The following is a 71,151-nucleotide window of genomic DNA, read 5'->3' on the forward strand; positions in this document are numbered from 1 at the left end:
CTCTGTAAGGAGAGTGGGAATCTGGCTTTATTAAAACAAAATCCTCCATGCTGTTCTGTGATTTACTGAACTTGAGTCATGCTCAAAGTGTGTTCCCCAGACCAACAGCACTGACCTCCCGTGGACACTCATCAGAAATGGAGACTCAGATCATACCCCAGACCAACTGCTCAGTAATTTGTATTTTAACAATATCCTCAGAGAATTGTAGGCACACAAAAGTGTGAAAAACATAAAACACTTCTTTATGATTCCCAGGGCCCTATTAAACTCTATAATTTCAGGATTCAGAGGTCAAGGTTTCTAAGGGCATAGGGTTCTGGAATGTTAAAAGTCTAGATTTTTCAAGGTTCTAGGATTCTAACATTCTGAGGTTTTAGGATCTTAGTGTCCTCTAGTTCTCAGATTTGGGCCTTGTAGGTTTCCGTTGTTCCAGAATCCTGAGGGTCAGAAGTCCTGAGGCCTCAATATTGAGCATCTCTGTGGTGGCAGGCAGGGTGCTCACAGCAGGTAATCACCAGTCCTCTTCCTTCTCCATCTCTCCTCTCCCTCCTTTCCTTCTGACCTCTTTCCTTCCTTCTGTCTCTCCATTTCTCTCTGTGTGTGTCTCTCTTTCCTTCCTTGTGACCCTTAGATGTGCCCAGTAGTCCGCAGCCTCCTTGAAAGCCTGGATACGGAGTAAGTTAAGAACCATATTGGTAAGTCACAGCCTGGGGAAGCAGTGGGGGGCTCCCTCTGCAGCCTCACAGTGGGGCACATGCCGCTCTATGCCTGCAACATTGGCAGATCTGGTCAGGGGACCCTGGAGAAGCTGAAGACCCTTCATCTTGAGGAAGACATGAGAGGATGGCCAGAGGGATCCCTGCAGACTGAGGGCCTCTGTGGGCCTCAGAGAACGTCTACTGCCCTCCTTTGTCATGCCAGCAGAAACTGATGCCCAGAGTGATGTGAGGAAGAGGACGTGCCTGGTCTGGGCTCAAACCCTGGATGTGCTGCTTAACGAGAGTGAGGTGGGGACAATTGCCTCTACATCTCTGAGCCTCAGTTTCCTCAAAAGTGAAAGAAGAGTGTAAATGCTGCCAAGCTGATGAGTGGATTTAAAGCAAAAGCAAAAAGATTGCATTGTGGCAACAGTATGCATTGTTTATAAGCATGACCCCTTCCCCTTCGCTTCTAATGAGGAGATGTGGCTTCACCTCTAGTCCCTCGGGTCTTTCCTTGACCTGGGTCTCTGGCAAGACTGTGGTTGCTGGGGCTGTGGGGCAACAGAAATGGAGTGGGTAACAGTGTTAGGGTCCTGGAGGCAGGCCTTCTAAAAAGAGCCACAGGTTCAGTTCCTTGGGCAACCTCTCTGTGCTTCCTACATACTATGTCATGAGATCCGTGAAGGCTCTGTGGGTATTGGCAGTATCATCATACCCATTTCACAGATGAACTAACTGAGGCTCAGAGAGATGGAGTGACATGCAAGAAGTCCCATGAATGTCAAGTCAGACCCACTGGAGGGTGGCAGCCGCTTGTGTTTGATTTCTATTCAGCTTTCTAGTGCTGGAGCCTGAGAACTGCTACTGATTTGTTCTTTCAAAGGAAGTTTATGAACTCCAACAGGAAAACTCATAAAACAGATGAGGAAAACAGCTGTGAAGTCTGCCGGCTGGTGAGGTCTTGGCTCTGGGCCCTGGGCTGAGGGAGGACGAACACCGCCCCCTACACACACATACCCACACCCACAGGGGCCTGTGGAGAAGCAGAAGCAAAGCTTGGCTTCTCTTCTTTCTCTAGTGGCAGACTGAGCCCTGATCTCAGTCACAGACCGAGTCCTGACCCTTAATCACACACTCAGACTAAACTTGATTCTGCTCCCTGACTAAGCCCAGAACATAGTCAGACATAGCTGTCACTCGAGTTGTTGACAGCCCTGATGCTGGTCATGGATAGAGACCTCTCCTGTATCTGTCTGATCCCTGATCCTGATCATATACTGAGCCCCGAACCCTGAAACATCATGGCCCCAGATCAGTCTTTTCACATCAGCCATTGTTGTTAGTGAGAGGGTGGGAGGGTGAGGGCGCGAGGAGGGGTCAGTGCCAGGTACCAGAGAAAGACCCCAAACCACCAGTGCCAGTCCCTCCCCGAGCCTCAGAGCTCCCACCGTTTGGGGGAAGCACTCCGGCAGCTGTACTGTGAATGCAGGAGCAGGTAAGGGCCCAGGATGTCCATACCTCACACTGGGGTCTCCTTCCAGATTGGTTCCCAGAGACTTGAATGAATCTCTGACCCGTCTCCCTCTGGGACGGTCGGTCCTGCCGCCATCCCCCAGGAGTGACAACCGAATCCAGTCAAGGGATGCCTCTCAGATACTCATGCTCACAGTCAGGACATCCTATGCTCATCGCCCTCCATCCCCAGCAATAAAAAGCCATTTCTGCACCTCCTGTGTGGTCTGTTGCATTCCTTCCATTGGGATTTCAGGGAAGGCAAGGTATGGGCAATCAGGGCAGCGGAGACCTGGATCCAAAGCTGGAAGGGAATTTTGGTATTATCCAGCCCCATTTCCTTGTCTTACGAACGGGACCACTGAGGCCCAGGATGGGCAAGAAGGTGACCTGAGGTCATGTAGAGACGGCCTCACTCTGCTTCTGCTGCGCCACCGCCATGACGGAGCGCTGCCTTCGCCAGCACACCTGACCTCATGACCTCCTCACAACAACCTTCTGTTCTTGTCTCCATTTTACAGGTTAGGAAACTGAGGTTCATAAAGGACAAGTGACTCATCTAGGTTACAGGGTGGCGACTGGCAGGACTAGGATTTAAACCCATGGTTATGGGATCCCTTGCTCAGAGAGGTGATGTCCTATCTCCCAGTACTCAGATACCTCTCCCCAGCGCCCAGCAGGTCTCGATGTCCTGGCCTTGATCTCTCCCAACCAGAACTGATGAGGTCCCTCTTGGGGCCCTTCTGTCTCCTCAATGTGCAAGCCCTCAGTTTCACCTTTGCCTTGAATGTGGTGCACAGCACCCTTTATTCACAGCTGCATCACTGCTGAGAGGACGGACCCAAGCTATCACCTCAGGGTCCCTGAGCCTCTCCTTTCCAGGAGGCCATCTGACTTTCCTGCCAAGAGGCCCAGGGAACATTTTTCCATGTTGCCAAGGAGTCATCTCAGTGCTATGTGCAATTCTGTGAGCGAAGAATGACTGTCGTCTTCATGGGAGACTTGGGTTAAAAGAGGCCAGGGTCACACAGAGGCCTTCACCAGCTGCTGCTTCACTCAAGAACCTTCTATCTAAAGGATGCCTCACAAGGTCAGGTCATCTCAGGAGGCCCTTGAGCCCCTGGGGCAGCTGGGGGTCCTTGGACCAGCTCTCCCAAGAGACTTCAGTTCAGGCTGTGCCGGGGCTTCTAACACAGCGTGAGGGGAGAGGTTGGACAGAGCTGAGCATGACTTGGCCTCTGCTGTTGCCAGCTGTGTGATCTCAGCCAACTTACTTAACCTCTCAGAACCAGTCCTCTCACCTGCTCAATGGAGTTAACAGCAAAACCTCCCTCGTTGTGTTGACGTGAGAATGAAATGAGTCAATGAGTGGAAAGTGCTTTACCAGAGTCTGACCCTGGTGAGCACAAATAGATGTCAGCCTCGACACACAGGAATTACTGTCAAACAGTGTTGAGAAAGCACATATGAAGTCTTTATACACTGCATCTCATTAAATTCTGATTTCTACTGAGTGATTCAGTGAATGGTTCTTGGAGGAGGTGTGGCAACTGAGTCTCAGAGAGGGAAAGTAACTTCTCCAGGGCCACACAGCCAGTCAGAGGCAAAGCTAGGTTTCAGGTGAAGTCAGTCTCTTCCAGAGCTGGTTCTTCCCATGCTGGGTATAGCAAAGGGATGACCACTTTCCTCTCTGCCTATATTTTGTGACAATCCCAACTCCCACAACAGCACACAGGGAGGTCTCACAATTCAGGGCTTCTCTTGAGCAGTGGCCCACTCGGGTCAGTGCTGAACCTCTGTCCAGGCTGTCCCACCCCCTGGTCATCATTCCTTCCCTCCCTCCAGCTTCTCAATCCTCCTCTGCCCACCACTCTGCTCGGGACCTGTCTCCTGGTAAGTAGGGGCCAGTCCTCAATATTGCCCCAACAATGAGACTATGTTTTCCAACCGGTAGCTCTGCCCAAGCTACCTTGTCATCCTTGTCCCCTACAGACAGAGGGTTCAGGAAGTGTCAGCTCTCATAAAAACAGTTTACACTTTTTTTAGTAATCTTTTCCCCATTTTTTGGTGAGAAAATTGACATTCAACACTGTATAATTTGAAGACAACAGTTTGATTTCTGTGCAATAGGTTAAGCTAATATTCAAGTTCTCATATGGATACAATAAGAAAGAAAAACAGTTTTTTCTTGTGATGAGAACTCTTAGAATTTGCTCTCTTAACAAACTTTCTATATATCGTATATCACTGCTAGCTATAGGTACCATGCTGTACATAATATCCCTAGTGCTAAAATGTGAAGAATAGAAATAAATACCTACATAAAGAAGCAAGAAAAATCCAAATAAACAACCTACCAATGTGCCTTAAGGGATTAGAAAAAGAAGAATAACTAAGACCTAAATAACCACTCAAGGAGTACAATAAAGATTACAATAGGAATAAATTAAATAAGAAGAGAAAAATAATTGAAAATATTAACCAAACTAATATTGGTGCTTTGAAAATGTAAAAGAAATTGAAAAATCCTGGGCTAGATCTCATGACTCACAAGGGGGCTTTAGGTCTTCACATGTTGCCTGGGTCTGCTTTGTCCTCAAGATAGTATTTATATACAAATATTTTGGCAAAGTTCACTAGAAAAAGAAGCTGTACAAAGGGGATGAGACAAAATATTGTTATAGTGCCTTGGTCTAAGTGTGCCTGAAGTCCTCCTTGACACAAAAATTTCAGTTCAAATACATGTCTCACTTCCTTTTTTTTTTTTTTTTTTATTCTTGAAGCCAGGGAGAGTCAGCTCCTGCCATTCAAATCGACAGGAAGTCCTGGAGGCACATTTGTAGACTCGTCTTCCTCCTCCAATCTGATGCCTACTCGAGGGTCACACAACCACACTGGAAACATAACAGATATCAAAGTCACAGGAGAGCTTAGAGGTCATCATTTTAACCTCTTTGCTGGAAAGTCTAGGGAGACTGTGACCCAGGCAGGCGAATGGCTTGGCACTGCGGGTGCACTTTCGCCATTGGTGCTCACGACAACCCACATAGTAGGCATGGAAAACCTCATTTTCCAGTTGAGGACACTGAGGTCCAGGGAAGGGAGGTGGCTGGTCTAGGTCTCATAAGCATGGAAACCCAGCATTTGCATCCACAGGGATGGTCAGGTCATATTGAGACCAGCTGGTGGGGCAGGTGAGAACTTGGACTTGAATATCTGCTTATTCCTCGACGTCTGCTGTTTGAGTTGGTTGTTACGCCTGGTGGATTGGGCCCATGTCAACACGGAACACCTGGTCCAGGAAGCCCAGATGGGTGCCCACTTGGCATCGGGCTTATAGCACCAGCAGAGACCTCTGGGTCACCTGTGCCCATCTCCTCCGGTCCCCTACCTGCATCTCAGTAGGAACCGGATGAACTCAGCTAGGACAAAGTACAAGCAGGGCTGGAGGCTTGAGGAGCTAGCCTTCCTCACCGTAACTGTGGTCCCAGCATCAGAGCACAGAGCAGGGGAGGGTGGCAGCCCAGGTGCCCAAGCCTGGTGCTGGGACATGGAGGACCCCATCCAGCTGAGCCTTGGGTCTGTCAGCAGACCACCCTCCACACTGTCTGAGCCTAGTTTATACACATCTGGGGTCCCTCTTCCCCTGGTTGTGGGCACAGAGCTGAGGGATCTGAAGAAAATCTTGTGGAGAGAATTGTTCTCACCTCAAAACTGCAACCCAGTGGGTGGAGAGTGATATAATGAACTCAGACCTGGAGTTGGCCCCAGGCTTCTGCTGCCCTCTTGTAAAATGGGTAAACAACCTGGTACCTGGATCCCCGTGGCAAAATGGAAATTAAAAGGGTACCAAGGGGACGGTGGTCAGACCTCAGTTCTGGATTCGGGCAGACTGCTTTCTAATCCACTCTTTCCCTGTTGCTGGCTTGAGGCCTGGACAAGGGGCTTCATCTCCCTGAACCTCAGATCCCTAGTGTGCAAAATGAGACCAAGTGTGGGAGTCTCCGCCCAGGTGTGCTGTGAGGACGTAGAGGGGTAGTGTGTGCAGGCTCCTAATACACGGTTACAACACTGATGATGATGTTATAATTATACCTCAGGTGTCCCATCTGTACCTGACCCCACTGCACAGGGTTATGGAGAGGATGAAGGGAGGAGATCAAGCATCCAATATGCATTATGCTTAGTCAATGGAAACCAGATTTCTTATTTTGTGCACTATAAAGACCACATGACCTAGATGGGCTCAGACTTCCTGTATACCTGTGTCTATAAATTCTGGCTCCCTGGTGACTGGTGTATAAGCTTTGGCAGGTGAATTTCCTCACTAAGCCTCAGCTTCCTGTCAGGACCATGTTAGAGATTCCAAGAACTCTGGTATCATGTACACCTCAATAATTTCAGGGGCTGGATGGAGCTTTCTACAGAGAAGCCCTGCTAGGCACTCCTGGGCTTGGAGGGCTGGACTGATTAGTGATATCTGCCCCAAGTTCAGGAGGGGAGAGTAGAACGACTGCATGTTCGCCAGATCAGGACCAGGTCATCTCTAATGGGCCCTCCAGCCCGTGATGGGCGCATGGACACCACATGTTCACGGAGGTTGGGACTCTGGGACCTGCCTAGTGCTGTGGGGTAGAGGAGGGACCCTGATCTGGGTTCTTGGCTTGGCTCAGTTTATAACCTGTTTTGTGACTCTGAGTAAGATGTTCATTTTCTCCAGGGTCTCCATTTCCTCTAACTACAAAATGAATAGAGGCTTCCTGCTACACATTTGACTCCTCGGTGTTCCAAAAGGTGGTCAGGAATGTCTGGGGGCTACTTGCTACATTCCCTCCAGCTGGAGCAACGTGCATAGCGGAGAAACCTCGGGCCAGCCCAGCCCACACCCTTAGCCGCTACACATACCTGTGGTCACCTGCGGGGCCAGAGAGAAGGGAAGGGTGGGTTCTAATGCAGCAGAAGTGCCCCGTGTCTGGGGAGAGGCTGACATGAACAGAAAGTACTTGAAAACAGAGCAACGTGCTCTCCCTCAGGGAAGTCAGCCATGGGCAGGGTCCCTGACCTGTGTGTTATAATAACACGGACAAGAACACGTCAGGGAGCATGTGTTCATCAGCTTTGCTCACAAGGCATTGTTATGGCACAGGGGACACGTCAGGGAACAAAATAGATGAGATCCCTGCCTAGTGGGGCTCCCACTCCAATGGACGAGGAAGAAAGCAAATCTTTAGGGACCGCATGTCCAGATTTATACATGTTGACTGTGTACCCTTCAGACCAGTTCAGCGATGTAGGTACACCCATTTGCCCTATTTACAGGTGAGTAAACTGAGTCTCTAAGAGGGAAAGATCATAAGGCTAGTAAGTGAACAGCACTCTGATTTGCTTACAGCCTCATCTACTTTCAAGAACTACACACACAGCCCCTTGTCTCCCTCCCTATTTTCCAGGGCTCCTGAATGCTGCCTTAGGTCACAACTCACAGCTATGTATTGCAGTGATAGCAATTATGACGATCTCTATTATTCATGGAGCACCTTCCTCAGCCAGGGCTGGGTTGGGCTCTCTACTGACATTTCCTCATTTAGTGCCCCTAGCTGCTCTTCTAAGGTAGAGGATAATCTAGTGCTCCTTTTCACGGTTGAAAGCAAAAAATAACAGAGCTCCAAGAGGTTATGACATTTACCTGCTGTCACATCACCAACAAGGAAAAGTTCTGGGATGTACATCCCAGGATGACCTAGAGCAAGCTTTTTGTACTGTTGCAAGTAAAACGCATAGATTCCTTGATGGGTAACATTTTAATTAATCAGCATTAAAAATGCTTATGCAAGCTGTAATGAATATTTATTGAAAATGTGCTCTGTGTCAGGGCCTGGCCATGAAGCCTGTGGTTTTGGCCATTATGGAGTCAGAGAGGAGGTGGTTATCACTGTGCCCAAGGAGCTGGTGGGATTCATGCTCAAAGCAAGAGTGTGGGGCGGCCCAGCAGGTGGGAGGGTAGCAAGTATCCCTTAGATGTTCCTGACCACCTCTCAGACCCCGAGGGGTCAGCCATGTAGCAGGGAACCTCTGTTCATTTTGTAGTTAGAGGCAACAGAGACCTTGGGAGAAAATGAACATGTGACTCAGAGTCACAAAGCAGGTTCTTTACTGGCCAAGACTGGAACCCAGATAAGGGTCTTCATCTCCTTCTCCCAGCACCAGGCAGGTCCCAGAATTCCACCCTCCATGAACGTGTGGTGTTGGTGTGCCCATCGCTGGATAAAGGGCCTCTTGGATATGACCTGGTCCCACAGTGGCACACATGCAGTGCCTCCACTCTCCCCTCCCAAACTTGTGGCAGACATCACTAATCAATCCTTCCCTCCAAGTTCAGGAGCTGCCTGCGAGGGCTTCTTAACATAAAGCCCCACCCAATCCCTATATTCAATCAGATCGTATTTGAGACCATGGTACTGTCTTCACTAACTCAGCCCCAGAAGGAAAGCTTTGGTTTATGAGGAAGCACACCTGCCAAGGGCTATACACCATCACCCAAGGGAGCCAGGATTTGTGGACACTGGTATACTGGAGACCTGAGCCCATTTTATCTCATTCAGTCTTTACTGCACACAAAAGTAAGAAATGCAGTCAGTGAAGTTGCTCAGTCGTGTCTGACTCTTTGTGATCCCATGGACTATATACTACCAGGCTCCTCCATCCATGGAATTTTCCAAGCAAGAGTACTGGAGTGGGTTGTCATTTCCTTCTCCAGGGGATCTTCCCGATCTGGGGATCAAACTCAGCTCTGAGTTGCAGGCAGAAGCTTTGCCATCTGAGCTACCAGGGAAGCCCAAGAGATGCAGTAGCCATTGCTTAAGATTAACCATATTGAGTGCTTTATCTCACTTAGTCTTCTCCAAAACCCTCTGGGGTAGGACCACGTATTGATGGGAGACCTGGGTTGGACGGGAGTGAAATGGCCTGACAATAGAAACAACTGTCATCATCATTTCATCATTGGTGTTACTGCATATCAGGTACCTACTTCATGCTCAGCCCTTCATACACATTATCCCACCACATCCTCACCACACACCTGGAGTAGAATCCCATCTTTAGTCCCATTTCACACAAAGGGGACCTGAGGCTCATGGAGATGAAGATCCTTGTCCAGGCTGCATAGCCAGTAACAGGAGGAGAGGATTCAAACTCAGCTGGCCCAGCACTAGAGCCAGGGTATGAGCAGAGGTCCTTCAGTACCATTTTAATTTCCATTTGCCACCAGGATCCAAACACAGGTTGATTACCTATTTCACCAGCTGAAGCCTGGGGCCAACACCAGGTCTGAGCTCACTACATCACATTCAGTCCCCTGGGCTGTGTTCCTGAGTTGGGACAACTCTCTGCACAAGGTTTCTGCACAGCCCTCAGCTCTGTGCCCACAACCAGGAGAAGAGGGGCCTCAGATATTTGCAGAACTGAGCACAGTCTGGGAGGGTGGTCTGCTGAAGGGCCCAAGGCTCTGCTGGACAGGGTTTTCCATGTCCCTGGCTTAAGCTTGGGCACCTGCTCTGTGCTTTGATGATGGGACCAGAGTCAGAGTGAAGAAGGCTAACTCCTGAAACCTCTGGACCTACCCCTACATTCTTCCAACTGCTATCATGTCCAGGACAGGGTTCCAGGTTTCTACTGAGATGCAGGTGGGAAAATGGAGGAGACAACCCTGGGTGACTAGGGGGTGCTCCCAACCTAATCCCAAGTGGGCATGCATTTGCACTTCCAGGACCAGGTGTTCAGGGTTGACCAGGGCACAATGCACCAGGCATTACAACCAATTCAAACAGCAGAGGTCAAGGAATAAACAGGGTATTCAAGTCCAAGGACTCTCTTGCCCCCACCAGCTGGCCTCAATGTGATGTGTGTGAAATGTCCTTTCCTGGGGACCCAAATTCTGGGCCCTGTTCTTGTGAGACCTGGGCCAGTCACCTCCTTTCCCTAAACCTCTGTTTACCTCAACCGGAAAGTGGGTCTTTCTGAACCTCCTCATGCAGTTGTCCTGAGCACCAGTTGGGAAAGAGGAACTGCAGTGCCAAGCCCGGGCCCTGACACTCTCCTGCCCCTACTGGGAGCTGGGCATCACGGCTAATGAGTGCCACTCACTGCTGCCTGCAGAGGACAAAAAAAGCTGGCTTTGTCCTGGGTGTGGTCTGTGATGAGAAACTACCCAGCGCCAGCCAGTGTGACTCCAGGAGGCCATAACCAGGTGGATGTGGGTCTTGGAAGGACAGGCCGGTGAGAAAAGGAAAGAGGCAGGAAGCCTGAGGGAACCATATCCCCATGCGGTAGCCAGACTCAGGGAGAAAAAAAAACCTGGGAGCAAGAGTCATACACATGTGCCACAGTGGTCTTCAAATGAGAGACCAAGGAAATTTCCAATCATGGCTCACAGTCACATCAAGTCACACAGGATGTTAGCAGTCATCTGGTCAAATTACCAAGCATCTCTAAGGATGGGACCCTCACTACCTTATCAGGGAGTGGATGGCCATCAGATGCCACAGAGATGCTTGGAGCATTCTAGAGCCAGGTCAGGGTCTTGGGACCCATGTGAGAGGAAAGCCCTAGAGGACAGGGTGGTAACAACTTGCTGAGGGCAGAGAACAAGTGGAAGAGCCAAATGATAATGATCTGCTGTGACAGAAGCCAGCAAGAAGCTGTGCTCGGGGAAGATGGGGAGGGACCACCTCAGGTGAACCGTCATAGAGGTTGCAAGGTGATGTCGAGAGCCAGGGACAGCTAGGCAGGTGAGTTCTGCAAAAAAGGTATGGTTTGTGTGGAGATCAAAGTCAGAAAAAGGGCTGACATCTTTCTGGAACAGAAGGAAGACAGTAAGAACCATGGAGGGAGAGGTAGATGAGTTTGGGGTGGCAGTGAACCGCACCACAAGGCCACGATAAGGATGCTATTTTGAAGCTGAGTGCTTCAACCTCTGGCCACTGCACTGAGAGTAGAGAGGCTGGGGGCAAGTGTGCATAGGAATCCTGCTTACGTGAGGGCACATATGGAGGCAGGGTTTGTTCACTCACAGGAGGAACTGTACTGACTAAATGGAGTAGGCAGACAGGGGAGGGTGGTCCTGAACTGAAAACATTTGCCCTAAGGCTGGCTCCACTGTGAGGGATTTTATGGAGAGCACTCAGACAGAGGTTTGGGAAGAATGACCTCACTGGTCACTGACCCTGACTCTGTGGGCCACAATTCTAGTCCCATCTTTGTCCTTATTTACTGGGGGACCTCAAGCTGGTTTCCAAATACTGATAGAATTAGTATCAGTAATTTCCCTCTGAGCCTGCGTTTCCAAATCCTGATGGACTTAAGCTGGATGATCACTATGGGTCCTTCTACCAGAACATTCTCCACTTCATCCATTCTCGATCTTTATCCCGACTTGCAATGGCCGCTGTCTTGGCAGCATGAGAACCTGCTCTTAGTCTTGGCACAAAGTCCTCTCCATATCCACTTATTCCAATTCAATCATCCTGGGTGACCTTTGCTTCGGAAGTCTCTCTGTATTCACTCTGGACAGGGGTTATTTTCATTGGAGTCTCCTTGGATGGCTCCGGACACAGGGCTTGTTTCCGGGGGCAGCCTCCCACCACATCACCATCCAGGAGATATAAGGGCCATCACCACCCAGCAGAATTCAGGAGTCTGTGCAGGGGAGCAAGGATTTTGTAAGTATTTTTCTCCAACTCTGTGAATGATGGGTTTTCTACCTATTGTCACTCCAGCTAAGGCCTTCAGAAGGCTTTGGGGGCAGGAGGCAGAGGGATTGGTCTAATCCAATTGTCTTGAGTAGTGTAAACTGAGAAATGGATTCAACTAGAAGTGCCAAACTGACATGAAAAACTTGCTCATGATGTGGTGCCCGTTTATGTGTTCATACTTTTATTCAGCAAACTATTTTGTTGTACTGAGCAAGGAGCAGAGTTTTTACTATGTGTAATGAATTCAATAGTGAGATACGTCACAATCCCTCCTCTAAGGGGTACACAGCCTGATGGGAATGGCAACCAAGTCTTCCCTAACTGGTACCCAGGACTTTGGTCATACATTGAAGGCAGCAAGATGATGGAGTGGGGCCCCCTAACCTAGACTCTGGGGAGAGGTCTAGAGTGATCTTCCTAGAGGACATGCTATCTTACTGAATTTGCAGAGTCAGTAAGAAGTGACTCAGGTAAAAATGAAAAGAAGAGGGAAATGTTCCAGGCAGAGGAAACAGCATGTGGTAAAGAGCACTGACCTGGAGTCAGGCATGATTTTTCAAATAGTAGCTCTTTCATTCACTAGTTGTTTATCTCTGGGCAAGTTGCTCTAGCTTTCTGACCTGGGCTGCCCATCTGTAAGAGAGGAAATAATCCAAGCACTGTTTAGTGTAAGAGTCAAAGGTGCTCATCCAAGATCCCGTTTCCCTGTGGATAATCCTCACTCCTGTTCCTCCCATGACTGTCCAGGTGTCAAGACAAGATGTTTCAGCTTTGGAAACTTGTTCTCTTGTGCGGCCTGCTCACTGGGACCTCAGCATCTCTTCTTAACAATCGTGGCAACAGTTTTCTGAGGACAGTGAATTCTGGTCTTATGAGCAGACGCGGCATCTTTGACAGTACACTTGAAAGTGAGTTAACAACTGGGATGGTCAGTGGCAGCTGGGAACTTCCTGCTAAATACTATGCCTGTATTACCAAAGGCTGTAGCAGGGACTCTCTTTATGGGCTGTTTACTAAGAGAGGTGACTAGTTGGTTCCTGGGTCTTTGTTTATTATTTTTCTAGAAACACGAAAAGATTAACTGAATATCACTTTACATCTTCAGTTCAGTTCAGTCACTCAGTTGCGTCTGACTCTTTGTGACCCCATGAATTGCAGCACTCCAGGCCTCCCTGTCCATCACTAACTCCTGGAGTTTACACAAACTCATGTCCATTGAGTCGGTGATGCCATCTTCTATCACGGTAAACTTTTCTAATATGTTCGTAGGATGAATTCCTAAAAGTGACATTTCAAAAGTTCAAAACTATGCATATTTTAAATTACAGCAGATATTGACAAATAATAATACCCTATGCTAACATTTTCTCCAATAACCTATGAGATTACCTTTTTTTCTACTTCCCTGACAGCACTGGTTTGAACAACTGAATTTTTTGCCAGTCTCACAGATGAAAGGTTATAATTCATGTCACTTAGCTTTTCTCTAATTCTGAAAGAATTCATTCATTTTTTTCATATTTTCACATTTTCACAATTATGGCTAATTACTTATATGGTTTATTTATATTTGTAGCATATTCTTTTGCTGGACCATTTAATTACTTAGTACTTTGTATTAACTAATTGGAAAAGGATTCCTACCTAGCCTAGGTAGCTTTAAAATTACCTACCTTTAAAGTTAATCACATTTTCTTGTAATTATGATTTCTTGAAAGAACTTGGCCTTCTTTTCAATTTCTGGAAACATTCCCAGCACTCTGACAAACTGCTTTATAGGAGAAACTAATCTCTGTATATGACTTCCTTTCAAACCTTGCCAGGGCTTAGGCAAATGTCAAAGTTATAGGAGGGACCCACTTTCCAGTTTCAGTGCTGACAAAACTGGGCTCGGAAGCAGAAGTGTCTGGATTATCTATGGGACCAGACAGAGTCTCTGTCTCTGTTTGCATCAATATAATTAGGTAGATATTGTCCATTGCAGAGCCAAATTGGAGTACTCTGATTACATGTCTTTTCCTGTAGCCTTTTGTGTGTTTTTTTGAGCTAGTTGTTGCCTTCCTGTTTCTCATTTGAATGCTTTTCTACACATATATTCTGAACTCTTTTCAACTGTGCCATTCTACATCTGCCATGTCACTTCCTCTATCAAATCCCTCTTTTCTCTGAAAGACCCTCTGTTAGTACTCTCTGTCCTCCTGCTCCTGAATGAATCACTGCTTTCTAAGCCTGTTATCCAGGGCTGCTACTTGCCACTTTAATAATTTGGAGCCATGTTTTTTCTTTGATTCTACATTTTCCATTTCTTATTTTGTTCTCAGTTTATTCTGTTTGTATGAGCATCTCCTTAATCTTCACTACTAGAAGCTGATGTGCAATCAATAACTACTGCCTGCTCAGTGGATTGATTGCTTTGTTGAAATGATGAGCATATATTTGCACGAAGGCAGTATACTAGGAACAAGTTCTCCTAGCTGCATGACTTTGGTCCATTTCTTAATCTTTTGATCCTTTATTTCCTCATCTGACAGTGCAGATAATAGTAATATCTATTTTATGGAGGTGTTACAATATGAAATAAAATAACCTAGAAAAGTAGTCTCATTAGTACCTGGTGCCTAGGAACTGTTTCTTAAGTTGTGTCCTACACTAAACAGAGATTGTTTTTGCAGTTATACTTCAGAGGTTGAAGACTGAATTGGAATCCAGGTGTTTGGATGAGGTTGTGGAGGAGACCCAGGAAACTGAGAATTTGTTGGAACAACTCATTTCTAGAATTTTTCAAGAAGTGAACAGTGATACAAGGTGAGTTAATACTTCATGTTGGGGATTTTTGTTACCAGAAAAGGGAATATGTATCTTTGGGGAGGTAAGTTTAATATAAAAGAAAGAAAGATGAATAAACCTTGTGTGTTCTTGCAGAGCAGAAGTGGTCTGAGGCCAGCTCTACAGAGCCTGGGAAAATTAGAGGCAGGGCTGCAGGGCCTGTCCAGGATCTCATGGGTCTGGACCTTCTCATTCGGTAATTTCATGTTCAGGAGGAAGGTTCTCTTCTCCCTCACCTCTATCTGTTTGCTGATGCCTAAAGTCCCTATAAGACTTTTCTTCTCTGAATATAGCTGAGTATAAAAGTCTGAATGGCCTCAGGAGAGAGAAAACTAGGATTCACACCATATAGGTGGCTTCACACATAACGTCTGGGAGTCAGGCAGTTCTGGGTTTAAAATCTGTCTCTGCATAAAAAGAATGAAATAATGCCGTCTGCAGCAACCAAAGTATGGACATAGAGGTTATCATACTAAATGAAGTAAGTCAGACGGAGGAAAAACAAATACCATATGATTCCACTTATGTATGGAATCTAAAATATGATACAAAAGATCTTATACAAAATAGACTTGTGGACATAAAAAGCAAACTCATGGTTACCAGAAGGGAAAACAATGTGGAGGATAAATTAGGAGTTTTGCATTAACATATATATGCTAAGTTGCTTCAGTCATGTCCAACTCCTGACAACCTTATGGACCATAGCCCACCAGGCTCCTCTGTCCATGGGGTCGTGCAGGCAAGGATACTGGAATGGGCTGCCATTTCCTACTCCAGGCATTAACATTTACACACTATTATATATACAATAAACAACCAACAAGGACCTACTATATAGCACAGGGAACTATACTCAGTATTTTGTAATAACCTATAATGGAAAAGAATCTGAATTAAAAATACCTCTATAATTATACACATCTATATCTGAAACACTCTGCTGTCTACCTGAAACTAACACAACATTGTAAAGCAACTATACATCAATTAAAAAAAAAGTTCTGGCTCTGACTCATATTCACCTTTGGCGTCTTGAGGGAAATCACAGCCATCTTATCCTCAGTCTGCCATGCCATCCAATGGAGAGAATCCAACCCCTGAGCAGGGCTCTCGTGAAGACCAAAGTAGGTGAAGTCCATGAGGCTCAAAACTCAGCACAACACTGGCAGAGAAGAGCCCAGCAAAGGTGGTCAACAGGAGTGACAAGGGTGAACTGTGGTTTTCACACAGGGTGAGAATCAGGAATGTCCAAGTCCCGGATATCACATTCGAGGCGACTTCTGACAACAGTGCTGACGTGAAGATCCCCATCACTACTAATGTCACCGTGAACCTGTGAGTAGCCTTAGAATCTGAGGTTTGGAAGAGGCAGTGAGGTATGGCCAATAGGTCTCCAACCTGGTATGAGGCACTTTTCCACCCTGCCGCCTTGGTCTCCCAATCAGTAAAATAAGGAGGCCTTTGCAACTCCCAAATCCTAACCTTTAAATTGTTCTAAGAAACATTGCCCAGAACGAAATCTTTTTTAAAAAATCCTCCATGGGGAAAAAAAAATCTTCCATGAAATATATTTCCAAAATCGTAAAACTTAATCTAATGCTATAAGTTGAAAATCGAGAAGACATGAACACTTTTAACCCTTTGGCAAAGTTTCCTCCAGCATCATTTTGTCTGTCAAGATTCTCTTTAAGTGGCAGTGACCAGTATGGGCCATATAGTAGTGTGCAGGTCATAATGAAGGGCATGTGAAACTTATATGGAAATTGTAATTTCTAAGTATTTTAATTACTTTATAAATAGAAAAAGAAAAGAAAACACAGATGTGTAGAAGAGTCTATAAATTAAGTGTACTGTGATTTCATTATTGAACTATCGTGAGATCTTGGAATAGTTCCTTAACCTCTCTATACCAAACATTTCCTCCCACTGAAAGTAGAGATAATGATAGTACTTTTCCCTCATGGTACTGCTGTCAAGATTAAAAGGCTTAATCCAGGTGAAATAGTTTTGTGAAGTACTAACACAGGGTTTGTACTCAAGAAATGTGAACAATTATTTTTAGTTTATTTATCGGTGTGATACTGTATGGAAATTTCATATTAGCTAAACCCATGTGGCCAGGAGAAGTAATACCTAATGTAAGAATGCAGATTCCATAAAAAATTTACACACTATTGACTTTATCCATTGACATCCCATGCAATGGCCATCTAGAGAGAGAGACTCGTGGGCAATGTGAAGAGACTTCTCCACCTTTGTTCACTGTGAATCTTATTTCCTGCAGGCCTCTGTTGGGTGACATTGTCAACCTGGGCCTCAAAGTGGACCTCCAAACTAGTGTCAGCATTGAAACTGATGCCGAGACTGGTGACTCCAAGGTGGTCGTGGGAGAATGCACCAACAACAACCCAGAAAGCATCTCACTCACGGTGTTGCACAGGTCAGGCCCACGCATCTCTGCAGAGCAAGGAATTCCAGAGGAGTTGGGGCCCATAATTTCAGCCCTATTCCTTGCCTGGGAGGGAGTAGAGTATGGTCAAAAAAGAGAGAGAGAGAGAGAGAGAGAGAGAGAGTTCAGACTCTGTAGTCAAGCTAGCTTTGCCACTCACTTGTGTCTTTGTAATCAGTTTAGCCTATAGAAGCTTTAGCTATCATATCTGTATACTAAGGTTGGTAATATTACCTAACTCATAGGCTACTATGTTGACTAAATGAGAAAAATGCTAGTGTTTGGCATACTCGGAGAATATTTGGCCAAGCACATACTAAGCTTTCAGTAATAATAATATCCATCCTGATTTTCTGTCTCTTGGTTCTTCCCATTACTAAGGTGGGAGTGTTGACCTCAAACCATTTCTGTGAATTTGTATATTTCACCTTTCAGCTTTATTTGTTTTTGCTTCGTGGTTTTTGAAGCTCTGTTGCGTGCACATTTAGCATTGTTATATCTACTTGAAGAAGAACTGACCTTTCTCTTATTATATAATGTCCCTCAAAAAATAATAATGATAACAGCAATAATAATATACTGTGTTTACCTTCTCGCCTCTAGTTAGGAGTGGGCAAGAAGAGTAATTTCTGCCATGGGCTCTAATTTCAGACTGCCTTAATCATCTTCCACTCAATGGAAGATTCCCAAAATGAGACATTGAAAAATTAATTCTCTCCATTTAAGTCACTGATCTCCAGTAACCCACAAAATCTAAATCTTAAACTGTATACTTGAAAAAGCTGGTTTAGTCCAGGGGTGAGGGTAGAGAGAAAAACACTGATCCTGGTCCTGGCTGGGAGGGGAGAAATGGTGTGGAAGCTGAAGATGGGGCAGGTTGGCCTTGGCAGGTATCAAGGCTGAGCAATGAGTAGAGGTCAGTCCATCCTGCTCCAAGAAGGGATCTGATCATCACAGATTGCCTAGAACCCCCCCAAAACCAAAGATAAGCTCTGCAGCCTACCATCACTTGGAAAGACTCAAAGTCCAAATGCCTGAGCCCAGCTGGACACTGCCTAGCGTCTAGCGCCAAGGAAATCATCCAGCCTACTGGGTCTCAGTGACCGTATCTGTGAAATGGCATTCCACTCTGCTGCTCCAAACCCTCAGGGGGGCTTTTCTCTCCACTTTGGGTGGAATCTCAGGCTCTCCCAGGGCCATCTAGGCCCTGCCTGATCTCGGTCCACCCTCATATCACTGTGCTCTCCCCCTTGCCCACTCTGCCCTAGACACGCTAGCTTTTGCTCTGAGCCTCAGATAAACTCCTTCCGCTCAAGACCTCTGATGGGCTGCTCTGGCACCTACAACACCTATCCTGCATCCCATCTCAATGTACATTTCATTATTCAGGGTCTAAAACAAGGTTCCTCCTATTTTCTCTTTCCAGATCTACTCTCACCCTTCTGAATACCTGTGACAAGTTGTCATTATATATTCAATCGTATGTTTACTTCATTTATTCTTCCAGCCAAAAATGTGTGGAGCATCTGCTCCATGCGAGACAGCCGCCATTCTGAGCCCTGAGGAATTTGTTGGTGACTGCAGGCCAGGACCTTGCTCTCATGGAGCTTATTCTCTTGAGGGGAAGGCAGACAGGCCTTCAGTCCAGCAGCAAGGAGCTCACATGGGGAATTTCAGATGGCAAAGATCCCTGAGGAGTGCAACACACTTAACAGAATGCAATAGTACAAAATGTTGCGAAGTCCTTCCTTAGACAAGCAGTCAGGAGGGCTGCCCTGAGGTGGTGAAAAGTATGCTGAGAGCTGAAGGTAGGAAGGAGCCAGCCTTAGGGAAGCTTGTTTAATATGGGGTTGGCCAAAAAATTTATTTGGGGTTTTCCATAAGATGTTATAGGAAACTCAGAACAAGCATTTTGGCCTCTAATATTTAGGTACCATAATAGGAGCTGTTTGTGCTTTGTTCATTACTGTGCCCCAGTTAGGCTTGGTTCCCAGCATAGTTGGTGTTCTGTAAATATATGCTGACAAATGAATGGATGACTAGATGGATGGATGCATAAAAGAATGGATGGATAGATGGAAGGATGAGGTCTCAGGGCTGTGATGAGACTCTCATGAGCTACTGGGGTGGGCTGCTGGTCAACCATGGGGTTCTAAGTGATGATCCCCCTGGGTAGTTCAAGTCACCTGACATCAAGGTGCTCCACCATCTTCACCCTCCTCCCACTGCTCCCACTTGACTGCTCTGCCAACTTCACTGACCTTTATCAATTTCCTCTCTTCTCCAGACGCTTTAGGCTGCTCAATGATGCTGTGGACTTTGCAGTCAACCTTGTAAGACAGTTGGTGTCCTCTGTAGTGCACGATGAGGTGAGTCCCCCACTCCTGGGGGTGCAGAGCCCGGATGGTGGGGGCAGGTGTGACATTCCATGGGTGGGCTGCACTCTCTGGGCACCTTCCTTTCTGAGGGGCCAACTTCCCTTTGAGCTGTCAGTTGCTACCTCCCCCCTGCCCCACCTCGCTTTACTCAGCCTGGCCTGGGGAGAAGAGGAGCCCAACATGAGCTGAAATTACTGGGTCCCACATCTGAAACATTTGCCATATCCATGCCACTGCCAATAGGACTTTTATCTAATATTTTTCTTATTTCAATACAACTTTACTTAATTTATTTAAATACCAAAACTATATATACCATAGGTCAGATTCCTATGTATCATACAAAACTGTATGTACAATGTGCCCTAAATTCCAAAGATTCTAAACTATTCACTCTAGAAGGGGGCTAGGAATCTAGGTTTATTTATTTATTTTATTCCTTCAGGAGGCCCTGAGATTTACTTAACTGGAGGGTCACTGCTCAAACTGTGATCGTCAGACCATCAGCACTGACCTTCCCTGGGCATTTTTTAGAATACAGACTCTTAGGTCCCACTCCAGACCTGGTGCTCATTAATTTGACTTTTAACAAGATTCTTGGGGAATTGTATGCACACAACATTGTGAGAAACACTTCTCTACGGTTCCCAGGGCCCCATTTGACCCTTGAGGTTTCAGAGTCCAAAGGACAAGGTTTCTAAGAGCACAGGGATCAGGGATGCTTATAGTCTAGATACTTAAGGTACTGGGATTCTAATGTTCTGAGGTTTTTAGGGTTCCAGGGTCCTCTGGATCTCAGATATGGGCATTCTAGGTTTCCTCTGTTCTAGACTCCTAAGGGTCAGAAGTTCTCAGGCCCCAAGTAGTGAGCATCTCTGCAGATGGTGGGCAGGGTGCTCATAGCAGATAATAACCAGGCCTCTTCCTTCTCCGTCTCTCCTCTCCCTCCTCACCTCCTGACCTCTTTCTTTCCTTCCCTCTTTCCAATTCTCTCTCTGTGTGTCTCTCTCTTTCCCTGGCTCTGTGTGACCCTCAGCTGTGCCCACGAATCCGTGAACTCCTTGAAAGCCTGGATGCAGAATGTGTTAGGAAACTCATCGGTAAGTCACAGCCTGGGGAAGCGGGGAGGGGGCTCCCTCTGCAGCCTCACTGGGGATGGTATGCCACTCTATGCCTACAGCACCAGCAGTTCTGGTCAGGGGATCCTGGAGAAGCTGAGGACCCTTCATCCTGAGCAAGTCAGGAGAGTGTGGTTGGAGGGGTCCCTGCAGACTAGGGTCTCTGTCGGCCTTTGAGAGCTTCTGCTGCCCTCCTTCCCACTGGCAGAAACTGCTGCCCAGAATGATGTGAGAAAGAGGACGGGCCAGATCTGGGTTCAAACCCTGGATCTGCTACTTAGCAACTGTGCAGTCCTGGTCAACTAGCTCCGCCTCTCTGAGCCTTGGGTTCCTCCCAGGTGAAAGGAGATTGTAAACACGGCTTAGCTGATGAATGGATTTAAAGAAAAATCAGCGAGAGCCTAATACCCAGTAGGCATTGATGATAAACACCATCCCTTCCCTTCCCCTTCTTATGAGGAGGTGTGGTTTCACCCTCAGCCCATGGTAACTTTCCTTGACCTGAATCTGTAGCATGGCTGGCGTTGCTGGGGCTGTGGGCAACAGAAATGGGATGAGTGAAGCATGAGGGTCCTGGAGGCAGTTCTTCTAGAAAATAGCCACAGACCTAGTTCTTTGGGCCATTGCTCTATGCTTCTTATTTACTATCTCACTGGATCCTTGCAATGACCCTGTGGGGATGGGTAGTATTATCAGAGAGATGGCTCAGAGAGATGGAGTGATACACAAGAGGTCCCATGGCTGTCAAGTCTGACCTGCTGGAGGGTGGCAGTCACTGGTGTCTGATTTGTATTCAGCTTTCCAGTGCTGGAGCCTGAGAACTGCTACTAATTGTGTTCTTTAGGTGAGCCTCAGAACACCCAACAGGAAACTGAAGCGCGCAGATGAGGAAAACTGCTAGGATGCCTGCCTGCTGGTGAGGGCTGGGTCCAGGCCCCAGGGCTGAGGGAGACACCCCAGAGGGGGCTGTGGAGAAGCAGAAACAAGCTTGGCTTCTCCTCTTTCTCTAGTGGCAGACTGAGCCCTGATCTTGGTCACAGACCAATTCCTGACCCTCAATCACACATGCAGATTTTGCTTGATTCTGTTCGCTGACTGAGCCTGGAACAGTCAGACTGAGCTTTGACTCCAGTCGTTGACTGAGCCCTGACACTGGTCACAGATAGAGACCAGATCGCATCTCAGTCTGATTCCTGATCCTGATCATACACTGAGCCCTGAACCCTGGCTCCTCTGGGCCCTGATCAGTCTTTTCACATCAGTCACTGTTGCTAAGGTGAGGGTGTGGGAGAGTGAGGGGATGAGGAGGGGTCAGTGCCAGGTGCCAGAGAAAGATCCCAAACCACAGGTGCCGGTCCCTCCCCGAGCCTCAGAGCTCACAGGGTTTGGGGGAAGCACTCCTGCAGCCATGTCTGGTGAATGCAGGAACAGGTAAGGGTCCCAGGGTGTCCATGCCTCACACCAGGGTCTCCTTCCAGATCGGTTCCCAGGACTTGACTGAATCTCTGTTCCAGTTTCCTCTGGGATGGTTGGTGCTGCTGGGATGGACCATCCCCCAGGAGTGACAACTGAGTCCAGTCAAAGGACACCTCTCAGATACACGTGCTCACAGTTAGGACATCCTATGCTCGTCACCCTCCACCCCCAGCAATAAAAAGCCTTTTCAGCACTTTCTGTGTGGTCCATTGCATTCCTTCCATTGGGATTTTGGGGGGTGTGGGATATGTGCAACCAGGTAAGCAGAGACCTGGATTCGAAGCTCAAGGGAGCTTGGGGATTATCCAGCCTCACCTCCTTGTCTTACAAACAGGAAAACTGAGGCCCAGGATGAGCAAGAAAGTGACCTGAGATGTCACAGAGACAGCCTCAGTCTGCTTCCGCTACAGCACCACCATGATGGGGGGCTGCCTTCTCCAGTACACCTGATCACATGACCTCCTCACAGCACCCTTCTGCTCTTGTCCCCATTGTACAGATGAGGAAACTGAGGCTCATAGAGGACAAGAGACACATCAAGGTTACAGGGTAGTAAGTGGCAGGACTAGTAATTTAAAGCCGTGGCTATGGGGTCACTTGCTCAGGGAGGTGATGTCCCATCTCCCAGTACTCAGCCACCTCTCCCCAGCCCCTGCAGGCCCTGCTGTCCTGGCTTTGGTCTCTTCCACCCAGGACTGCTGAGGTCCTTTTGTGGCCCTTCTTCCTCCCCAACATGCATGCCTTCAGTTTCCCCTTTGCCCTGGAGTGGTGGCTCAGACTATAAAGTGTCTGCCTGCAGTGCTAGAGACCTGGGTCCAATTCCTGGGTCAGGAAGATCCTCTAGAAAAGGAAATGGCAACCCACTCCAGTACTCTTCCCTGGAAAATCCCATGATCAGAGGGGCCTGGTAGGCTACTGTCCACGGGGTTGCAAAGAGTCAAACACAACTGAGAGACTTTACTTATTTACTTACTGCTGCATCAGCTCTGCAGAGGACTGACCCAGGCTATCACCTCAGGGACCTTGGGCCTCTCCTTTCCAGGAGGCCATCTCACTTTCCTGCCAAGAGGCCCAGGACACATTTTCCCCTAATGCCAAGGAGTCATCTCAGTGCTGTGTGCAATTCTGTGAGGAAGAACTACTGTCATCCTCACGGGAGACTTGGGTTAATGGAGGCCAGGGTCACACAGTGGCTGCTTTACTCAGGGGCCTTCTGTCTGAAGGCTGCCTCATGAGGTCGAGTCACCCCAGGGGACCCTTGAACCCCCAGGGCAGCTGGGGGGCCTTGGACCAGCTCTCCTGAACTGAGCACCTCAGTTCAGCCTGTGCCAGGGCTCCTGACACAGCATAAGGTGAGAGGTAGGACAGATCTGGCCCCTGCTCATTGCTAGCTGTGTGATCTCAGGCAACTTACTAGAACCACACTTCTCCTACCTCCCCAATGCGCTTAACAGTAAAACCTCCATTGCGCTGTTGTGATGATTGAATGAATCAATGTGTAGAAAATGCTTAAACAGAATCTAAGACCTGGTGAGCACAAGATGAATGTCAGCCTCGACACACTGGAATTACTGTCAAATGGTGTTGAGAAATCCCATGTTCAATCTTTATACACTGTATCTCATTCAATTCTGATTTCTACCGAGTGATGCAGTGAATGGTTCTTGGAGTAGATGTGACAACTAAGTCTCAGAGAGGTGAAGGGACTTCTCCAGGGCCACACAAGCTGGTCAGAGGCAAAGCTGGATTCTATTTGAAGTCAGCTTTCTCCAGAGCTGGTTTTTCCCCTGCTGGCCATGGCAAAGATGAGAGTTTTCCTCTCAGTCTATATTTGTGACAACCCTAACTCCCACAAACTAAGATCATGGCATCCAGTCCCATCACTTCATAGAAAATAGATGGGGAAACAGTGGAAACAGTGGCTGACTTTATTTTGGGGGGCTCCAAAATCACTGCAGATGGTGATTGCAGCCATGAAATTAAAAGACTCTTACTCCTTGGAAGGAAAGTTATGACCAACCTAGAAAGCATATCAAAAATCAGAGACATTACTTTGTCACAAAGGTTCATCTAGTCAAGGCTATGGTTTTTCCAGTAGTCATGTATGGGTGTGAGAGTTGGACTATAAAGAAATCTGAGCACTGAAGAATTGATGCTTTTCAACTGTGGTGTTGGAGAAGACTCTTGAGTCCCTTGGACTGCAAGGAGATCCAACCAGTCCATCCTAAAGGAGATCAGTCCTGGGTGTTCATTGGAAGGACTGATGTTGAAGCTGAAACTCCAATACTTTGGCCACCTGATGCGAAGGGCTGACTCGTTTGAAAAGACCCTGATGCAGGGAAAGATTGAGAGCAGGAGGAGAAAGGAACGACAGAGTGTGAGATGGCTGGATGGCATCACCGACTCAATGGACATAGGTTTGGGTAGACTCTGGGAGTTGGTGATGGACAGGGAGGCCTGGCATGCTGTGGTTCATGGGGTGACAAGAAGTCAGACCCGACTGAGCGACTGAAGTGAACTAACTCCCACAACAGTGCACAAGGAGGTCTCACGATTCAGGGCTTCTCTTGAGCAGTAGCCCACTCAGGTCAGTGCTGAGGCTCTGTCCAGGCTGTTCCACCAGCTGGAACATCACTCCTTCTCTCCCTCCTTCTGTTTCAATCCTCAGCCCTCCGACTCTGCTCAGGAGCTGACTCCTGATAAGTGGGGGCCACTCCTCAATGTTTCCCCAACTAAGAGACCATGTTTTCCAGCTGGTAGGTCTACCCAAGCTACCTTGTCATCATTGTCTCATACAGACAGAGGGTGCAGGAGGTGTCAGCTCTCATAATAATGGTTTACACATTTTAATAATCTTTTTTTCCATTTTTAGTGAGAAATAATTGACACTCATCACTGTATAAGTTGAAGGCATTGGTTTGATTTCTGTGTACTATGAAATGATTATGACAATAGGCTCAGCTAACATTCATCTTCTCATATAGATGAAAAATTCAGAAAAAAAGAGAAACATTTTTTCATTGTGATGAGAACTCCTAGGGTTTAACCTCAGCAACAGTCCTGTATATCATGCATCACTGTCAACTCTAGTCATCATGTTGTACATTACATACTCAGTATTCATATGTTCAAAATTGTAAGTTTGTATTTTTGACCATTTTCTTCCAATTTCCTCTCCTCCTACTCTTCACCTCTGGTAATCACATCTGATTTCTTTTTCTATGAGTTTGCTTTTGTTTTTAGTTTCCAATTATAAATGAGATCACACAGTATAGGTCTTTTTCTAACTTACTTCATTTAGGATAATGTCTTTAAGATCCAGCCATGTAGTCACAAACAGTAGGATTTCATCATTTTTAATGACTGAATAATATTCTCTCTCTCTGTGTGTGTAAATATATACATATATATACAATATATATTATATATACCATAATTTCTTTATCCATTCATCCATCAGTGAATATTTAAGTGTTTCCAAGTGCACTGCTATAATCATAGGGGTGCAGAGATCTTTACGAGTCAGTGGTTTCATTTCTTTTGGAAGTATTTCCAGAAGTATTGATAAAATTGCTGAAACATATGGCTCTGAACTCTTAGTTGGGATAGTTTTCATTGCTGATTCAATCTCCTTACTAGTAATCAGTTTACTCACATTTTCTATTTCTCCCTGATTCAGTCATGGAAAATTGTATATTTCTAAGAATTTTTCCATTTCTTTTAGGTTGTCTGGTTTGTTAACATTATAATTGCTCATAGTAGCCTCTCAGAATTCTTTGAATTTCTATGGAATCTCTTGTAACATCTCCTTTTTCACTTATAATTTTGTTCATTTGTGTCATTTCTCTTTTTTCCTTGTTAGTCCAGCTAAGAGTTTATCAATTTCATTTACCTTTTCAAAGAACCGACTACCAGTTTGGTTAATATTTTCTATAATTTTTCTCTTCACTGTTTCATTTACTCCAGTTCTGATCTTTATTAGGTTCTTTTCTTGAGCTTAGTTTATCTTCGCTTTCATGAATAGTTTTATTTTTATTTTTGGTCTGCATATTGGCTTTTTAAAGTGATTTAACTTCCAATTTTGATTTCCTACCTCCTGTATCTTCTGGCTTCTTTTCTACTTTGAGATTTTTCAATATTTCCTTTTGGATAGGTTTAGTATTGCTGTGTTCTTTTAGTTTTTGCTTCCCTGAGAAACTATTTAGTTCTCTCTTATTCTAAATGACAATCTTATTGGGGAGAGTATTCTAGGTTGCAAGGCTTTGAATATGTTTATATACACTCCCATGCTGTTTATATAGGGGAGTGTCCCTGTGTAGCTTGTGTGAGCTTAATTTTCCTTGGCCCGAGGGATGTTTGGAGGTTGGATGCTTGCTGTCTCTTTCCTCAGCATATGCTGGCCATTGTTCCCAGGGTGAGTGCCTGGGGAGGTGGGGGCCACAGCTGGTGCCCAATCGCAGGCCCCTCAATGGATCAGCAGTCCGCACCCACCTCTGGAGACTGAGATGGAAGCAGTGACTTGCACCTGCCTTGGAATTCATGTGGCTGATGCCCTGCTGCCTGAGAGCATACACTCATGGAGAAAGACGCTCCTAAGGCAATCCCCCCGCCCTCTTCATGGGCCACCCAACAACGGTGCCTCGCCTCATTGAGGCCCAGGCTTCTTCCCGTACTCCCTTGGTTGAGGAGAACCACACCCTTGTCCCCTCAGACTGTCTCCAGGCAACTAATCTATGTCCAGCCCCCAGCTGACTTCTGAAGCGCAAATCTCAGCACCTAGCCCTCGCCCTCCCTGACAGAGAAGCATCTCAGGCTGCGGAGTCTGGCAGCAACGACAACCGCCTGTGCGGGTCCCTCTCCAACTGACCCTCCAGAAACCAGCGACTGTGTTCTCCTCCGAGGCTCCAAGGCTCCCGCTCTGTCCTGGCTGATATCCCGGCCGATGATGGGACTTCCCAGTGTGGAAACCTCTCCTCTTTCACAGCTTTCTCCAGGGGGCACACGTTCCATCCCCACTACTTTCTCTCTCTTTCTTTTTCTTTTCTGCTTTGTCCTACCCAGATGTATAGAGATTTTCTTGTCCTTTTTGAACTCAGGTCTTCCTCCAGAGATCAGTAGATTTTCTGCAAGAACAGTTCCACATGTAGATGTATTTTGATGAATTTGTGGGAAAAGGTAAGAATTTGTCCTAATCCTCCACCATCTTATTCCACTCCCTGGGAAATGTATTGTTGGATCTTGTTTTTTTAAATTTATTTAGCAATTCTAAGTATTTCGAATGGAGAATTTTATCCATTTAAATTGAAAGTAATTATTGATTGGAAAGAACTTACTATCCCCATTGTGTAAATTGTTTTCTGCTCCTCTATAAATCCAGTGTTCCTTATTTCTTATCCTGCTACCATTTCTGGGTGTGTTTTAGTATTTTTTTGGTTTCAGTATGCTTTGAACTCTTTCCATGTTCTTTTATGTAGTAACTACAGGGCTTCCTTTTCTAGTTACCATGAGGATAACACAAAATATTTTACACTTGAAACATTTTATTTTAAACTGATCACAATTCAACTTCAGTAAAACTAATAAATTTCATGCTTTTACTTCACCTTTTCCTCACTTTTTAGGTTATTATTTTAATAATTTGCATGTTTTCATATCATAAAACTAGTAACAGATTATTATAGTTATGACTATCTTTCTTCTTTCTTTTCTTAACTTTTAATTAAACTTGTATGAGTTATGCACCAATATTGTCATATTGAAATCTAACTATGACTCTATATTTACCACACCAGTGAAATTTATGCTACTTTTAATGTTCTTATGCTATTAATTAGCCTACTTTTACTTCCACTCAAAGAACTTCTTTTAGCATTTCTTATAATGCAGGTCTGATGGTAATGAACTCTCTCTGATTCTACTTGTTCATGAAAATCTTTATCCCTTCTTTGTTTCTAAAGGACTGCTTGTGCTTCACCAGCTATAGAATTCTTGGTTGATAGCTATTTTCTTTCAATATTTTGAATATCTCATTCCATTCTCTGCTGGTCAGAACAGTTTCTGTTGAGAAATCAACCAACAATCTTACAGGGTTCCCTTGTACACAACTTCTCTTTTTTTCTTTTGCTGCTCTTACAATTCTTTCTTTTTCTTTGACTCTTAAGAAGATAATATAATGTGTCTTGTTGCAGACCTATTCAGATTCAATCTATTTGGGCCTTTTGGACCTCATAGATCTGGATGTGCATTTCTCTCCCCAGGTTCGGGATGATTTTAGCCATCATTGCTTTAATTATACTTTCTGTTGTTTTCTCTTTCTGGAATTCCCATAATGAATATTATTTCTTTTCATCCTGTCCCATAAAATTCCCATAGGCTTTCTTTACTCTTTTTGTTTTTGCTTGTCTGACTGGGTAATTTCTAATGTCTTATTCTCCAGGCAGATAATTCTTTCTTCTGTGTGGTCAAGTCTATTAATACTTTTGAAACTTTCCATTGAGTTCTTCAGTTCAGTCTTTGTAGTTTCAGTGCAGGATTTGTTTGCTTTTTTGTATGAATGCTATTTCTTGGTTGAATTTCTCGTTTTATCCATGCCTTGTTTTCCTAATTTTATTATACTTGTCCGTGTTTCCCTGTAGTTCACTAATCTATGGGTGACCTCAACAAACCTCACTGGTCCTTGTCCAAGGGTACCAAGTTCCCTGCCCTTTGCATGTCCCTCAAACCCAGACCCTGCCACATTGAAGAGTGTTCGGGCAACAGGGGCATTGATACACCCCACATGCACTGAGCGAGGCATTAGAATCCAGAGCAGAGAAACAACTGGCTCAGAGTGGCCCACGCTGAGAAGAAAAGCCCCCAGCCTGCCAAGGCCACACTCGCAGCCCCTACACAGCCACTCTGGGTATTAACGTCAGTCTCAGGCTCCTCTATTCTGCTGTGACATTGGGTAAGATGAACCTGGCCTGGGCCTGGCACAATGCTGAGTGACTCAACTCTTCAAAGCCTGCAGGGCCTGTGTACAAAGGGCACACAGATGGTGCTTGCATTGCCGTTAGTACACTCTGTGGGTATCTGGGTTCCAGGCTGGTTTGTCCATGTAATCCCAGAAAGAGAAGCAATCAAGCTTCCCACCCCCTCATCCCTCCTCCTTGGGCATCCCTCTTCTTCCTTCACCTCCAGGGTACAAGGAATCTCTTTGCTAGCATTTTGCTGTTCACGACCCATTCAGCTATCCTGAGAATACTGTCTCATTGTGTACAATAAAAAAGAAGTGCATTCATTCATCCACTCATTCATTCATTCAACACCAGTTAATGCCTGTATTACATCTGGTCCTTTGTTTGGTAATGGGGGTTCCTAGAAGAGGGAGGTGCCAGCCCTCAAGGACCTCACAAGTTGGTGGGGCAGAGATGGTAAGAAAAGTAAGGGAGTGCTGTGACCAAGATGGAGACTAAGATCCTTCCTGACTTTGCTCCCCTTGTTAAATGATTATCAGAACAAAACACCACAGAGAGGACCCTAGAATATAAGGATGAAACTGAATCATCCCCCACACCCCAGAGAACAGACCACCTAAGAAGGGTAAGAAAGAAGTTTCACATGTACTCCTCTAGGCCAGTAGAGGACCATGTGGGGAGGCTTCCTCTGAGCCTCCAGGGAGAAAAGAGAACACTGGGGGACAATCAGAGCACCTTCGGCATTGTGATCAATTTGTGGGATGACCCAATTATGATCTCACAGGGCCTGCCAGGGAACCTGCAAGGGCTCACCACTGGGACACTGACTTCAATGACAGAAGGAAAGAGGGGCTTGCAACAACCAACACATGGAACTTGGCAGACCAAGTTCATACATGCAGCGATCAAGTAGTAATCACAACCAGTGCCTTTGCCCATTTGCAGAACTGATCTGGGGGTGCACTCTGAGCAGAGAACTTGGTGGGAAGCACGTCTGTCTGATTCACATCCTCAAACAAGGAGTTTACTGGCCCTAGAGATCAGTTTGTCCATGAACAGTCAGGGAGGGGAGTCCCAGCTCCCTCCCCCAAGAAGAATATCTTGTGATTCCACCTAACCAGAAGGGCTGGTGGCAGCTATTGGAAACTATGTTTACCAACCACAAAACAAGAAAAAGGCAGGCAGAGCCCATAGTTCGCAAAGCAAAGCTAGGGACTGCTCACCCAGGAAACTTGGGGTGTGAGTTGGTTTCAATTAAAACAATAAAGAGAAAGCTTTACCAGCATTAGAGCAACTTCCCCCACTATGCCGGGACAGGAAAGCTAATTGCTGAGTGCAACTTGTAGCCTGTTCAATTACAGAACTTAACCAGAGCACGTGAGAAGCTGTGTAGCCCATTCAACAGTCCTAAGTACTGTAGCCCTTGAAGACAGCACAGCCAATGACTTTGCTTGTTTGCAGAGCAAAACTGATGGCTTCATGGAATGGAACTGAGCGCACTCAAGCTTTCAAAGAATAAATTCTAGAGGTTGTGGGTCCGGTCCTGCAGCATATTGTACTGAATATAACATCACGTCCCTGAACGTCTAGTAAGTCTGGCCAGAGAATCCAGGCAACTGCAGAGCTCATTCTACAGCCTCAACTAAGGAGGAACTCAAGCCAGCAGTTGGATCCAAATGCCTTCAGGCAGAGGCACACCCCCATCCTCATTCTCAGAACTCAAACCATTGCCTCAGCTCCAAAGAGACCGAAATAGCAGGTTCCATCTGGCCAAGGACATCACCCTCAGACACACCCAGAAAATGAAGTTGAGCTGACTAGTGAAAAACTGTCTCTGCCAAAGCAAACCTGTAAATCTGGAAGAGGAGCCTGATTACTCAAATGTGCGATTTCAGTGTAAGGAATCAAGGGTCACACAACATAAGTGAACTATGATATGACCAAGGGAACCTAAGGAAGCCCCAATAACTGACCCTCAAGAAATGGAGATCTATGAACTGTCAGACAAACAACGAACTCTCTCAGCTTCTGCTTGTTCAGAACAGTTTTTATCCCTTCTTTCGTTCTGAAGGACAGCTTGTGCTTCACCATTTATTGACATCTTCGACACACCAGGCTTCCCTCTCTTTCACGACCACCTGGCAGGCTGTAGTCCTGGGGGTTGCAAAGAGTCACACACAAGGAGCCATTGAACAACAACAATCACAAGAGAAAGCCCTGCAGTTATCACATAAAAGAATACATAAAGAATTTAAATTATACTGAAACAAAAGGATACTAAAACACAACAAAAAGAGACAGCAGGACAAGAAATAAGAAACAATGGATCCACAAAAAAAGCACAATTAACAAACTGGCAATAGTAAGTCCTTACCAATCAAAAATTACTTTAAATGGGAATGGATTAAATTATCAAATTAAAATATATAGCATGGCTAAATAAATAAAGAGCAATGTCCAAAAATATACTGCCCACAAGAGATTCACTTTAACACTAAGTGTCCACATAGATTGAGTTTAAAGTGATAGAAAAAGACATTTCAAGAAAATGTTAACAAATAAATCAACAGCAGGGCTAGCCATACTTAAAACAGACAACATAGACTTTAAATTAAAAATGATAAAAAGAAACAGACTGATTATAGAGTGATAAAGAGGTCAATACACCAGGAAGATTTAACAAAGCAAATGTTAGTGTGCTTAATATTAGAACACCTAACTATATTGTCAGGCGAGTATATGCTCCTCGGTTCTTTGTCTCGTCACAACAAAAATTTGGAGTGACGGACATTGAAGCCCCCTCGGCAGGTCACAGTTCTTGGAGGACAGACTGTGTTATAGCTCTTAAATAAATCAGTGTTACAGCTCAGTGTTACAGCTCTACTTATTTAGATGATAGCAGGAAAATCCATCTTCAAGGTGTGAGGGCACTTCGATCCAAAGACGGGAAGAGAAGAGCGCCCCATCGTGTGGGAGAGAAAGAGAGAGAGAGAGAGCTTTGGCTCCTCTTTTTATATGTTTCTCTGTCCCTGGGCCTGTCTTATGTAAACTGGGCCAGCCAGGAGTGTTGTTTGTTTTATCTGAGGTTCTCACTCAGGTCCCGGGACCTTCCTTTGTTCTATTTTCACAGGCTTTCCCTTCCAGGTCTTTTAGCCACTGCCATTCTGACTCCTTTTCCCTATTCTAACTACCTAACAATATGAAGCAAAAGTAAATAGAGCTACAAGTAGAAATAAACAGCAATATGGTGGTAGTTAGGGACTTTACCATCCCACTCTCGAAACAGGGTAGATCATTAAAGTTAAATGTACACCTGACTTTAACCCCACTTATTTTCTTCTGTTCACATATGTTAAGCTTTGCTTTTAAAAAAAGAAAAAAGATCAACAAAGTTATCTAGTAAGGCTGCTTAAATGATAGATGCCTGAGCCACTTCCTAGAAACTTAGGGTTACCAGCTCCCAGACAGGCTGCCCCGGGGTGTCTGGCCAGAAATGGAAACAACTGGACTGGATGGACCAAAAGTACTTTCTAACTTAAGTTCTAAGAGCTTGGGCCTCCACTCTTTCCTCTAGAATCCCACCTCTGCCTAGACATGACCCTCACAACCCTACATGCATATCCTGTTTCTTCTTCTCAGCAAGCACGCAGGAGGTGCTACTGCCCCATTTCCCAGCTGAGGAACATGAGGCTCAGAAGGGCAGGATGACTTGCTGAAGGCCACATGATGGGAAGGGGCAGAGCTGAAGCGTGCACCCAGTTCTGCATCCTCTCCCATGGAGGTCGGCTCTTCCAGTCTCTGGGGGCAGCCGTGAGTCCCAGTTGTTGGGCCCAGTGTCCAGCACTCAGGAGGTGCAGGCGAATGCGTGGCTCTAGTCTTGACACTGCACATCCGTTTTTGCCACTAATGCTCACTGCAACCTTATAAGGTTTGGAAGACCCCATTTTACAATTGAGGAAACTGAGATTCAGGGAAGAGAGGTGACTCACCCAGGTCTCACAAGGACAGGAACCCAGAATTTGGGCCCAAGGGGAAGGACCTTTCACCCAGATCACATTGAGGCCAGATGGTGGGGCAGGATCGTCCATGGACTTGAATATCTTGTTTATTCCTTGACTGCTTCTGTTTGAGTTGGTTGTTACACCTGATGCATTGGGCCCCTGTCAACCAGAACATCCAATCCAGGAAGCCCAGAGGGGTGCTCACTTGGCACAGGCTGGGAGCACCGGTGGAGAGTTCCAGGTCATCCAGAGTCCATCACCTCCGGTCCCCCAGCTGCATCTCACAGGGTCTGGATGAACGCCACCAGGACAAAGTAGGAGTTGGGCTGGAAGCTTGAGAGGCTGGCCTGCCTCACCCTGATTGTGGTCCCACCATCAGAGCACAGAACAGGAAGAAGGTGGCAGGCCAGGTGCCCAAGCCTGGGCCTGGGACATGGACGACCCCATCCAGCAGAGCTTTGAACCTGTCAGCAGACCACCTGCTTCGCTGTCTGTACCCAGTTCTGAAAATACCAGAGGTCCCTCTTTCCCTGGTTGTGGGCACAGAGCTGAGGGCTGAGCCAAAATCTTGTGAAGAGACTTTTTCTCACCCCAGAGCCATGGCCCAGGGGTTCCAGAGAGATGCAGTGAACTCAGACACAGTGTTGGCCCCAGGCTTCAGCTGCCCCATTGAAAAATGAGTAAAACTGAGTAAATGAGGAAAACATGGTGCCTGGATCCTGGTGGCAAAATGTAAATAAAATGCGTACCGAGGGCGTGGTTGTCAGACCCAGCTTGGGGTCAGGCACACTGGGTTTGAATCCTCTCTTTGCCTGTGGCTGGCTGTGGTACCTGAACAAGGGACTTCATCTCCCTTAACCTCAGGTCCCCTAGTGTGAAAGGGAGCTAACTATGGGACTGTCCTCCCAGGTGTGCTTGAGGACGTGGAGGGATAATGTGTGTAGGCCCCTGATACACGGTTACAACAGTGATGATGATGACTATAATTTTTGCTGGTATCTGGTCACTTCACTCCCCTCCACTTCAGATCCCCTATCTCCAATGACCCCACTGCACAGTGTTACGGAGAGGATGAGATGAGGAGATCAAGCATCCAATATGCTTTATGCTTAATCAAAGGCAACTACATTTCTTATATTTGTGTACTATAAAGTCCACATGAGCTAGATGGGCTCAGACTTCCAGTAGACTTGCATCTGCAAATTCTGACTCCCTTGTTAGCTGGTGTATAGACATGTGTGTAGAAATTCTGACTCCCTTCGTTGGAAAGTGCAGGCTTCACTAAGCCTCAACTTCCAGTTCAGGACCATGTTAGAAGCTCTTAAGAGCTGTAGTGTCAAGTACACCTCATCGATTGTAGGCACTGAATGGAGCTTTGTGCAGAGAAGCCCTCCCAGGCACTCCTGGGCTTGGAGGGCAGGATTGATTAGTGACATCTGCTACAAGTTCAGAGGGAAGAGTGGAACCACTACATGCTTGCCAGGGCAGGACCAGGTCATCCCTAATGGTCCCTCTGACCCGTGATGGGCAGGTGGACACCACATGATCATGGAGGGTGGAACTCTGGGACCTGCCTAGTGATGTGGGATGGAGGAGGGACCCTGATCTGGGTTCCAGTCTTGGCTCAGTTTATGACCTGCTTTGTGACTGTGAGTAAGATACTCATTTTCTCCAGGGTCTCCATTTGCTCTAATGACAAAATGAACAGAGGTTTCCTCCTACGCAGCTGAACCCTCAGGGCTTTGAGAGGTGGTCAGGAATACCTGCGGACTACTGGCTACACCCCCACTAGCTGGAGTAACATGTGTAGGGGAGAAACCTCGGGCCGGTCAGGCCCACACCTTTGGCCACTACAAATACCTGTGGTCACCTGAACAGGGATGGACCAGAGAGAAGGTAGGGGTGGGTCTCAATGCAACAGAAGTCCCAGTGTCTGGGGAAAGGCAGACGTGCATGGAAAGTACTTGAAAACAGAGCAACGTGCCTTCCCTCAGGGCAGTCACCCGTGGGCAGGGTCCCTGATCTATGTGCTATAATAACAGCATGTCAGGAAACATATGTTCATGAGCGACAATCACAAGGCATTGTTATGACACAGGGGACATGTCAGGGCACAAAACAGATAAGATCCCTGCCTCGTGAGGCTCCCACTCCAGTGGAAGAGGAAGAAGGCACATCTTTAGGGATGTGAGTCCAGGTTTACACGTGCTAACTGTGTACCCTTCAGACGAGTTCAATGATATAGGTACACCCATTATGCCCACTTTACAGGTGAGTAAGCTGAGTCTCTTGAGAGGGAAAGCTCACAAGGCTAGTAAGTGGCAATGCCATACTTGAGCCCAGGCCTATCATAATTTTAAGATCTGCACACACTGCCCCTTGTCACCCTCCCCATTTTTCTGGACTCCTAAATGCTGCTTAGGTCACCATTCACTTCTATGTATTGCAATACTAGCTATGATGATGATCACTCGTATTCATGGAGCACCTTCTCCAGATGGGGCTGCCATGGCCTCTCTACTGACATTTCCTTATTTAGTCCCCCCAGCGACTCTTCTAAGTTAGAGGACACTCTAGTTCTAATTTCATGATTAAAAAAGAGCTGAGATGTTAGGTCACTTGCCTTCTGTCACACAGACAACAAGGGAGAAATGTAGGATGCACCCAAGGCTGAATCTAGTCAAATCTTCTGTCTTATAATGAAATGCATGGTTTCTAAATGTGTACGTTTTAATTAGTCAGCATTAAAGAAAAACGCTTCTGCAAGCTGTAATAAATATTTGAGTGTCTACTCTATGTCAGGCCCTGGGCATGAAGATGGTGGTCTTGATCCTTATGGCTTCAGAGAATGGGTTGTAATCACTGTGCTCAAGGAACTGGTGGGATTCATGCCCAAAGCAAGAGTGTGGGGTGCCCCAGCTGGTGGGCATGTAGCAAGTAACCACCAGGTGTTCCTGAACACCTCTCAAAGCCCGGAGGGGTCAGTCGTCTAGCAGAAAACCTCTGTTCATTCTGCAGTTAGAGGAAACAGAGACCCTGAGAGAAAACAAACATCACACTCAGAGTCACAAGGCAGGTTACTAACAGAGCCAAGACTGGACCCTAGATAGGGGACTCCTTCACATTCCCCCAGCATCAGGCAGGTCCCAGAGTCCCACCCTCCGTGAACATGTGTTGGTGGTGTGGTGTTGGTGTGCCCATCGCTGGCTAAAGGGCCTCGTGGATATTCCTGAGCCAAGAGTGGCAAACAAACAGTGCCTCCACTCTCCCCTCCTGAACTTGTGGCAGACATCACTAATCAATCCTTCCCTCCAAGTCCAGGCGCTGCCTGCGAGGGCTTCTTACCAGAAAGCTTCAATGTGTTCCTATAATCAATCAGATTGTATTTGGGGCCTTAGTACTGTCATTGCTAACTCAGCCCCAGAAGGGAAATTTAGGCTTATGAGGAAGGACATCTGCCAAGGAAGGTGATACACCATCACCCAAGGGAGCCAGAATTTGTGGACATTGGTTTACTGGTGACCTGAGGCCATTTTATCTCATCAAAAATAAGAGGTTCATTAGCCATTGATTAAGCATTAAGCATACTGGATCCTTTTCTTCTCACTTCATCTTCTCCATAACCCTCTGGAGTAGGGCCAAGTGTAGATGGGAGACCTGAGGTGGAGGGGAGTGAAGTGACCAGACAACAGGAACAAGTGTCATCATCATTTCAGCACTGGTGTTACTGCATATCAGGGCTTGCCTCATGCTCCACCCTTCATACACATTATCCCACCGCATCCACACCTCGCACCTGGAGGAGAATCCCATCTTTAGTCCCTTTTCGCACACAGGGGACCTGAGGCTCAGGGAGATGAAGCTCCTCGTCCAGACTGCACAGCCTGTAACAAGAGAAGAGAGAGGATTCAAACACAGCTGGCCCAGCACTGAAGCCGGGGCATGAGCACCACCCCCTGGGTTAGCTTTTCATTTCCTTTTGCCACCAGGATCCAAGCACAGGGTTGTTTACCCGTTTTACCAGGTGAAGCCCGGGGCCAAAACCGGGTTGATTTCACTACATCACACTCAGGCCTTGGCCTGTGCTCCTGAGTCGGGAAAACTCTCTTCACAGGATTTTAGCATAGCCCTCAGCTCTGTGCCCACAACCAGGGGAAGAGGGACCCCAGTGTTTGCAGAACTGAGCACAGACAGTCTGGGAGGGTGGTCTGCTGATGGGCCCAAGGTTCTGCTGGATGGGTTCCTCAACATCCGAGCCCGAGGCTTCAGCACCCGCTCTGTGCTCTGATGGTGGGATCATTCAGCGTGAGGAACACTAGCTCCCCAAGCCTCCAGCCCTACCCCATTCTGCCCTGGCCACGTTCATGTCCACGTTCATGTTCAGGACAGGCTTACAGGTTCCTATGAGAAGCAGGTGGAAGAACAGAGGAGAAAACCCTGGGTGACCCAGAGATCTCCGCCAGGGCTCCCTATCTGATGTCAGTGAGCACCCATCCGTGCTTCCAGGACCGGGTGTTCTGGGTTGACATAGGACCAATGCACCAGGCGTTACAACCAAATGAAAGAGCAGAGTTCAAGGAATAAACAGGATATTAAGCCCAAAGACGCTCCTGCCAAACCAGCTGGCCTCAGTGTGATCTGGGTGAAAGGTCCTTCCCTGGTAACTCAAATGCTGGGCCCTGTCCATGTGAGACCTGTGTGAGTCACCTCTCTTCCCTGAGCCTCAGTTTCCTCAACTGGAAAATGGGGCTTCAAGTCTCCTCATGGGGTTGTCGTGAGCACCAATGTCTAAAGCGGACCTGCAGGGCTAAGCCCAGGGTCAGTTGTTCACCCAGGGCCTTCCTGGGTGCTGGACCCTGCAGCCAAAGAATGCCACTTGCTGCTGCCCCCAGAGGATGAGAGCTGGAACAGCCAACCTCGATGGGAGAGGAAGTAGAACTGGGTGCACTCTCCAGCTCTGCCCCTTCCCATCTGTGTGACCTTGAACAAGTCATCCTGCCCTCCTGAACCTCACATTCCTCAGCTGGGAAATGGGGACAGTAATACCCTCTGCGTGGCTGCTGAGAAGAGGAAACAAGAAGCGGCATAAGCATACTGGGTTGTGAGGGTCATGTCTAGGCAGAGCTGAGGTTCCAGAGGATGGCATGGGGGTAACAGCTCGTAGAACTCAGGGCAGAAAGTACCTTTGAGCTATCTAGTTCAGTTACTTCCATTTCTTGTCAGCCATCCTGGAGCCCCTGAGCCTAAGTACCTAGGGACGGCCTCAGGTATCTGTAGTTTAAAGAAACTTATTAGGTGATTCTGGTTAGTCTTTTTCTTTTTTCCCCTAAGACTATTGCCCAAAGTAGAAAATGTCAACAAAACCAAAAGATGAAATGAAAGAGGAAAGTAAGTGGGGTTCAAATCACTTTGAATCCTTGGATGTAGTCTTGGATGAGTCTTTCTCCTTCTCTGGGCCAGCTTCCAAGACTTTTCAGCAAAGAGGTTAAATTGATGGATTCTAAGATCTTCTGAGGCTTTGAAGTCTGTTATGTTTCCCATGTGGTCGTGTGACCCTCGAGTAGTCATCAGAAGGGAGGAAGCAGATGTGAGTCTGCAAGTTTGCTGAGTCAGGACTTACTGTGGGTTTGAACAGCAGGACCCAAATCACACTGACTTCAGCAAAAAAGATAGGGAGGAAGAAATGTATCTGAACTGGAAAGTCTAGGGCACAGGGGACATCAGGCACAGCTGGATCCAGGCACTGAAAGGATATATTGTCTCATTCCCTTTGTATTTGAGCATTCAGCATGAGTGAGTCACCATGAGAACATGGTTCCTTAGAAAGTAGGAACTTGTGTGCCAGCCCCAGACTCACCAACGGGGATCAAGAATGAAGATCATTTCACCTCAAAGCTCAGCCATGAGAGGAGGCTGATATCAGTGCAAGCTGGCTTTGTCCTGAGTGTGGTCCATGCTGAGAAATAGCACCACCCACTGTGACTCCAGGAGGCCATGGCCAGGTGGAGGTGGGGTCTTGGGAGGAAGGGAGGTTGAGAAAAGGAAAGAGGCAGGAAGCCTGAGGGAACCATAGCTCCATGTTCCATAGCTCAGAACCAAAGCTCTCCCTGAGCCAGACTCAGGGAGAAAAAAAATCTGGGAAGAAGAGTCATACAAATGTGTAACAATGGTTTTTGTAGAGCCGAATCATGGCTCACAGTTACAAGTCGCACAGGATCTTAGCAGCCATGTGGTCAAGTTCCTGAGCATTTCTGGTGATGAGACCCTTACCATCTTCCCAGGGAGTGGATGGCTTTATAGGATGCTCCAGAAAGACTTGGAGCACTCTAGAGCCAGGTCAAGGTTTTGGGGACCCTTGTGAGAGGAAAGTCACAAAACAAGGATGGTATCAAGTTGCTGAGGGCAGAGAACAAGAGGAAAAAGTCAGATGATTATAATTTGCTGTGAAAGAAGCCTAGCATAAGATGAGTCAAGGGAAAGGGAGGGGCCACTTCAGGTGGATGGACAGTCACATAATTTGTGAGGTGATGTTGAGAGCCAGTGACAGCTAGGGAGGAGATTTCTGAAAAGAGGGAATGGTCTGTGTAGAGTCCCAAGGCAGCAAAGAGGCTTGAATCTTTCTAGAACAGAAGGAAGACAGTAGGGGCCATGGAAGGAGAGGAGGATGGTTTGCAGCAGCAGTGAGCAGATGACGCAGGGACCATGATGGGAACTTTGGGTTTACAGCGAATGAGACCCCTCTGGCTGCTGCATTGAGAGTAGTGGGATTGGGGGTAAGTGTGCAGAGGGAGACTGCATGTAAGAAGGTATTTTGCAGGCAGATGCTGTTGTCTCTCAGGGGGAACTCTGCCAATTAAATGAGTAGGCAGACTTTGGAGGATGGTATTGAGCAATGCATCATTACAAACATCTGCCCTGAGGCTGGCTCCACTATGAGGGATGTGGTGGAGAGCACACAAAAATCAGAGAAGAGTTGGAAAAAATGGCCTACTAGTCCCTGACCCTGACTCCTTGGGGCATAATTCTAGCACATCTCTGTCCATGTCTTACTGGGTGACCTCAAGCTGGTTGCTCTCCTTCTCTTGAACTGAGTTTCCAAATGATGACAAAATTAGGTTCGATGATCACTATGGGTCCTCCTATCACAACATTCTCCAATACATCCATTCTCAGTCTTTATCCCAAACCCCACCTACAATGGCCACTATCTTGGCAGCTGAAGTTTTCATGAGAACCTGCTCTTAGTCTTGGCACAGAGTCCTCTCCATAACCACCCATTTCAATTCAAGCGTCCTGGGTGACCTTTGCATTGGAAATCTCTCTCTGTTCACTCTAGACAAGGATTATTTTCTTTGGAGTCCCCTTGAATGGCTCTGGACCCAGGGCTTGTTTCCAGGGGCAGCCTCCCACCCATCACCACAATATAAGGGCCATCACCACCCAGCAGAATTCCAGAAGACTGTGCAGGGGAGCAAGGATTTTGTAAGTACTTTCCTCCAAACCTGTGAATGGTGGGCTTCCCCCTTAACGTCACCCCACATGGAGATCTTCAGAAGGCCCTGGGACCAAGAGGGAGAGGGACAGGGCCACATGAATTAGTTAATATTGTCAACATAGCAAATTAAGAAATCAATTATATTAGAAGTTTCAAACTGGTAAGCAATGTGGGGTCATGATGTGGTGCCCATTTATTTGTTCATACTTTTATTCGGCAAACCTTTATTTTGTTACACTGTATTAGGTGCAGGTTTTTTACTATCAGTTGGGAATTCCCAAAGTTATAGTCCCTATCTAAGGAGTTCACAGCCTGGTGAGAAAGGAGGCAAGCTATCACTAATTGTACCAAGGATTCTGATCAGAGAATGAAGGCAACAAGATGGTAGAGTGGGGTCCCCTGACCTAACCCTGAGAAGGGCCTAGGGTGGGCTTTATAGAGCATATGATGTCTTACTGAAGCTGGAGACTCAGCAAGAAGTGACTCATGTAATAATGCAAAGAAGAGGGAAATGTTCCAGACAGAGAAGCCAGAAAATGCAAATGGCCTCTGTGTAAAGAGCACTGACCTGAGTCAAGCATGACTTTTCAAATACTATCTCTCTACTCATCTGTTGTGTATCTTTGTGCAAGTTGCTCTAGCTTCCTGACCTGGGCTGCCAGTTTGTAAAAGAGCAGATAACCAGGTCTATCTTCAAGGACTGTTGAGTGTAAGAGTGATAGGTGCTCATTAAATATCCCATTTTCCCTATGGGTAATTCTCACTCCTGTTCCTCCCATGACTGTCCAGGTGTCAGGACAAGATGTTTCAGCTTTGGGGAATTGTTCTCTTGTGTGGCCTGCTCACTGGGACTTCAGCATCTCTTCTTGACAACGATGCTGTGAGAGAGCTGCAATCTGCTCTTAAAAAAGGACTTGAGATTGATGACAGTGCATTTGAATGTGAGTCAGCAAGTGGAATGATCAGTGGCACCTATTTCTCTAATTTTGAAAAAATTCACTCATTTTTTCATCTTTTATTTGTCATTTACATTATTTAAATTAAATATTTTATTTATATTTGCAGCATATTCTTATGTTGGGTCATTCAGTCTTCTTGGTGATTTGTATTACCTTATTGGAAATTAATCCCTACCAAACCTAGGTAGGCTTAAAACTACCCGCCTTTCCAGTTAGTCATATCACTTTTTAATTCTGATTTCTTAAAAGAACTTGGCCTTCTTATTTCCTGGAAACATTACCAGCACACTGACAAACATTTTTTATAGGAGAAACTAACTTCTGAAAATGACTGCCTTTGAACCTTGTCAGGATTTAGGCAACCTTCAAAAATACACTTTCTAGTTTCTTTGCTGATAAAACTGAGCTCAGAAACAGAGTGTCTGAATCCAGGTCACATAGTAAGTTATAGGACCAGATGTAGCTTCCACTTCTGTTTGAACCAATATAGTTAGGTGATACCGTCTGTTGCAGAGCCAAGTAGCACTACTATTACATATCTTTTCCTGTAGCCTTTTGCTTTTCCTTGAGCTAGTTATTGCCTTGTTTCTCATTTGACTTCCTTTCAAAACATATATTCTTAATTGCTTCCAAATGTGCCATTCTACATCTACCACCACACTATCAAATCCCTTTATCTCTGAAGGACCCCCATTAGGACACTGTGTCCCTCTTCTCCTGTATGAGTCATTTCTTTCTAGGCCTGCTGCAAGACTGTTCCTGGGAATCCTATTTGCCACTTTCATGAGTTGGAGCCATAATTTTTCTTTGATTCTAGATTTTCCATTTCTTAGTTTATTCCAAATTTATTTCATTTGTTTGAGCATCTTATTAGAGCTTCACTATTAGAACCTGATGTTCAATCTGTCTCTATTGCCTACAAAGTGGATTGATTACTCTGTTGATGAATGATGAGTATGTATTAGTATGAAGGCAGCATAGAAGGAACAAGGTCTACTAGCTGTGAAACTTTAGGCCCATATCTTAACCTTTTGATCTTTTGTTTTCTCCTATGAAAGTGCAGATAACAGTAACACCAGCTTTATGGAGTTGTAAAGACTGAATGAAGTAACAGAAGCAAGCAGTCTCATTTGGTGCCTGTGCGTAGGAGCTGCTTCATAAGTTGTGTATCACACTAAAAGGAGATTACTTTTGCAGCTGGCCTTGAGAAAGTGAAGGCTGATTTTGAGTCAGTCCGGGATTTCACATGTTTGGAGATAGTCACTGTGAAGGAGGTACTTACCGAGAAGATCCAGGAAACTGAGGTCTTGGACAAGGACAATACTGAAAATCTTCAGCTATTTGTCAAGTGTTTACGGTGAGTTGACATTGAGTTCACACTGAAGCTCTTTGTTCCAAAAGAGAATACACATCATTGGGGAGGTGAATTTAAGATCAAAGACAGAAAAGTAAAAAAAAAAAAGCCAACAAAAAAACCTTGTACATCCCTGAGAGTGGAACTGGTGTGAGGCCAGCTCTTCTAGAGTTTGGGAAAGTTAGAGGCAGGGCTGCAGGACCTATCAAGGCTCTTAAAGGTCTAGGCTTGCTTTCTTCTCATATGATTTCAGGTTCAGGATAAAGGTTCCCTTCACCCTCGTCTCTACCTTTTTTCTGGTACCTAAAGTCACTTTTCCAAGGAATAAAACTTTTCTTCCCTGAATATAGCTGAGTATAAAAGTCTGAATGACCTCAGGACAGAGGAAACTAGAATTAATACCATATTCATGGCCCCATACATGAAGTCTGGGAGCCAAGCAGTTTTGGGTTCAAAATCTGACTCTGCTAAAAAAGAATGAAATAATGCCCTTTGTAGCAACAAATGGAAGGATGTAGAGATAATCATACTAAGTGAGTTCAGAGAAAGAAAAATATCACATGATATCACTTATATGTGGAATCTAAAAGATGATGCTATGAACTTATACAAAACAGAAACAGATTGGTAGACATAAAGAAACAACTTATGGCTAACAAAAGGGAAAGCAGTATGGGAGATAAATTAAGAGTTGGCTTTAACATATATACACTGCTGTATATGTTAAATATATACTTCATATGTATATATAAATATATACTTCATATACACTGTATATGAAGTAGACAACCAACAAGGACCTACTATGTAACACAGGGAACTATGCTCAATATTTTGTAACCACCTATAAGGGGAAAAATATGAAATGAAAAGTATCTCTGTCTCTACCTATATACCTATAGCTATATCTATATCCATCTACTGGAGAAGGAAAAAGCAACCCACTCAAGTAGTCTTGCCTGGAGCATCAGGAGGAGCCTGATGGACAGAGGAGCCTGGTGGGCTCAGCCCATAGGGTCGCAAAGAGTCAGACACAACTGAAGTGACTAGCACAGACACGTATCTATCTATCTATACATATCTGAATCACTTGGCTGTACACCTGTAACTGACACAACACTGTAAAGCAACTCTACTTTAATTTTTTAAGGAACCAAATTCTGACTCTGGCACATATTCACCCTGGAGTCTTGGGGGAATTACAGCTGTCTCCTGCCATGCCATCCAGTGGAGAGAATCCAACCTCTGAATTGGGCTGTCAGGAAGACCAAGGCAGGCAAAGTCAGTCAGGCTCTAATGCTAAGCATGAGACTGGCATAGAGAAAAGCCCAGCAATGGCTGCATGAGGAATGACAATGGCGAATTGTGGTTTTTGCACAGGTTGACAATCAGGAGCATAAGTATTGGGAATATCACATTCCAAGAGACTCCTGGAGGCATTAACCTGAGTATCTCCATCACTGCTGAGGTCACCCTGACCCTGTGAGTATTGGTTGGAATCTGAGGTTTGAGAGATGCAGTGCGGTATGCCAGTAGATCTCCAATCTGGCACGGGTACTTTTCCATGCTTCTGACTTGGTCTCCCAATCTGTAAAAGAAGGAGACCTTTCCAGGTCTAAGGGCTTCCTTGGTGGCTCCAGATGGTAAAGAATCTGCCTGCAATGTGGAAGACCTAGGTTCAATTCCTGGGTTGGGAAGATCCTCTCGAGAAGGAAATGGCTACCCACTCCAGCATTCTTGGGCTTCCCTGGTGGCTCAGAGGGTGGATCCCCTGGAAAAGGGAGTGGCTACCAACTCCAGTGTTCTTTCCTGGAGAATTCCATGGACAGAGGAGCCTGGTGAGTTATGGTCCATGGGCTTGCAAAGAGTCAAACACACCTGAAATCTTAACATTTAAAATGTTCTAAGAAACATGGGCAATAACCAAACTTTTTGTTAAAAAAATCCTCCATGAAATGTATATCCAAAATCATCATGCTTATCTAATTGTAAAACTTGAAAACTGAGAAGATCAAACATTTATAACTCTTTGATAAAGTTTCCTGCAGTATCACTTTGTCTCACAAGATTCTCTTTAAATGATAGTGACCAGTATGGGCCACATAGTATTGTACAGTATGTAATGAAGAGCATAAGAAAATTTTATGGAAACTATAATTTTTAAGTGTTTTAATTAAAGATACAAAGAGATAAAGTGAAGGTGTGTAGAAGAGTCTTTTTCAATTAAATGCACTGTGGTTTCATCATTTCTTAGCTATGAGATCTTGGGGGAAAGTTACTTAACCTCTCTATACCATGTGTTTCCACATTCTGAAAATGTAGATAGCAATTTTCTGTCATGATAGTATGGTCATGATTAAATGGATTAATCCAGGTAAAATACTTTTGTTTGAAATACCATAATTTGTGCTGAAGAAATGTTGACTATTATATTTATTTTAATCATCAGTGTAATACTATATAGAAATTTCATGTGAGAGAAACCCTTGTGGCCAGGAGAAGAAAAACCTAATATAAGAAAGTAGATGCTGTAAAGAATATAGACAATATTGACATTGTCCATAGACACCCCTTATAATGTCCACAGAGAAGGGGACTCAAGTGAGCAACAGAAGGGACTTCTCCACCTCTGTTAACTGTGAATCTTATTCCCTACAGGCCTCTGTTGGGTGCGGTTGTTGACCTGACCCTCAACTTTGTCCTACAGACAAGTATCAGCTTTAAAATTGATGAATGTGGTACCTTAATGGTGGTCATGGGAGAATGCACCTATACACCAGCCAAGATCTCACTCCCCTTCGTGAACAGGTCAGGCCCAGATATCTCAGCAGAGCGGGACTCCCAAGGGAGCTGGAATCCCTAATTTCAGCCCTATTGCTTTATTTGGGAGGGAGCAGAATATGGTGAAAAAGAGGTGAAACTCTGGAGACAAGCTAGCTTTGCCACTAACTTATGGTTTTATCATCATTTTAGCTCTAGGAGCTCCAGTGTTCATTTTTAAACTGAGGATGGTAGTAATACCTAATTCATAGGCTACTGTGTTGACCAAATGAGAAGATGCAAGTGTTTAGCATACAGCCTGGCACTATGCTCTCAGTAATAATAACATCCATGTCGACTTTCTGTCTCCCGGTTCTTCCCCTAACTGAGACAGGAGTGTTGACCTCTCCAGCCATAACTGTGAATTTTGCATGTTTCACCATTCAGCTTTATCTGTTTTTGCTTCATGCTTTTTGAAGTTCTGTTGTTAGATGCCTGCACATTTAACATTGCTATGTCTACTTGAAGAACTGACATTTCTCGTTTTACATAATGTCCCTCAATAATAATAATAATAATTCACTTGTTTACCTTCTTGCCTCTAGTTAGGAGGGGCAAGAGGAGTAGTAAACCCTACCATGGATCTAATTTCAGATTGTCCTCAAATCATCCTCCACACACTGAGAAATTCCCAAAATAAGATCCTGAAAGCTGAATCCTCTCCTTTTAAATCACTGATTTCTGGTAACACACCAAATCTACATCTTATATTGTGTGCTTGAAAGAGCATGTTTAGCCCAGGGAAGAAGGTGGAGGGAGAAAGGCTGACCCTGGTCATGGCTGGGAGAGGAGAAATAGTCTGGATGCCGATTGCTAGGGCAGGTTCACCTTGGCAAGGAACCAGGCTGAGCCATAAGCAGAGATCAGTCCATCCTGCCTCAACAAGGGACCTGATCACAGGTTGCCTAAAGACCCCCAGAACCAAAAATAGGCCCTGAAGCCTATCATCACTTGGGAAAACTGAGATGTAAGTCCAAATGCCTGAGCCCTGCTGCACAATGCCTCGCCTATAGCGCCAGAGAAATCATCCTGCCTTCTGGGGCTCAGTGACTGTATCTGTAAAATGGCATTCCACCCTGCTGCTCCAAACCCTCTGGGGACTTTTCTCTCCACTTTGGGTGCAATCCCAAGCCCTCTTCAGGGCCATTTAGGCTCTGCCTGATCTGGATCCACCCTCATATCACTGTGCTCTCCCCTTGCCACTCTGCCCTAGACACAGTAGCTTTTGCTCTCAGCCTCAAACAAACTCCTTCCGCCTCAAGCGGAACAGCCACTGTGCAGAGGCTGTTCTGGATGTCAAGTACACTTATCCCCCATCCCATTTCAATGTACTTCTCATTGTTTAGGATCTAAAACAAGGTTCCTCCTTTTCTCTCTTGGAAGGATCTGCTCTTGCTCTTCCGAATACCTTCTACAAGTTGGCATTATATATTTAATTGTAGATTTACTTTATTTATTCCCTCAGCCAAAAATGTGCTGAGCATATGCTCCATGCCAGGCAGCCACAATTCTGAGCTCTGGAGAATGTATCAGTGACTTCAGGCAAAGAAGTTTCTCTCCTGGAGCTTATTCTCTTGAGGGAATGACAAACAGACAAGCATTAGTCCAACAATAAACAGCCCACGAGGTAAATGTCAGATGGCAACCATCCCTGGGCAGAGCAGCACACTCAATAGGGTGCAATGATACAAAGCCCTCCCTTATGCAGCAGTCATGGAGGGCTGCCCTGAAGAGGTGACAGCTATGCTGGAGGCTGGAGTCGGGAAGGAGCCAGCCTCAGCCACACTCATTTCATATGTAGTTACCAGACTGGAAGCTGCTTGTGCTTCATTTATCCCTGTGTCCCCAGCCTGGCTTGGTTCCTGGCATGTATATGCTGAATGAATGAAAGGAAGGATAGATGGATGGATGGGTGGATGGGTAGATGGATGGATGGATGGATGGGTGGATGGATGGATGAGGTCTCATGTCTGTGATGAGGCTCTCATGAGCTGTTAGGGTGAGCTGCTGGTCAGTCATGTGGTTCTAGGCGATGAGCCCCCTGAGCAGAAGCTCACGTCACCTGACTTCAAGGTGCTCCACCATCGCCCGCCCTCTTCCCACTGCTCCTCCTTGGCTGCTCTGCCAACTTCACTGGTCTTTATCAGTTCCGTCTCCAGCCTCACTGGACTGATCAGCGATATCAAAAAGACGGTGACCACACTTGTGAATCTGGTGGAGGCCTACATAGTGCAGTACGTGGTGAGTACCCCACTTCTGGCAGCTCAGAGCCAGGCCAGGTGGAGAGCAGGTGTGACATTCCCTGGGTGGGCTGTGCTCTTTGGGCACCTTCCCTCCTGAGGTGCCCACTTCCTTTAGGCTCTCAGCTGCTGCTCCCCGCCTTCACTCAGCCTGGTGTGGGGAGAAGGGGAGGAGGGATCTGATATTAGCAGAAATCACCGGGTTCCAACTTGAGTCATATACCATACCCATGTACCGCCAGTAGGTCTTTTAGCAATATTCTTCTTTGTTGAATACAACTTTAATTTATTTAAATATAAAAAGTACACATACCCTAAGTAAGATTCCTGTGCATCATATGCAAACCACATGTACCATGTGCCAGAAATGATTCTAAATTAGTCACTCTGGAATTTGTCTGGGAATCACAGTTCATAGGGGGAAAATTCCTCCAGAAGGCTCTGTGATTTACTAAGCTGGAGGGGCACTGCTCAAGCTGTGGTCTCAGAATAGCAACACTGACCTCATCTGGACACTTGTTAGAAATGCAGACTCTCAGGTCCTACCCCAGATGTGCTGACTCAAGAATTTGCATTTTCACGAGATCCCTGGGGATTGCATGCACACAAAATCATGGGAAACACTTCTCTATGGTTCCCAGGGCCTCATTTGACTGCTTAAAATTCCAATGATCCAAAGGTCAAGGTTTCTAAGAGCATAGCATTCTGGAATGTTAAAAGTCTAGATTTTAAAATTTTAACCTTCTGAAGTTTTAGGATTCTATTGTTCTCTGGCTCTCAGATTTGGGTCTTCTAGGTTTCCATTGTTACAGATTCCTGAGGGTCAGAAGTTCTGAGATCCGGAGTAGTGAGCATCTCTGCAGGGAGTTGGCAGGGTGCTCCCAGTGGATAATGATCAGTCCTCTTTCTCTCCTGTCTCTTCTCTCCCCCATCCCCATCCCAACATCGTTCCTGCCTTCTTCTCTCCATCTCTCGCTGTATCTCTCCCTGGTGTCCTTGACCCTCAGCTGTGTCCACGAATCCACACAGTCAGCAGCTCCTTGAATGAGGATTTGGTTAAGAACCTCAACGGTAAGTCACAGCCTGGGGAAGCAGTGGGGGCACCCTCTGCAGCTTTCCAAGGGACAGGAACTCTGCTTTATGCCTGCTCAACAGGCAGGTCTGTCATGGGACCTTGGAGAAGTTCAGGATCCTTTGTCCTGAGCAAGTCAGGAGAGTGTGGCTGGGGGAACGGTATCCCTGCAGACTGAAGGCTTCTATTGGTCTCCTTTCTCAAACCTGTGGAACCAGCTGCACAGATTGTTGAAAGAGGACAGGCCTGAGCTGGGTTCAAATGCTGGATTTGCTCTTAGCAAATGTGGGTCTTTGGGCAACTGGTTCCACCTCTCTGATCCTTGGGTTCCTCGGAGATGAAAGATTGTAATCACTGCCAAGTTGATGAGTGGATTTAAAGAAAAACAAGAAAGAGCCTAATATCTCATACTCATTGCTACTGAACACTGCCCCTTCCCCTTCCCTTCTTATGAGGAGTTGTGGCTTCACCCCCAGCCCCTGGGGGCTTTCTTTGTCCTGGGTCTCTGGCATGACAGGAGTTCCTGGGGCTGTGTGGCAACAGAAATGGGATGAGTCACAGTGTCAGGGTCCTAGAGGTGGTCCTTCTAGAAAACGGCCCCAGGCGCATTTACCTGGGCCATACCTCTGTGCTTCATATACACCCTCTCATTGTATTCTTTCAACAACACTGTGGAGTGAGTACTGTTATCATACCCATTTTACAGATGAACAAACCGAGGCTCAGAGAGACAGAGTGACATGCAAGAGATCCCGTGATTGCTGAGTCTGACCTGCTGGAGGGTGGCAGCCACTGGGATCTAGTTTCTATTCAGCTATATCCAGATCTGGAGAAATGCTACTGATTTTGTTCCCTCAGATATACTTCAGGAAACCGCACAACAAATTGTAAACTGAAGAGGACAGATGAGAAAAACCACTGTGATACCCGCCTGCTGGTGAGGACCGGACTCGGGGCCCCGGGCTGAGGGAAGATGAGAGCCCTCCACAGGGATCTGTAGAGAAGGAGAAGCAAGGCTTGGCTTGGCTTCTCTTCTCTCTCTAGTAGCAGACTGAGCCCTGATCTTGGTCACAGCCTGAGTCCTGACCCTTAATCACACACTCAGATTGTGCTTGATTCTGGTCCTTGACTGAGCCCGGAATGCAGTCAGGTTGAAGTTTGACTCCAGTTGTTGACTGAGCCCTGACACGGGTCATGAATAGAGACCCGACCAGCATCTCAGGCTGATCCCTGATCCTGATCATACACTGAGCCCTCAACCCTGGCTCCACTGGGCCCTAATCAATCTTTCCAGATGGGCCATTGTTGCTAAGGTGAGGGGGTGGGAGGGTGAGGGGATGAGGAGGGGTCAGTGCCAGGTGCCAGAGAAAGACCCCAAACCACAGGTGCCAGTCCCTTCCCAAGCCTCAGAGCCACAGGGTTTGTGGAGAAGCACTCTGGCAGCTATACCTGCTGGATGCAGGAGCTGATAAGGGCCCCGGGATGTCCCTGCCTCACACCGGGGTCTCCTTCCAGATTGATTCCCAGGACGTGACTGAATCTCTGTACCGTCTCCTTCTGGGACGGTCGGTGCTGCCACCATCCCCCAGGAGGCACAACTGAGTGAGGTCAAGGACACCTCTCAGATACTCCTCCTTGTAATTAGGACACCCTGTGCTCATCACTCTCCACCCCCAGCAATAAAAAGGCATTTCTGCACCTTTGGTGTGGCCCGTGGCATTCCTTCCATTGGGATTTCGGGGGAGGTGAGGTATGGGCAATCGGCATCAGAGACCTGGATCAAAAGTTGGAATGGACATTAGGGATTATCCAGCTGCAACTTCTTGTCTTACAAAGGGAAAACCTGAGGCCCAGGATGGAAGAAAGTGACCTGAGGTCACATAGAGATAGCCTCACTCTGCTTCTGCTACACCACCACCATGATGGAGGGCTGCCTTCACCAGCACACCTGACCTCATGACCTCCTCACAGCACCCTTCTGCCAGGAGACATGGCTCTTGTCCCCATTGTACAGATGAGGAAACTGAGGCTCACAGAAGACAAGTGATTCATCAAGGTTATAGGGTGGCAAGTGGCAGGGCTAGAATTTTAACCCATGGCCCTGGGAACACTTGCTCAGAGAGGTGACACCCTAGCTGTCAGTACTCAGCCACCTCCCCCTGCCCCCAGCAGGTCGCATCACCCTGGCCCTGCTCTCTTCTGAGCAGGACTGATGAGGTCCTCTCGAGTCCGCTCTTCCTCCCTAACATGGAAGCCCTCAATTTCCCCTTGGCCCTGGAGTGGGGAGCAAGGCACCCATTAATCACAGCTGCATCACATGTGCAGAGGATTGACCTGGGCTGTCAGGTCAGGGTCCCCGGGCTTCTTTCCCGAAGACCATCTGATTTTCCTGACAAAAGATCCAGAGAAACTTTGTCCGTTTTGCCATGGAACCATCCCAGTGCTTTGTGCAATTCTGTAAGGGAAGGACCACTATCATCCTCATTGAAGACTCAGGTTAAGAGGTCAGGGTCACACAGAGGCCTGCACCAGCAGCTACTTCACCCAAGGGCTTTCTACTTGATGAAGGCTGCCTAACAAGGTCAACTCAGTTCAGGGAGCCCTTGAGCCCCTGGGGCTATACCCAGGGACCTTCAATCAGCTCTCCTCAGCTCTGCCGAGCGGACCTTAGGTCAGGCTGTGCTTGGGCTAACAACAAGGCATAGGGTTAAAGGTTGGACAAAGGTGAACTTGAGTTACTTGGCCTCTACCCCTTGCTAGCTGTTTAATCTCAAGCAAGTTACTCTTAGAACCACAGTACTCTCACCTGCCAAATAGAATTAATAGCAAAACTTCCTCAGTACACTGGTGTGAGGTTTAAATGAGTCAATGACTGGAAAGTGCTTAACCAGGGTCTGACACTGGTGAGCACGAGTCGGGCTCTACACGAGTCAGGCTCTGGAATCACTGTCAAACAGTGTTGAGAAACCACATATTAAATCTTTGTACACTGCATCTCATTAGGTTCTCATTTTTACTGAGTGATGCAGTGAGTGGTTCTTGGGGAATGTGTGGCAAGTGAATCTCCAAGAGGAGAGGTGAAATGACTTCTCCAGGGTCACACAGCTGGTCAGAGGCAAAGCTAGGTTGCATGTGAAGTCGGCCTCCTCCAGAGCTGGTTCTTCCCCTGCTGACCATAGCAACGGGATGAGAGTTTTCCTCTCTGTCTAATTTTTGTGACAATCTCAACTCCCACAACTGTACCCAAGGAGGTCTCACAATTGCACTTCTCTTGAGCAGTAGCCCCCTTCAGTCAGTGCTGAGTGTTGTCAGGTAATTCTGTCCACTGGAACAGAATTGCTTGTCTCCTTGTAGCTTCTCAATCCTCCTCAGCCCCACAATTCCGCTCAGGAGCTGTCTCCTCGTAAGTGGGAGCCACTCCTCAGTGTTTCCCCAACAAAGAGACCATGTTTTCCAGCTGGTAGGTCTACCCAAGCTATCTTGTTATCATTGTCCCATACAGACAGAGGGAGCAAGAAGGGTCAGCTCTCATGATTATGGTTGCATTTTTTAAAATAATCTTTCCCCCCCTATTTTTAATGGGTAGCAAGAATACACAGAAGACCTACACAAAAAAGATCTTCATCACCCAGATAACCACAATGGTATGATCACTCACTTGGAGTCAGACCTCCTGGAATGCGAAGTCAAGTGGGCCTTAGGAAGCATCACTAAGAACAAAGCTAGGGGAGGTGATGGAATTCCAGTTGAGCTATTTCAAATCCTGAAAGATGATGCTGTGAAAGTGCTGCACTCATTATGCCATCAAATTTGGAAAACACGGCAGTGGCCACAGGACTGGAAAAGGTCAGTTTTCATTCCAATCCCAAAGAAAGGCAATCCCAAAGAATGTTCAAACTACCGCACAATTGCACTCATCTCACACACTATGTGTTCAAATTTCTCCAAGTGAAGCTTCAACAGTACATGAACCAGGAACTTCCAGATGTTCAAGCTGGATTTAGAAAAAGCAGAGGAACCAGAGATCAAATCCCCAACATCCACTGGATCATTGAAAAAGTGAGAGAGTTCCAGGAAAACATTTACTTCTGCTTTGTTGGCTACACCAAAGCCTTTCATTGTGTGGATCACAACAAACAGTGGAAAATTCTTAAAGAGATGGGAATACCAGACCACCTGACCTGCCTCCTGAGAAATCTGTATGCAGGTCAAAAAGCAACAGTTAGAATGGGACATAGAAAAACAGATTGGTTCCAAATCAGGAAAGGAGTACGTCAAGACTATATATTGTCATCCTGCTTATATGCAGAGTACATTATGTGAAATGCGGGCCAGATGAAGCACAGGCTGGAATCAAGATTGCCAGGAGAAATATCAATAACCTCAGATATGCAAATGACACCTTCTTATGGCAGAAAGTGAAGAAGAACTAAAGAGCTTCTTGATGAAAGTGAAAGAGGAGAGTGGAAAAGTTGGGTTAAAATTAAACATTCAGAAAACTGAGATCAAGGCATCTGGTCCCATCACTTCATGGCAAATAGATGAGAAAACAATGGAAACAGTGAGAGACTTTATTTTCTAGGGCTCCAAAATTACTGCAGATGCTGACTGTAGCCATGAAATTAAAAGATGCTTGCTCCTTGGAAGGAAAGCTATAACCAACCTAGACAGCATATTAAAAAGCAGAGATGTTACATTGCCAATAAAGGTCCATCTAGTCAAAGCTGTGGTTTTCAGAGTAGTCATGTATGGATGTGAGAGTTGGACTATAAAGAAAGCTGAGCACTGAAAATCGATGTTTTTGAACTGTGATGTTGGAGAAGACTCTTGAGAGTCCCTTGGGCTGCAAGGAGATCAAACCAGTCAATCCTAAAGGAAATCAGTCCTGTATATTCATTGGAAGGACTGATGCTGAAGCTGAAACTCCAATACTTTGGCTACCTGATGCGAAGAACTGACTCATTCGAAAAGACCCTGATGCTGGGAAAGATTGAGGGCAGGAGGAGAAGGGGATGACAGAGGATGAGATGGTTGGATGGCATCACTGACTCAATGGACTTGACTCTGAGTAAGTTCCAAGAGTTGGTGATAGACAGGGAAGCCTGGTGTCTGCAGTCCATGGAGTCACAAAGAGTTGGACACGACTGGGCGACTGAACTGAACTGAACAGGAACAAATGGGAGCTACTTGCTACATTCCCATCCACTGGAGCAATGCCCATAAGGGAGAAACTTTGGGCCAGCCAGGCCCACATTCTAAAACACTACACCTATGTGTGGTCACCTGAAAGAGAGGGACCAGAGAGAAGGGAGGGTTGGGTCCTAAAGCAGCAGAAGCGCCCAGTGGGAGAGGCAGACATGGGTGGAAAGTACTTGAAAGCAGCATCGTGGTTCTCCCACAGGGGAGTCATCAGTGGGCAGCTGACCTGTGTGCTATAGGAACACCAGCAACACATCAGGGAGCATGTGTTCATCAGCTACGATCACAAGGCATTGCTATGACACAGGGGACACGTCAGGGAAAAAAGTGGGCAAAATCCCTGCCCCATGGACCTCCCAGTCTAGTGGAAGAGCAAGGAGAGCACATTTCTAGGGACTGTGTGTCCGGGTTGATACATGTTAACTTGTGTACCCTTCAGACTGATTCAGAGAGGTAGGTACACCCACTTTGCCCACTTTCCAGGTGAGTTAGCTGAGTTCTGAGAGGCAAAGCCCCCAAGACAGAGCTAGGATTTGAACCCAGTCCCATCACACTTTCAAGACCTGCACACATTGCCCCTTGCTACACTCCCTATTTTCCTGGGCTCCTAAATGCTATTTGTTCACCACTCACTACTGTTTATTGCAGTAATAGTAATGATAATGATTGCTATGATTCATGGATCACCTTATCTAGCCAAGGTTAGCCTGGGCTCTCTACTGACATTTCCTCAGTTTCCTGAGCAGCTCTTCTCAGGTAAATGAATGTCCTAGGACTTTCTATTTCTGGCTTCACATTTAAAAGAAAAAAAAAAAAAAAGAAAGAAAAAGCAAAGTTCAGATAAGTTAGGGCACTTGCCTTCTGTCACACAACCAACAAGGGAAAAAGTCTGGGATGCACACCCAAGACTGACTCTAAGAGCAAGCTGATTGTGCTGTTATAAATCAATGCGTGAATTTCTCAATGTATATGCTTTAATTAATCAGCAATAAAGAAAAATGCTTCTGTGGGCTGTAATAAATGATTATTGAGCATCTGTGTGTCAGGTCCTGGGGATGATGCCCTGTGGTCCTGTCCCTCATGGCCTCAGAGAGTAGGCAGTTATCACTGTGCCCAAGGAGCTGGTGGGATGCCTGCAAAGCAAGAGTCCCAAGGAGCTGGTGGGAATGTCACAGGTAGCCCAGATGTTCCTGATCACCTCTCAGAACCCTGAAGTGTCGACTGTCTAGCAGAGAACGTCTGTTCATTTTGTAGTTAGAGGAAACGGAGAACCTGGGAGAAAATGAATATCTTGGTAAGAGTGAAAAAAAACAGGTTATTAACAGAGCCAAGACTGGAACCAGATCAAGGTCTCCTCCTCTCTCCCATACCAGGTAGGTCCCAGGGTCCCACCTTCCATTAACATGTGGTATCAAGGTGCCCATCACTGGTTGCAGGGACCTTAGAGATGACTTGGTTCTGCATTGGCAAATATGCAGTCTCCAATCTCTGCTCCTGAACTTGTGGAAGACATCACTAATCAATCCTTCCCTCCAAGCCCAGGAGCTTAATGGGAAGACATTTTGATATAACACACTATCCAGGCCCTACAATCAGAGTCCTACTTGAGACTCCCTAGCTTGACCCCAGAAGGGAAACTGGGGCGGAATGAGGAATCATCTGTGCCTAGGGCTGTATATCAGTACCCAAGGGTGCCACAATTTGTGAACATATGTGTACTGTACATCTGAGACCATTTAAGCTCCTTTAGTCTTTACTCAATGCAAAAATAAGAAATGCAGTTGCAATTGGTTTAGCTTATTAGCTGCTTATTGGCAGTCTCTCCATTACCCTGTGCCATGGGTTCATAAACAGATGAGAAACCGGAGCTGGAAGGGGTGAGGTGACCAGACACAAACGACAATTATAATCATCAACATCACTGTAGTAACCATCTATTGGGGCAGACACAGAATATCCCACACTTCCTCACAGCACACCTGGGAGGAGAGGCTCATAGTTAGTCTCATTTCACACTTAGGAGACCAGAGGTTCAAGGAGATGAAGCTCTTTGTGCAGGCCACACAGCCAGCAACAGGCAAAAAGAAGATTTGAACCCAGTCTGCCCAACCCCAGTCCTGGGGTATTGTAATTTCCATTTTGCCACTAGGCATGGAGTTGTGTTGCCATTTTACAATGAGACAACTGAAGCCTGGGACCAACACCACATCTTAGGTCACTACCTCACACTTGGCCCCCTGGGCTGTGCCCCTGAGGCGGGAAAACTCTCTGCACAAGATTTTGGCAGAGCCCTCAGCTCTGTGCCCACAACCAGAGGAAGAGGGGCCTCAGATGTTTGCAGAACTGGGCACAGACAGCTGGAAGTGAGTCTGCTGACCAGTCCAGGGCTCTGCTGGATGGGGTCCTCCATGTCCCAGACCCAGGCTTGGGCACCTGCCCTGTGCTCTGATGATGGGACCATGAGGGACACCAGCTCTCCAAGCCTCTGGCTGTACCCCTACTTTATCCTGGCCATGGTCAGGTTAAGGACAGGGTTACAGGTCCCTGCTGAGGGGCAGATGGCTGAACGAAGGAGACTGACCTTGGCTGACCTGGAGTTCTCTACCAGTGCTCCCACCCTAATGCTACGTGGGCAGCCTTCTGTGCTTCCTGGGCTGGGTGTTCCAGGTTGACCTAGGCCCAATGTACCAGGCATTACAACCAACTCAAACAGCAGAGGTCAAGGAGTAAACAGGGTATTCTAGTGCAAGGACTCTCCTGCCCCACCAGCTGGCCTCAATGTGATCTGAGTGAAAGGTCCTTCCTGGGGACCCAAATGTTGGGTTCCTGTCCTTGTGAGACCTGGGCCACTCACCTTCTTTCCCTGAACACCAGTTTCCTGAATTGGAAAATGGAGTTTTCCTAACCACCTTAGGGTGTTGCCATGAGCACCAGTGGTGCTCATTGCTTTCACCAATGGTGAAAGTAGTCCTGCACTGCCAAACCCAGGGCCAGGTATTGGCCTGGACCTGCTGGATTCTGGACACTGGGACCAACAAGTGTGACTCGCTGCTGCTCCCAGACACTGAGAGTGGGAACACCCTATCTTGGTGGGAGAGGATGCAGAACTGGGTGCTCTCCAGCTCTGCCCCTTTCCAACTGTGTGGTCTTGAGAAAGTCATCCTCTCCTTCTGAGCCTCACTTTCCTCAGTCAAGAACTAAGGACCGTAACACCCTTGCCTAATTGCTGATGAGGTGACACAAGATGAAGCAGGATAAGCACCTAGGGTTGTGCGATCATGTCTATGCAGAAGTGGGGTTCCAGATGATAGGGTGGGGATCACACCTCTTAGGACTCAAGGTCAAAAGTACCTTTCGGCCACCCTAGTCCAGTTACTTCCAATTCTGGCCAGCCACCCTGGAGTTGCTGACCCTAAGAATCTAGGGAGAAGCTCAGGCATCTACTGTTTAAGCAAACTTAATAGAAAAACTGTAAATAGAACTGCCATATAACCCATCAATCCCACTGCTGGGCATACACACCAAGGAAACCAGAATTGAAAGAGACATGTGTACCCCAATGTTCACTACAACACTGTTTACAGTAACTAGGACATGGAAGTAACCTAGATGTCTATAGGCAGATGGATGGAGAAGAACGTTGTGGTACATATACACAATGGAACATTACTCAGCTATAATAAAGAATGCATTTGAGTCAGTTCTAATGAGGTGGATGAAACAGAAGCCTATTAAACCACATGAAGTAAGTCAGAAAGAAAAACACCAATAGAGTATATTAACGCATATATGTGGAAATTTAGAGGACTTCCCTGGTGGCTCAGATGGTAAAGTGTCTGCCTACAATGCGGGAGACCCAGGTTCGATCCCTGGGTTGGTAAGATCCTCTGGCAAAGGAAACGGCGACCAGCTCCAGCACTCATGCATAGAAAATCCCATGGATGGGGGAGCATGGTAGGCTACAGTCCATGGGGTCACAACGAGTCAGACAGGACTGAATTTAGAAATGAAATTTAGAAGTGTAATTTAGAAAGATGGTAACGATGACCCTATATGCAAGACAGCAAAAGATAAATAGATGTAAAGAACAGACTTTTGGACTCTGTGGGAAAAGGTGAGGGTGGGATGGCTTGAGAGAGTAGCATTGAAACATGTATATTACCATATGTGAAATAGATGACCAGTGTAATTTCGATGCATGAAGCAGGGCATTCAAAGCCAGTGCTCTAGGACAACCCAGAGGGATGGGATGAGGAGGGAGGCGGGAGGGGAGTTTAGGACTGTCGGACACATGTACACCTACGGCTGATTCATGTCGATGTATGGCAAAACCACTGCAATATTGTAAAGTAATTGACCTTCAATTAAAATTAAAAAATAAATTTATAAAAATAGTACTTAATGTTTTATTTTTAAAAGCTATTTCCCAAGTAGAAAATTTCAACAAAATGAAAAGATATGAAATGAAAGAGGAAAATAAATTGGGTTCATTTCATGTGTAGCTTTGGATGCATCCTTCTCCTTCTCTGGACCATAGGTTCCTCGGTATCTCAGGAAGGAGGTTAAGTTGAACTCTAAGCTCTCCTGTGGCTTTGATGTCTGTTATGTTTCTGTTATGGTTATTTGAACCTGGAGTTGTCATCTAAAGGGCTGGGATGATGTGAGTATACAAATGTGTTGATCAAGACTTACTATGAGTTTAAATGGCAGAACCCAACTCACACTGGTTTGAAGAGGAGAATTCTGGAAAGAGGGAATGGTCTGTGCACAGGGCCAAAGGAGAAATGATGTTGGTATTTTTCTGAAAAGGAAAGAAGACAGTAGGGCCATGGAGAGAGAGGTAGGTGTGTTTGGGGTGGCAGTGAGTAGATGACACAGGGGCCAAATTGGAGACGTTGGCTAAAGGTGAGTGCTTTAACTTCTGGCACCTGCATTGAGAGTAGAGAGGTTGGAGGTAAGTGTGCAGAGGGATACCACATATATGGGGATGTATATGGACTCTCAGGAGAAACGCCACTGACTAAATGGGGCAGATAGGGGAGGGTGGGTCCTGAGCAACCTGTCATTGCACACATTTGTCCTGAAGCTGGTTCCACAGTGAGGGATGTTACAGAGAGCATTCAGACAAGGAGAAGGTTTGGGAAGAATGACCTCCCTGGTCACTGACCCTGATGTTTTGGACCACAGTTCTAGCCTCATCTCTGTGCTTGTCTTAAAGGCTGGTTGCCCTCCCTCTCTGAGCCTGAGTTTCCAAATGCTGATAAAGTTAATCTGGATGATCACTATGGAACCTTCTACCAGAATACTCTCCAGTTCATTCATTCTATGTTTTCTCCATAGCCTCCCACCCACATGGCCACCATCTTGGTAGCTGGGGGCTCCATGGGAATGGGCTCTTAGTCTTGGTAAAAGTCCTCTCCATATCCATCCAGTTCAAGTAACCTGGGTGACCTTTGCTTCAGAAGTCTCTCTGTTCACTCTGGACAGGGGTTATTTTCATTGGAGTCTCCTTCAGTGGCTCTGGACACAGAACTTGTTTCCAGGGGCAGTCTCCCGCGCCATCACCATCAATATAAGGGCCATCACCACCCAGCAGAATTCCAAGAGAAAGGATTTTGTAAGTAATTTTCTTCAGCCCTGTGACTGCTGGGTTTCCCCCTTAATGTCACTCCACATGGAGGTTTACAGAAGGCTTTGGGGACAAGAGGCATAGGGATGAAATTGAAAGTGTTAGTCACTCAGTCGTGATCAACTCCTTGCAACTCCATGGCTAGTAGCCCACCAGGCACCTCTGTCCATGGATTTCTCCGGGCAAGAATATGGAGCGATTTGCCATTTCCTTCTCCAGGGGATATTCCCACCCAGAGATTGAATCCAGGTCCCCTGAATTGCAGTCTTTACCATCTGAGCCACCGTGGAAGCCTTTCAGAAGGCTCTGAGGTTAAGAACCAGAGGGGTAGGGCCCCTTGAACTAGCTAGTATTTTGAATAGAGCAAATTAAGAAATAGATTCAATTAGGAGAAAGGTCAAATTGATGATGAATGCAGTGTCATGATGTGGTGCCTAATTTTTCATTCTTATATTTGGCGAACTTTATTTTGTTATACTGTTCTAGGTACTTGGTAAACAACTCGCTTGCCAATGCAGGGGACATAAAAGACGTCAGTTTGATCTCTTAGTCAGGAAGGTCCCCTGGAGGAGGGCACAGCAACCCCTTCCGGCATTCTTGGCTGGAGAATCCTATGGCTTGAGAAGCCTAGCAGGCTACAGTCCATGGGGTCACAAAGAGTCACACACGAATCAGTGACTAACACTAACACTGTCCTCGGTGCAGGGTTTTTACCGTAAGTTGAAAGTTCAACCATGAAATAAGTCACAATCCCTTCTGTAATGAATTCACAGCCTCGTAGGAAAGGCAGGCAAGTTGTTACTAACATCTTAAATCAGAGCGCTGCCCCTTACTGACCTTATGATCTTTCCCTCTTAGAGACTCAGTCTGCTCACCTGTAAGGTGGACATAGTGGGTGTACCTACACAGTTAACATGTATAGATCTGGACACGCGGTCCCTAAAGATTTGCTTTCTTCCTTGTCCACTGGAGAGGGAGCCCCACTAGGCCGGGATCTCGTCTGTTTTGTTCCCTGACGTGTCCCCTGTGCCATAACAATGCCTTGTGATCGTAGCTGATGAACACAAGATCGGGGCAGATCGGGGCCCTGCCCATGGCTGACTTCCCTCAGGAGAACACATTGCTCTGTTTTCAAGTACATTTTGTGCACGTCGGCCTCTCCCCAGACACGGAGCACTTCTGCTGCAGCAGAACCCACCCCTCCCTTCTCTCTGGCCCCGCAGGTGACCACAGGTATGTGTAGTGGCTAAGGGTGTGGGCTGGGCTGGCCCGAGGTTTCTCCGCTATGCACGTTGCTCCAGCTGGTGGGAATGTAGCAAGTAGCCCCCAGACATTCCTGACCACCTCTCAGAACACCAAGCAATCAACTGTGTAGCAGGAAGCTTCTATTCATTTGTAGTTAGAGTAAAAGGAGACCCTGGAGAAAATGAACATCTTACTCAGAGTCACAAAACTGAGCCAAGCCTGGAACCCAGATCAGGGTCCCTTCTCCACCCCACAGCACTAGGCAGGTCCCAGAGTCCCAACCTCCATGAACATGTGGTGGCCATGCACCCATCACGGGCTGGAGGGGCCATTAGAGATGACCTGGTCCTGATCTGGCGAACATGCAGTCATTCCACTCTCCCCTCCCGAACTTGGGGCAGACATCACTAATCAATCCAGCCCTCCAAGCCCAGGAGCCACCTGGGAGGGTTTCTCTGCAGAAAACTCCATCCAGCCCCTACAATTAATGAGGTATACATGATACCAGAGTTCTTGGAATCTCTAACATGGTCCTGTGACAGGAAGCTGAGGAACTGTACCTCCCAAAGATTATGCACCAGTCACCAGGGAGCTGGAATTTATAGACAAAGGTGTACTGGAAGTTTGAGCCCATCCAGGTCATATGGTCTTTATAGTGCACACAATAAGAAATCTGGTTTCCATTGACTAAGCATAAAACATATTGGATGCTAGATCTCCTCCCTTCATCCTCTCTGTAACACTGTGCAGTGGGGTCATGTACAGATGGGACACCTGAGGTATAATTATAACATCATCATCAGTGTTGTAACCGTGTATTAGGAGCCTGCACACACTATCCCTCCACGTCCTCACAGCACACCTGGGCGGAGACTCCCACACTTGGTCTCATTTTGCACACTAGGGACCTGAGGTTCAGGGAGATGAAGTCCCTTGTCCAGGCCACAAGCCAGCAACAGGGAAAGAGAGGATTAGAAAGCAGTCTGCCCGAATCCAGAACTGAGGTCTGACCACCGTCCCCTTGGTGCCCTTTTAATTTCCATTTTGCCACGGGGATCCAGGTACCAGGTTGTTTACCTACTTTACAAGGAGGCAGCGGAAGCCTGGGGCCAACTCCAGGTCTGAGTTCATTACATCACTCTCCACCCACTGGGTTGCAGTTTTGAGGTGAGAACAATTCTCTCCACAAGATTTTCTTCAGATCCCTCAGCTCTGTGCGCACAACCAGGGGAAGAGGGACCTCAGATGTGTACAAACCAGGCTCAGACAGTGTGGAGGGTGGTCTGCTGACGGACGCAAGGCTCTGCTGGATGGGGTCCTCCATGTCCCAGCACCAGGCTTGGGCACCTGGGCTGCCACCCTCCCCCTGCTCTGTGCTCTGATGGTGGGACCACAGTTACGGTGAGGAAGGCTAGCTCCTCAAGCCTCCAGCCCTGCTTGTACTTTGTCCTAGCTGAGTTCATCCGGTTCCTACTGAGATGCAGGTAGGGGACCGGAGGAGATGGGCACAGGTGACCCAGAGGTCTCTGCTGGTGCTATAAGCCCGATGCCAAGTGGGCACCCATCTGGGCTTCCTAGACTAGGTTCCAGGTTGACATGGGCCCAATCCACCAGGCATAACAACCAACTCAAACAACAGACATCGAGGAATAAATATATTCAAGTCCAAGGACTCTCCTGCCCCACCAGCTGGCCTCAATGTGACCTGACTGTCCCTGAGGGTGCAAATGCTAGTTTCCTATCCTTGTAAAACTGAGGCCAGTCACCTCTCTTCCCTGACCCTCAGTATCCTCAACTGGAAAATGAAGTTTTCCATGCCTACTTAAGTGGGTTGTCGTGAGCACCAATGGTGAAAATGCACCCACAGTGCAAGCCATTCACCCGGGCCACAGTCTCCCTAGACTTTCCAGCAAAGAGGTTAAAATGATGACCTCTAAGCTCTCCTGTGGCTTTGATGTCTGTTGTGTTTCCAGTGTGGTTGTGTGACCCTCGAGTAGGCATCAGATTGGAGGAGGAAGACACGAGTTTACAAATGTGTTTCCAGGACTTCCTGTCGATTTGAATGGCAGGAGCTGACTTACCCTGGCTTCAGTTAAAAAAAAATAAGAAGTGAGACATGTATTTGAACTGGAATTTTTGTGGCAAGGAGGACTTCAGGTACACTTGGATCAAGCACTGTAACAATACATTGTCTCATTCCCTTTTTACAGCTTCTTTTTCTAGTGAGCTTTGCTGAAACATTTGTATATAAATACTATCTTGAGGACAAAGTAGACCCAGACAACACGTGAAGACCTAAAGCTTCCTTTGTGCGTCATGAGATCTAGCTAAGGGTTTTTTCATTTCCTTTACATTTTCAAAGAACTAATATTAGTTTGGTTAATATTTTCAATTATTTTTCTCTTCTTATTATATTTACTCCTGCTGTAATCTTCATTATACTTTTTTAGTGGTAACTTAGGGCTTAGTTATTCTTCTTTTTCTAATCCTTTAAGGTATAGATGTAGGCTGTTTATTTGGGTTTTTCTTGCTTCTACATGTAGGTATTTATTTCTATTCTTCCTCACATTTTAGCACTAGGGATACTATGTACAACATGGTAACTATAGCTAGCAGTGATGTATGATATATAGAAACTTTGTCAAGAGAGCAGATTAGAAGAGTTCTCATCAGAAGGAAAAACTGCTTTTCTCTTTGATTGTATCCATATGAGAACTTGAATGATAGCTTAACCTATTGCACAGAAATCAAACTGTTGTCTTCAAATTATACAGTGATGAATATCAACTTTTTTCTCACGAAAAGTGGAAAAAAGATTATTTAAAAAGTGTGAAATTTTTTTATGAGAGCAGACACTTCCTGAACTGTGTGTCTGTATAGGACAATGATGACAAGATAGCTTGGGTAGAGCTACCAGCTGGAAAACATGGTCTCATTGTTGTGGCAACATTGAGGAGTGGCCCCCACTTACCAGGAGACAGGTCCTGAGCAGAGTGGTGGGCAGAGGAGGATTGAGAAGCTGGAGGGAGGAAAGGAGTAGTGACCAGGGGGTGGGACAGCCTGGACAGAGGCTCAGCACTGACCTGAGTGGGCTATGCTCAAGAGAAGCCCTGAACTGTGAGCCCTCCCTGTGTATTTTGTGGGAATGTGACTGTCACAAAATATAGATAGGGAGGAAAACTCTCATCCCTTTGCTATGCCAGGAGGGGAAGTGCCAGCTCTGACTTCCAACAGAATCCAGCTTCACCTCTGACCAGCTGTGTGGCCCTGAAGAAGTCACTTCACTTCTCTGAGACGCAGTTCCCACACCTCCTCCAAGAACCATTCACTGCATCACTCGGTAGAAATCAGAATTGAGTGAAATACAGTGTATAAAGATTTAATATGGGATTTTTCAGCACTGGTTGACAGTAACTCCAGTGTGTCGAGGCTGACGTTCATCTTGCTCACCAGTTTCAGGCTCTGGTAAAGCACTTTCCACTCATTGACTCATTTCATTCTCACGTCAACACAACGAGAGAGGTTTTCCTGTTAACTCCATTGGGCAGGTTTGAGGACTGTGGCTCTGAGAGGTTAAGTAAGTTGGCTGAGATCACACAGCTGGCAACAGCAGAGGCCACGTCATGCTCAGCTCTGTCCAACCTCTCCCCTCACGCGTGTCAGGAGCCCCGGCACAGCCTGAACTGATGTCTCTTGGGAGAGCTGGTCCAAGGCCCCCCACCAAGCTGCCCCAGGGACTCAAGGGCCTCCTACGGTGACTTGATCTTGTGGGGCATCCTTCAGACAGAAGGCCCTTGAGTTAGGCAGCGCTGGTTCGGGCCTCTGTGTGACCCTGGCCTCTTACCCCGAGTCTCCCATGAGGACGACAGTGGTTCTTCCCTCACAGAATTGCACACAGCACTGAGATGGTTCATGGCAAGATGGGCAAATGTTCTCCAGGCCTCTTGGTAGGAAAGTCAGATTGGCCTCCTGGACAGGAGAGGTCCAGGGTCCCTGAGGTGATAGCCTGGGTCTGTCCTCTGCAGAGGTGACACGGCTGTGAGTAAAGGGCTCTGTGCTCCAGACTCCAGGGCAAAGGGGAAACTGAGGGTGTGCATGTTGAGAAGGGCCATGGGAGAATCCTCATCAGTCCTGGGTGGAAGAGAACAAGGCCAGGGCAGCAGGACCTGCTCAGGGCTGGGGAGAGTTGGCTGAGTACTCAGAGGGACGTCTCCTTTCTGAGCAAGGATCCTGTACCCATGGGTTTAAAAACCTAGTCCTTCCAGATGTTACCTTGTAATCTCAATACACCCCTTGTCCTTTTGAGCCTCAATTTTCTCATCTGTCTAATGGGGACAAGATTGGTGTCTCCTGCAGAAGGGTCCTGTGAGGAGGTCATGAGCTCAGGTGTGCTGGTGAAGGCAGCCCTCCAACATGGCGGTGGTGCAGCAGAAGCAGAGTGAGCCCGTCTCTACATGACCTCAGGTCACCTTCTTGCCCATTGGGTCTCAGTGTTCCTATTTTAAGACACGTAAGTGGAGCTGGATAATCCCAAAATTTCCTTCCAGCTACAGGTCCCAGTCTCTGCTGCCCTGATTGCCCATACCTCGCCTTCCCTGAAATTCCAGTGGAAGAAATGCAATGGGACTCACAGGAGGTGCAGAAATGGCTTTTTATTGCTGGAGGTGGAGGGTGATGAACATAGGATGTCCTGATTGTGAGGAAGGGTGTCTGAGAGGTGTCCTTTGACTGGTCTCAGTTGTCACTCCTGGGGATGGTGGCAGCACTGAGGTCCAGAGGGAGATGGTACAGAGATTCAGTCCCGTCCCTGGGAACCAATCTGGAAGGAGACCCTGGTGTGAGGCATGGACACTCCGGGGCCCTTACCTGCTCCTATGTTCAGCAAACACGGCTGCAGGGGTACTTCCCCACAAACCCTGAGAGCTCTGAGGCTCGGGGAGGGGGGACTGGCAGCAGTGGTTTAGGGTCTTTCTCTGGCATCTGGCACTGACCCCTCCTCATCTCTTCACCATCCCACCCCCTCACCTTAGCAACAATGGCCGATGTGAAAAGACTGAACAAGGCTCAGAGGAGCCTGGGTTCAGAGCTCAGTACATGATCAGGATCCGGGATCAGACTGAGATACAGGTCAGCGCTCTATCCATGACCAGTGGATAGAGGCTCAGTCAGGGCTCATTCAACAACTGGAGTGAAAGCTATGCCTGATTGGGTTCTGGGCTCAGTCAGGGAGAAGAATCAAGTGCAGTCTGAGTGTGTGATTAAGAGTCAGGATTCGGTCTGTGACCAAGATCAGGGCTCAGGCGGCTACTAGAGAAAGAAGAGAAGCCAAGCTTTGCTTCTGCTTCTCCACAGACACCTCTGTGTGTGTGTTGGGGGGGGGGGGGGGCAGGGGGGTGTATATCCTCTTTCAGCCCAGGGCCCAGTGCCTGGCCCTCACCAGCAGGCAGGCATCACAGAGGTTTTCCTCATCAGTGCTCTTTACTTTGTCTCTGGGATTTCATAAAGTTCATCTGAAAGAACAAATCAGTAGCAGTTCTCAGGTTGTAGCACTGGAAGCTGAATAGAAATCAGACACAAAGGCTGAAACCATCCAGTGGGTCAGACTTGAAAGCCATGGAACTCTTACATGTCACTCCATTTCTCTGAGCCTCAGTTATTTCATCTATAAAATGGGTATGATGACATTACCCATCCCCCTGGGGTCATTCCAAGAATCCAGTGAGATAGTATATAAGAAGCACAGAGCGATGGCCCAGTGAACTGGGTCTGTGGCTATTTTCTAGAAAAACTGCCTCCAGGACCCTGACACTGTTACTCACCCCACTTCTGTTGCCCACCAGCCCTTGCAACCCCAGTCTTGTCAGGGACCCAGGTCAAGAAGAGCTTCCAGGGGTTGGAGGTGAAGCCATAGCTCCTCATAAGAAATAAAAGGTGAGGGGCGATGTTGATTAACAATGCCTACTTGATATTAAGCTCTTTCTTCTTTTTCTTTAAATCCACTCATCAGCTTGGCAGTGTTTACAATTTCCTTTCACTTGGGAGGAACCCAAGGCTCAGAGAGGTGGAACCACTTGACCCCCACCCAACAGTTGCTAAGAAAACATCCAGGATTTGAACCCAGATCTGGCCAGTCCTCTTTCTCACATCATTCTGGGCAGCATGTTCTGCCAGTGTGACAAAGGAGGGATAGAAGCTCTCAGAGGCCCAAGAGGCCATCGGTCTTCAGGGAGGCCTCCGGCCACATTTTCCTGACTTGCTCACTACGAAGGGTCTTCAACTTCTCCAGGGTGCCCTGACAAGACCTGCTGGTGCAGCAGGCATAGAGCAGAGTGCCCTCCCCTGTAAGGATGCATAGGGTGCCCCCTCACCACTTCCCCAGGCTGTGACTTACCGATGCGTTTCTTAACATACTCCGCATCCAGGCTTTCAAGGAAACTGTGGACTAGTGGGCACAGCTGAGGGTCACAAGGAGCCAAGGAAAGAGAGAGAGACACAGAAATGCAGGGAAGGAAGGAAAGAGAGAGGTTGGGAGATGAGGAGAGAGAGGAGAGACGGAGAAGGAAGAGGACTGGTTATTACCTGCTGTGAGATCCCTGCCCCCCACCCACAGAGATGCTCAGTACTGGGGCCCTAGAACTTCTGACCCTTAGGATTCTAGAGCAGTGGAAACCTAGAAGGCCCAAATCTGAGAACCAGAGGACACTGGGATTCTAAAACCTCAGAACATTAAAAATCTAGAATCTTGAAGAATCTAGATTTTTAACATTCCAGAACACTATGCCCTTAGAAATCTTGATGTCGGGACTCTGAAACTTTGTAGAGTTAAATGGGGCCCTGGGAATGATAGAGAAATGGTTTTGTGTTTTTCAGACTTTTGTGTGCCTACAATTCCCCAAGGATGTTGTTAAAATACAAATTACTGAGCAGCAGGTCTGGGATATGATCTGAGTCTGCATTTCTCATGAGTGTCCATGGGAGGTCAGTGCTGCTGGTATGAGGACAACACTATGAGCATGACTCAAGTGCAGTAAATCACAGAACAACATGGAGGACTTTTTTTTTTTTTTTTTTTTAATAAAACCAGATTCCCAGCCCCCTTCCAGAGTTGACTGATACAGAATCTTTGGAATTTCGGGCACATGGTATAAATATGGTTTTTTTCATGTGATGCACATGAATCTGAACTATGGTATGTACAGTATTTTCTTTAATTTAAGTGAATTAAAATTATGTTGAACGTAGAAAAGTATTAGCTAAAAGGCCTACTGGCAGTCCATGTGTATGGCAAATGGTTTAAGTGTGGGACCCAGTGATTTCAGCTCCGGTCAGGCCCCTGCTCACCTCCTCTCCAGACAAGGCTAAGTGAAGGGGGGCAGGTAGCAACCGATTGCCCCAAGGAAGTTGGCCCATCAGGAAAGAAGGTGTCCAGAGAGTACAGTCCAGCCAGGGAAAGTCACACCTGCCCCCACCAGGCCTGGCTCTGCACCCCAGGAGTAGGGGACTCACCTCATAATGCGTTACCAGGGACAACGCCTCATTCACGAGATTGACTGCAAAGCCCACAACCTCGTTGAGCAGTCCAATGCGCCTGGAGAAGAGAGAAGACTGATAAAGGTCGGTGAAGTTGGCAGAGCAGCCAAGCAAGACAAGTGGGAAGAGGGCAGAAGAAGGTGAAACACCTTGAAGCCAGGTGACTTGGGCCTCTACCCAGAGGGATCATCACTTAGAACCCCATGGTTGACCAGCAGCTCACCCCAGTAACTCATGACAGTCTCATTACAACCCTGAGACCTCACTGATCCAACCATCCATTCTATCCATCCTCCATTCTTCCATCCAACCATCCATCCATTCTTCTATCCATCTATCCATTCTTCTACCCATCCATCCATCCATTCTTCCATCCAGCAATGCATCTAGTCACCCATTCATTCATTAACACATATTTAGAGAACACCAACTATATGCTCAAAAGCAAGACTGACTGGTTACACAGTGATGAGCAAAGCACAAGCAGCTCCTAATGTGGTACCTGAATACTGGGTTGGATAAAAGTTTTGTCTGGAGTTTCCTGCAAGAGCTTATGGAAAAACCCAAAAGACTTTTTGGCCAACCCAGTATTATCACGTTTTCCTAAGGCTGACTCCTTCCCACCTTCAGTTCTTGGCATAACCTTCACCTCCTGAGGGCAGCCTTTGTGACTGCTTGCCTAAGGGAGGACTTTCTGTCAGAGCGCCTAGTCAGGTGTGCTGTTCTGCCCAGGGATGATGGCAATCGAACATTTTCCATGTGGGTTCTTCACTGCTGGACTGAATGCTCCCCTGTCTGTCGTTCCCCCCAGAGACTAAGCTCCATGAGAGCAAGCACCTCGCCAGCAGTCACCAGTACTTTCTCCCGAGCTCAGAATGGTGCCTGCCTGTATGGAGCAGCTGCTCCACACGTTTTTGGCTGGAGAAATAAATGAAGTAAACATACGATTGAATATTTAAAGACAACTTGTGACAAGTATTGAGAAGGCTGAGAGTAGAATCTTATGAGAGAGAAGAAGAGGAACCTTGTTTTAGACCATAAATGATGAGACAAACATGAAAATGGGATGTAGGAAAGGTGTCCTAGATGCCTGAGCAGCCCACGCACAGGTTCTGAGTGGAAGGAGTTTGTCTGAGGCTCAGAGCAAAGCTAGTGGGTCTAGGGCAGAGTGGGCAAGGTGTGGATCCAAACCAGGTAGAGCCTAGATGACCCTGGGAGGGTCTGAGATTCCACCTAAAGTGGAGAGGAGTCCCCAGAGAGTTTGGAGCAGCAGAGTGGAATGCCATTTACAGATACGGACACTGAGACCCGGAAGGCAGGATGGTTTCCCTGGCGCTATAGGCTAGGCAGTGTCCAGCAGGGCTCAGGCATTTGGGCTAGATCTCAGTCTTTCCACGTGCAGTAGTCCGCAGAACTATTCTATCTTTTCTTTTGGGGCTCTGTAGGCAAAGCTGTGATCAGATACCTTGTTGGGGAGGATGAACTGACCTCTGCACATGACTCAGCTTCGTTCCTTTCCAAGACCAACCTGCCCCAGCCTTCAGCTTCCAGACTAGTTCTCTCCCAGCCAGGACCAGGATCAGCCTTTCTCCTTCCACCCTCTTCCTGGGACTAAACATCTTTTTTCAAGCACACAGTTTAAGATGTAGATTTGGTGGGTTATCAGAGATCAGTGATTTAAATGGAGAGGACTCAGTTTTCAAGATGTCATTTTTGGGAAATTTCCAGTGGGAGGAGGATGATTTGGGGACAATCTGAAATTAGAGCCCATAGCAGGCATTTACTATTCCTCTTGCCCTCTCCTAACAAGAGGCAGGAAGGTGAACACAGTGAATCATTATTATTATTATTGAGGGACACTATGTAATATGAGACCAGTCAGTTCTTCAAGTAGACATAACAATGCTAAATGTGCAGGCATCTAACAACAGAACTTCAAAAAACATGAAGCTAAAACAGATAAAGCTGAAAGGTGAAATACAGCAATTCACAGTTACGGTTGGAGAGATCAACACTCCCGTCTCAGTAAGGGGACAAAGAGACTGAAAGTCAGCATAGATATTACTATTACTGAGAGCTTAGTATGTGCCAGGCTGTATGGTAAACACTTCCATTTTCTCATTTGGCTAACACAGTAGCCTATGAGTTAAGTGTTCTTACCATCTTTCATTTACAGATGTGGAAACTGAAGCATCTAGCTGCTAAATTGATTACAAAACCACAAGTTAGTAGAAAAGTTAACTTGATTCCAAAGTCTAACCTCTTTTTTTCATATTCTGCTCCCTCCCAGGTAAGAAATAGGGCTGAAATTATAAGTCCCAACTCCTCTGACATCCCCACTCTGCTGAGATGTGTGCATCTGACCTGCCCAGCACGCTGAGAGAGATGCTGTGTTGATCATTCTTGCATTTTTCCACGACCACCTTGGAGTCA

The 71,151-nt window shown here is 46.6% G+C and overlaps 3 protein-coding genes across 3 annotated transcripts in view; 2 read left to right on the forward strand and 1 right to left on the reverse strand.

The window, feature by feature from the left end:
• Window positions 1-12,728: 12,728 nt before the first annotated feature.
• Window positions 12,729-21,630, forward strand: LOC136157968 (short palate, lung and nasal epithelium carcinoma-associated protein 2A-like). The gene is made up of 7 exons (XM_065919756.1): window positions 12,729-12,876; window positions 14,641-14,773; window positions 16,028-16,132; window positions 17,082-17,237; window positions 19,534-19,615; window positions 20,661-20,724; window positions 21,587-21,630. The coding sequence occupies exons 1-7, from the start codon at window positions 12,729-12,731 to the stop codon at window positions 21,628-21,630; spliced, it is 732 nt and encodes a 243-aa protein (XP_065775828.1).
• A 19,842-nt stretch (window positions 21,631-41,472) lies between these two features.
• Window positions 41,473-50,011, forward strand: LOC136157969 (short palate, lung and nasal epithelium carcinoma-associated protein 2A-like). Its single transcript, XM_065919757.1, has 7 exons — window positions 41,473-41,611; window positions 42,827-42,986; window positions 44,364-44,465; window positions 45,642-45,791; window positions 47,951-48,044; window positions 49,051-49,114; window positions 49,974-50,011. Exons 1-7 carry the CDS (start codon window positions 41,473-41,475, stop codon window positions 50,009-50,011), a joined length of 747 nt encoding a protein of 248 aa, XP_065775829.1.
• A 17,373-nt stretch (window positions 50,012-67,384) lies between these two features.
• The window catches only part of LOC136157177 (short palate, lung and nasal epithelium carcinoma-associated protein 2A-like), a 9,481-nt gene continuing 5,714 nt past the window's right edge, over window positions 67,385-71,151 (reverse strand). Inside the window, exons 4-7 of the mRNA XM_065919178.1 lie at window positions 71,083-71,151; window positions 68,695-68,776; window positions 67,580-67,643; window positions 67,385-67,527 (exon numbers count right to left, since the gene is read on the reverse strand). The exon at window positions 71,083-71,151 is cut by the window's right edge and continues 84 nt beyond it. Of these exons, the coding sequence (XP_065775250.1) occupies window positions 67,385-67,527; window positions 67,580-67,643; window positions 68,695-68,776; window positions 71,083-71,151 (358 nt within the window). The remainder of the gene's footprint in view (window positions 67,528-67,579; window positions 67,644-68,694; window positions 68,777-71,082) is intronic.

This window comes from Muntiacus reevesi, chromosome 2 (assembly GCF_963930625.1).
Source record: "Muntiacus reevesi chromosome 2, mMunRee1.1, whole genome shotgun sequence".
NCBI lineage: Eukaryota > Metazoa > Chordata > Mammalia > Artiodactyla > Cervidae > Muntiacus > Muntiacus reevesi.

Coding starts and splice junctions, on each gene's coding strand:
- LOC136157968 (XM_065919756.1), top strand. CDS start 12,729: ATGTTTCAGCTTTGGAAACTTGTTCTCTTGTGCGGCCTGCTCACTGGG. Junction 19,616..20,660: donor CCTCTGTAGTGCACGATGAG/GTGAGTCCCCCA, acceptor TGTGACCCTCAG/CTGTGCCCACGAATCCGTGA. Junction 20,725..21,586: donor ATGTGTTAGGAAACTCATCG/GTAAGTCACAGC, acceptor TGTGTTCTTTAG/GTGAGCCTCAGAACACCCAA.
- LOC136157969 (XM_065919757.1), top strand. CDS start 41,473: ATGTTTCAGCTTTGGGGAATTGTTCTCTTGTGTGGCCTGCTCACTGGG. Junction 45,792..47,950: donor TCACTCCCCTTCGTGAACAG/GTCAGGCCCAGA, acceptor GGTCTTTATCAG/TTCCGTCTCCAGCCTCACTG. Junction 48,045..49,050: donor CCTACATAGTGCAGTACGTG/GTGAGTACCCCA, acceptor CTTGACCCTCAG/CTGTGTCCACGAATCCACAC.